Raw genomic sequence first — 60948 nt, 5'->3', positions numbered from 1 at the left:
TATACAAAAAGTTAATGTGGAATACAAAAGCTAAATAATCAATGGAGTTTTCTTGGTACGGTGAGGTTTGGGGAGGTTGGGAGGGGAACAGGAAATTACACGAATGCTATTTCAATTAGCTGCAGTGTTCTACTTAACGTATATTTAGCATCTCCTATCACATAATTTACTCAGCATGAACCCTTAGGTTCCATATGCATATCTGAACATTTCTTAATATAATAGGAACCGTTTTTGGTAGAAGGTACTATGAAACAACCAATCCTTTATTGGCTTAGCTTAGTGGCTGTAACACAGTAGGTTAAAAAACTGTTACATCTTACTAATCCCAGCTGACACATGCCAGGCACTTGCAAAAAGTGCTCACCATAATAACTCAATTTGTGGCTGAGGAATCTGAGGATACAAGATGTATTTCCACAGTAGTCACTCCATAGCGTTAACAGACTCAAGACTCTAGCATTTAAAAACGTCTCGCAATCTTTACTTGTGAGAAAAGAAACGCTCATGGCAATTCAAGATTGAAAGACAAAAACGATCCCTCCTGATTTTCTCTTGAATGCACATATTCACCGCTATTGGGCAGTTTGCAAATCCCCTTGGAATTAATGTGACCCGGGCTGGAGTCCCATGCATAGGCCACGTACTTGATGCATTTTCTGAGACAAGCAGAGATTTCATTCTCTCCTTTAATTCTTTGACTTATTTACCTCCTTTCACTCCCTTCCCCCTTCTTTTAAATCCTTCCCCTTCCTTCATTTATTTTCCCACTATTGCAGCCAAACAAGGCCAGGTGCTTAATTTTAAAACCTCATTCAAAATGGTGCCACGTCATCCCCGTGGCCAAGAACGGAGAGGTGCTGTCACAGCTCTCCCTGCCAGCGTGGACCTCCGGCCAGCCCCGCCCTCTCCTCACCTGCTCCCCGGGAGGCCGCAGCGCGGTGGCTGTCACACGGCCCGGCCCGGCCCGGAGCGAGGTCCCCAGGCCTCCGCCCCCCCTCCCCGCGCCCCGCCCCTCGCCCCTCCCCGCTGCCGGCCGGCGGAGCGCATTTATTTGCATATTTTACCTTTGTTCCCAGCCGGCGGCCAATCAGCGCGCGGGGCGAGGCGGGGGGCTGGGCGGGGCTCGGGCTCGGGCTCGGGCTCGGGCTCGGGCTCGGGCTCCAGCTGCGGCGGCCGCAGGGTCCAGAGCGGGTTCGAGCCGCGGCGGGCGCGCAGCGCACTGCAGCCCCAGCCCAGGGCCCCCCCACCCCGGCCTCGGCCCGGCCCCAGAGGCGAGGACAAAGAGGCCGCCCCGGAGGCCCCGCCCGGGCCACGTTTACCTGCGGCCGAGGGCAGGCAGCTCGGGCTGCAGAGATGGTTTGCGGGGGCTTCGCGTGTTCCAAGAACTGCCTGTGCGCGCTCAACCTGCTGTACACGGTGAGTACCCTGCGGCCGCCCCTCTCCTCCGGGGGGCTCTGCACCTGCTCGGCGGCCCTGCCCGGCCGCCCACGCTGCGCGCCCCCGCCTCACCAGCCGTCCCCGCGGGGCCCGCGAGCCGCCGCCTGTCGCAGTCCCTTCCTTTGCTCCATTGTGAAGCCGCGTCCCTCTGGCCCACCGGCCGCCTCTCTGCCCCGCCCCCTCACCCACCGCCTTGTTTTTCAGTCCTGCGACCAGACCTTCCCGCTTTCCCATCCCCATCCCTTCTGATAACTAACCCCTCCGGGGGGGGGGGGGCGGGGGGGGGGCGGGAGAGCCGCCTCGGGGTTTTGGGGACAGTTCTGCAAAAATAGCGTGATCCGAAACCGACAACGCGGCATATGGGCAGTGTGCATCTCGGTGAGCTCTACGTGCTCTTGTGGTTTGAACTGAGGTCACCGAGTAGGTTCACAGGATATCCGCAGCTTCCGAAGTTTGTTTCGTGCTTACATAAAGGGTTGTCTTTATTTATTTAATTTTTGTTTTTTTTTTTTTGGGGGGGGGGTGGTCCGTTTGCTCACACTGGATGCTTTTTCCCATGTGGTCTCCCGTCTTATTAATGTCCTAACTCCATTTTAAGCCAAATCCTCCAGTAAATAAGCAAGCCTCCTCCACCCAAGCCATTTCTTTCTCTGCTAACAAGCTTGGGGCTTTTAGATTTAAGGTACAGTCTATCTCTGTGATTTTTGAGGCTCAGCTCTGGGCAAACAGAGGGATGGGGGAGCAGGTTGCTGCTTATTGATTGCCTGTCACATCCCCGGGTTTGCATTCATGATTTCATTCCTCATTCTGACAGCCGTCCGAGGCGAGGGGGTATTGTCTACATTGGATACGTAAGATAACAGACCCAAAAGGGGTTTAATAAGTTTACATGGCTGGTGGTTGGCGAGTCGGGAATAGGACCTAGGCTGTGGGGATCCAGATCCTTCCACAGGCTTCTCTCTCAGGTGGAAGAAACTTCCTCTTCTATCATCATCCCTCCATCCTAGTCTTGCTCCCTTCTATAAATACACCTGGAGGTTTGCAGCACCCACCCTGAAAACAAACCCAGCTCCCCCTGCATTAGCAGAGAGCTAGGCCATCTGTGCAAGCTTAGGTTACATCTTTGGAGTGGAGAGGCTGCCTTGTGGTCACCAACAGGAGAGAGAGGCTGGATCGTTTTACCATCTTTTGTATATGAACATGCTGGCAAAGCTTTGAAGGCAAGACAGTGGAATAAAGTATGTTTTTCTGGCTAGTTCTAGGAATCTAATCACATGGTCACCGATAGTAGACATGGGGGAGGGGAATTGTAAAACACCTGGTGATTCAGGGCCTTGTAATTGGAGACTCATGTCAAGTTTCAGATCGGTATCCACATTTGTCTCACCTGAAGCATATATATCATATTGATTATTAAGTGCTGACCAATTATCCAGGTATTTTCTTTTATTAGCACTATTAGCCAGCTTAGAACTTCAAGTTCACCATTTTGTGCCCTGAATTTTGCCCCCACCCCATGATTTAGTCATCTGTTCACCAGACATTTACCCCATAATGTCTGCTTGCATGCTTACTTGACTGAGAGAGGTCTATATAAATTAGCGTGCATTAGATATGATACAGATTAATGTGCTATATATATTAAAGGCAGGTTATTTTTAAGTCTAGCTGTTTTCAAGGTATGTCATTTCTAGTTGTATTTACTGTGTATCAGGAAAGCAAGGAGAAAGGAGATTCTTTTTTTTTTTTTTTTAAGATTTTATTTATTTATTCACAAGAGACAGAGAGAGAGAGGCAGAGACAGAGACAGAGGCAGAGGGAGAAGCAGGCTCCATGCGGGGAGCCCGACGTGGGACTCGATTCCAGGATCACACCCTGGGCCAAAGGCAGGCTCTAAACTGCTGAGCCACCCAGGGATCCCGAGAAAGGAGATTCTGAAGGAACATTTTGAATTTTATATCTAATCCAACTTGACCTTCAAAGTGTATTCTATTGATCTTAATAGCTATGCAGTAAACCTTAATTAATTGAAATTCACAAGGCTGTAAAATGGTTAGCATCCTTCTAAATCCTCGACTTTTTAGATAAGAAAGATATTTTAAGAAATGAATTACTGTCTACTTATACATTGTGAAAAAGCTTAACTAAGGCCGGCAGTTTAAATTGGAGCTAAGTGGAAGGTAAAAGTTGGACCAGGTCTTAAACAGATGCTGAAACTGAGCCGCTGTTACTAAGATTCCATATCTTCCCTGGTCTCTCCCTCAACATTTTTAAGATGAGAAATGTGAAATATTTGGGGGTAGGGTTGAAGTTGAAGACCTAGGAGACATTTCTTTCTAAGGTACAAATAGGTGGACCTTTCACAAGTTCCAATCCCACCAGGGTAACTGCCTTTGAAATATGCACAGCATTTCAGGACTGAGTCTGAGGTCATTTCTAAAACTGTTAGTGAAACCACGATTGCATATGGGAGTGGCAGGTGTAAAGGCCATGGCCTGCTCTGGTGTTGAAGAATTTTCTTGAGGAACTTAGGACTCTCCAAACCAGACTGTCCACATGCTCAGGTGGCCTGCTGATGAACCTAAGATGAGAGCAGAATTCATGATCAGGCTAGAAAGCAAGTCACTAAGATGGCTTGGAAGGAACATCCCCCAAACTTGTCGTGGACTTCTGGTCACTAACCAAAGAGGCAGCTGATTCTTGTTATTTATGGTTTGGCTTTTTAGTCAATAGGATCCCTAGTACCGAATAACTTTAAATTAGTAGAGTGAATATAAACTATTTATAGATAGGGTAGGAAGAGGAGTAGAATTCTCTTCCTTGCACCTTCACGGTATTATAAGAAAGAGAAAGACTGGCTTCAGAACTTCTGCATATTTAAAGAAACTGAACATTTCTTTTTTTTTTTTTTTTTTTTTTTTGAAACTGAACATTTCTTTACTCAATAAATCTTTATTTACGACAGGCATTGTTCTCAGTTTAGGAAGACAGCAGTGAACCAAACTGGGCTTTGAAATCAATACGGCTTTATGAAGCCTTTAAAAAAAAATTTTTTTTTTTTTAATTTACTGTCTTTTCTCCATATGACCTCAGGAGCTTTATTCAGTCAATAAATATTTGCCTAATGGGTATACTCTGCTAAGAACTGTGGGGAGTAATAAACACATACAAAGGCAAATACCTCCCTGCTTGGTGGAAACAGGATCTAGTTTGCATACATGGAGTGGGACAATTAAATGTGATTTGAGGGAATGACTGATTGTAGGTAGCATACAGTTTAGGACTAGGGGGCAGCTTTGTGGCTTAGAGAAGTTGGAGTGAAAAAGGTATAATGAAATTGGGGAAAATGTAGAAATAGCGGGACTCTTTTTCATATTGCTTAGGATATAAACGCAAATGAAAACTACTTTGGGAAAATGGTCTGTTTTATGTTTAATAATTTATCTTAGAATACTTTTAATTGAAAATGTTTTGACAGTGACAAACAACTTTTTAAAAATACTTTTGTGGGGAATCTTAAGAATATGAAATAAATGTTATTTTAAAATGTTAACATTTAGAAGATTGATAACTTATGTCCATGTCCTTTCTGAGCAGAGGAGAAGAGACTTTTAGGAGTTGCACTGCTGATTTTTAACATAGGTATTAAATATTATATATAATACTTATTCATATATATGCATAGTTTTAATTGAGAATATAAAGAACATGAATAACTGTGATCTTAAAATAAGGGTCGTTTCAGAAGTTTGTTTCTTTTTCTGTATTCTAAATCCTTTCCAAGTTTGTTTTAATGATTTTTTTTTTTTTGCAATTTTTTTCCTATACCTTTGCTTTTTTTTTTTTTTTTTTAATTTCTTGCTTTGGGAGAAATCTCCATACAGACTCAAAAGTTATACTAATTTACATCCATTCTAAGACCTAGATTTATAATTTACATTTGAATATCTGAAACTGGATAGTCTTAAAACAGATAAACTATACCATATGTAAAGGTAAAAAAAAAAAAAAATCTCTACAGTGAACAGAGAAATAATTGAGTTCAGAAGAAAACCTAACTTTGAATACCAACTCTACAACTTACTTGGAATTTAACCTTGGGCAAACAGCTTACTTTATTCGAGCTTCAGTTTTTCCATTTATAAGCTGGTGATGATATTTTTCATTCTTGCCTCATGAGTTTTAGGATAAGATGGAAAAATGGATAAATGCTTGGGTACACTACAGAGAAAAAAATAGTTACAACTTCAAGAAGAAAAGTTTATTTTAAATTTCTTAATTACAAACCTGCATATGATAAGGAACACAAGCTATTGGGATTTCTAGCACTTAATGTTAGTTGGTGTTTGTTTACTCAGGCGGGCCCTACGGAGGCAGGAGTTCATGCCCTCAAAGTAGTAATATTAATCTTTTAGTTGTAAGAAAAAATTACTGAGGTATGTAGTAAGTATAAATATGGAATGATTAACCTGTACATTTATTTGAGTCCCATTCTGGTCATTAGAGTGTTGGAAAACTTTAATTTTGTTTAGTCTTAACTTGAAAATAAAAAAAAACACTAGTACTTCAGCCAAAGAAAAAAAATCTACTTATTGCTGTTACTTTCAAATGATTGCATTGATGTCATTTTTCAAAAATCTGATCATAATTTTTCAAATTACTCTTGTTTAATATTTTCATGTGTGGTTAGGTTTATGTTATTTCTGTGTTCTCGTTCAGAGTCTGAATGAATTTAAAATATTTAACTGGTTGCTAATTATTTTCTTGCATTTTGATTTAAAAATGATTCACTGTTTACAGAACCTGAGAGTTTTCATGTGATGCTGTTGGGCTGATATTTATAGGCTGCCTTTGTGCCAAACATGTTTGTAATATTTCCCAACTTTTGATTTAAAAACAGAAACAAAAATGTGCTATTTAGGCCATTTCTCACTTGAAGTGAGGTTATTGACTTTTCATAAAATTTAACAACATATGAGGCATTGCAAAGAATGAAACAATTCATTTTGGGAAAAATTGTATATCAGCCCATATTTGAGAAGTGAGATTTGTGTATTTCAGTGGCTTGATGTACATACAGTTTAAAGTGGTTTAAAAATGGGCCATTATCACTTCAAACAGGTTTGAAGGACTGGTGAAGGTAGGTTAGGTTTAGATCCTCCTTGTTCATGTCACATTTCACCTGAATTTATACTCCAATTTTTTTTTTTTTTTTTTTTTACCATTGTAAAATGAGTGATCCAAACCCATTTGTGATAACAGATGAAAACTCTTAGAGAATCAACCCAAATTCTTGAGGATGCCTTTCAAGATCTTTCACCATCTGCCCCTCTCATTTGCAGCCCTTTACATATTTTAGCCACAGAGAATTCTCCACACAAAATGCTCTTTGTTGTCTTTCTGTTTTTGCTGATCCCCTGCCCTCAACCTAGAACACCTTGCTCCATCTTTGTGAAGTTCCTCAAATACAGCCCCTTACTTCCTTAGTCAGAAGGCATTGTTTCCTTAAATTTTTACTTGGGAAACTTGATACTTGAGTACCACTCCAGACTAAGTCAGTCAATTCCAGGGAGAAAGGGAAGGCATGTGATTATATTTTTTTAAATCTTTTTCAAACTTCCTACCTAATTGTAAATTACAGCAAGGGCTGAGAGTCCCAACTGTAAGATTTTGTTTTACTTTGTCTTTGCCTTTGACCATACCGATTCTCCATATTGTAGATAGCTTTGTGTTTGCTTTTTACTCTAGCTAAAACATTACCCCCCCCCTTTTTTTTTTGTTATTGTTGACAGAAGTTATAGCTTTCTCCTTGTTGGATCCTTCAGTGTGTAGCATTTCCTTTTTTTTTTTTTTAAATGGAGGCTAGGGGCAGCCCAGGTGGCTCAGCGGTTTAGTGCTGCTTTCAGCTCAGGGCCTGATCCTGAAGCTCCGGGATCGAGTCCCGCGTCAGGTTCCCTGCTTGGAGCCTGCTTCTCCCTCTGCCTGTGTTTCTGCCTCTCTCTTTCTCTCTCTCTCGTGAATAAATAAATAAAATCTTTTTTTTTTTTTTAAAGAGGCTATACTTGAAATACTCCTTGAATTTGTAGAATTGGTTGCCCCCTTTTCACCAGGGGCAAAACATACCTAATGAAAACTTCATAAAAATTATAAAATAATTATATTTAATCATAAAAGGATTATGGTGCCTAAGTGGCTCAACCAGCTGAACATCTGACTTTTGATTCCAGCTCAGGTCATGATCTCAGGATTGTGAGACTGGGCCCCGCATCAGGCTCAACACTCAGTGTGGAGTCTGGGATTCTCTCTCCTCCTTTTCCCTCTGCTCATCCCCCTGCCCTCATGCTTGCTCTCTCTAAATAAAAAAAAAATGAAAAAAATATTTAAAAAAAAAAGATAATTTATTCAAAATTAAATCTAGAAGGCAGCCAAGTATTTTAAAACTTGAAAGTCAGCGTTGGGTTAGAAAATAATAATAAGTAGGCATTACTTTTATATATCCCTGGTAGGATCTGATATGTTTCTTGAAATACACTTTTATCGTCTGTTAGCCAATCTTTCATATACTTCTCAGGTTTTCTTTTTTTTTAATTTTTATTTATTTATGATAGTCACAGAGAGAGAGAGAGAGAGAGAGAGAGAGGCAGAGACATAGGCAGAGGGAGAAGCAGGCTCCATGCACCAGGAGCCCGAGGTGGGATTCGATCCCGGGTCTCCAGGATCGCGCCCTGGGCCGAAGGCAGGTGCTAAACTGCTGTGCCACCCAGGGATCCCTACTTCTCAGGTTTTCAAATAATGTTTCCTATAAACAAATCCACTTCCTATAAAATTGTACTCTACATCCTAGTTGGCTAGGGTTTTTTACATTATTAGTCTACTATGTAATTATTAGTCCAAAATAAATATGAGATGAACCTAAATAATTTTATTTCTTGGGGATCCCTGGGTGGCGCAGCGGTTTGGCGCCTGCCTTTGGCCCAGGGCGCGATCCTGGAGACCCGGGATCGAATCCCACATCGGGCTTCCGGTGCATGGAGCCTGCTTCTCCCTCTGCCTATGTCTCTGCCTCTCTCTCTTTCTCTGTCTGTGACTATCATAAATAAATAAAAATTAAAAAAAAATAATTTTATTTCTTTTCTTCATTCCTATAATAAATATTAATTGAGCATCAAGAGCAGTAAACAAAACCAGAATGTGCTGCCTTCATGGGTCATACATGTATGGAATGAGTAGACGATAAGCGAATAAGTAAATTACACATCAGATGAGAAGGTAAGAAAGTGCTGTGGAGAAAAATAGAGCAAGAAGAATGAAAAATAGGCTGTGGGTGGGTAGGGAGGATAAGTGTGTATTTAGTATATCGTCAGGATTAACCTGCTTGGGACGACAACCCTGGGACAAGGATTTGAAGGCGATGAAAGACCAATATCTAGGAGGAGTGTTCCAGAGAGATGGAGCTTTGAAAAGATCAAGGAAGAGGAGTATTCCTGGTTTATGCAAGGGACAGAAATAAGTCCATTGTGACTGAGACTGGATTAGGGGGTGGAATGGTGTAGGATATGAGTCGGAGAAAGTGTAAGATGCAGATGATGAAGGGCCTTGAGACCACTGGACAGATTAGAATTTCTATACGGAGTGAAATGGGTAGCTATTGGTAGCTTTGGGTCTGATTTTTCACTTAGAGATTGTCTAGCTTCTGAATTGAGAATGGGTTATAATAGACAACAGGGGAAGTAGATCACATATAAGACTACTGCAGTAATTAAGCAAGAGATGTGGAGGATGTGGACCAGTGTGATATCAATGTAAGAGAAATAGTCCGATTTGAGGTGTATTTTGAAAGTAGGGCCAACTTATTTTCTGATGGATTGGAACAGGGCATGAGAAAAAGAGAGGAAGCACGGATTACTCATGATTTATGGCCTAAGCAACTGGCAGGATGGATCTTCTATTAATAGGAAGATTGTGGGTGGAGAAGGCTTTGGGAGGAAGAGGAGGGGTTCAGTATTAGATGTGATGCCAATCACATACTCAAATGGAGATGTCATAAAGCAGTTAGACTAACAACAATGGGGTTCAGGGGAAAGGAGTAGCTGGATGTTTAAATCCTGGGAGCTGTTAACATAGACAGTGGTATTTAGAATTAGTACTGGATGAAATCCACAGGGTAGTGAGGATAGATGGAGAAGTGCAGTCATCTGTGGAATGAACCAAGGGCCCTTTTATAGTAAGAGCTTCAGGAGACAAGAAGGAACCAGGAAAGGAGCCTGAGAAGGTAAGAGGAAAGCCTGTAGAAGCTGGTACCCTAGAAGCCAAGCGCAAGTCATTTTATGGAGACCGATTTGAACATCTGTCTCCAATGCTGCTAAGTAAGATGAGGACTAAGACTTGGTCCTTGAATTGGTCAGTGAAGTCATTGGGAAGAGCAGCTAACCTGCTTTTCATGTGACAAGTGCTCTGCCCCTCAATAATAATATGGGGTCCTAATTACTTTTCCTCTGCTGAGTGCCCAATACAGCCCTGGCATATGGTTGATGTTGAATTAACTGAATGAAAGAATCAGTGCGGGGCTATTGTGCCCATAACTCCACTTCTCATATCCCAGAACTCCACAGCAGGAAGGGGTAGGGTGCCTTTTGAACTTGGTTGGCAGCTGTGAGTGCCACCTCAAACTGGTATCTTTGGAACACGACAAGTCAAGATCCCTTACTTTTAATTCCTGTTATATAATTTCTTCTTAGCAGATGTTATGTAATATGTATATGTATTTCGTGCCCGATGAAATATCAAATCTGCTTGGCACCATGGAAAACATAAGGAAGAAAAATATGTGGCAAAGTCATTTCAGGCTTCCTTGTTTCATTTTCATTCTTCAAATGAAACAAGGAACTGAGGTCCTGGCGTCAACACTAAATGTCTGGACATTTAGCAATATCTAGATTATTTATAGAATTTTCAAATTTCTACCCAGATATTTGGCATCATAGAAACACATGCTTGATCATCACTGAGTTGTTCTGCAGTTTTTCACGTTAGGTAAAAGTTCAGAGGGATAGTTTAGCATTCAAATGTAATTGCTCATGATGAATATTAAAGCATATACAGGGAAGATAGTCTGGGGCCTTTGCTTTCTTTATGTGTCTGTGGATGCTTGTGTACATTTTGGTGGTATAGTCCCTCTAAACCTGATTCCCATTTAAAATTTCTTACCCTCCACTACTATCACAACTTCTCTCTCCTATTTTTGTCCTGACAAAACATTTTTAAATAATTTAATACAAAATTGAATCCAGTTTTTTCAAATGTTCTATATTCCTCTTTTGTCCTCAAAGCAATTCACTTTGGTACAATTCAGATGCTAAAAAAAATGTAGAAGTAATTAGAACTATTTTAGGGATAATTCAAGTTTCTCTTTGCATCTTATTTTGAAATGTGGATTTTCATGAAAGAATGTAAATCTTTTTTATTGGTTATATATAAAGAGATAATCTGAAACGTTAGGCTGAATTTCTTTCCCTCAAATATTAAATCGATTAGGGAATAAGCATTTATCTGTCTTTAAAGAGTAATGAGCAATATCATGAGCTCTTTCATTCAGCAGTGTATTTTGATTACCTCTCCTCTACCAGACACTTTGCCGGATGCTAGGAATATTAGAAAAACATGTGCCTTGCTTATATGGCACCTAAAGTATAGAAGGCTCATTAGAAGACTTTGTAATATGGCTGGAGGTGGGGAATAGTGGTTAATGAATTACCTCCAGCAGTGATCCAGGCTCTTCACATCCTTGGATGTGTTAGCTTGGGATTTGGACTTTATTCTAAGATTAGAAACAACAGATCCCCAGCCTAGGAATGAGCAGATCTTACTGGCTTTAAAAAAAGAAAAAAAAAAGAGAGACCAAAGACCACCATGTTAGGAATAGAGTCCAGCTCTAGGTAATAGAAACCCAGCTACTGCTGCTTAAAATAATCTTTATTATTTGCATGTAGGTAGATGTCCGGAAGTAGATAGCCCAGAGCAGGGGCATAATTGAAGGATCTTATCAAGGTCTCAGTTGTCATTGTTTACCTGCTCTACTGTATGTAACTTTCTTCCTTTTCACCAAATTGCATTGGCAACTCTAGGCATTTTAATTTGTTCCGTTCCAGAAGAAGGATGATACTGTAAAATGCTTTTCCTTGGAAAGGTGTGTCTTGTTGAAACGGTTTTATTGAGATTGTTTACATACCATAAGCTAAACGTATTTACAGTATAAATTTAGTGAGTTTATATATATATACCTCTGAGCCCCATTACCACATTCAAGACCTTGAACATATCTATTACCCCCCCACAGTTTGCTTATTCTCCTTTGTAATCCCTCTCTTCTGCACAACCCCTGCTCCTACTGCAAGCAACCACTGACCTGCTTTGTGGTACATTTTAGTCTGGAGTTAAATTTGGTAAGTCTAGGAGGATGTTTGCAGACAGAAGATGGTGTAGGGCATTTCCCTGGGTCATTGATTTCCCTTCTTGTTTGTCCTTAGAGATAAGTTTCTGGGAGGTCTTTTCACCTAAAAGGTAGTGCACATATTTTTAAAAGCCTATATTTAAGGTGAAGGACTTAACAGTCTATGGGGAAAAAAAAAGTCTATGTAGGGAAGGTGGTCTCAATTCTACAGGTAGATAAAATCTCTGCAAGTTTGAAGATACTAAAAAAATTATGATAAACACATTGGAAGATGAAGCTTGTATTTATCAGAATTCTTTATGGGTCATAGATGAGCTAAAAAGAATGTGTTGACAAAAGAGCACAAACTTTTGAAAGCATACGTAGAATTGGGACATCCAAATAGTTGGATTGTCAAGTATGGCTGGATCAGGGGTCTCAGAAAAGATCAGAACTCTTGCTTCTTTTATATACTAGCTCAACTTGATGCTGCTTAGATTCTTTTTAAAGATACCTCTTTCCATGTGCCAAGATAGCCACTGATAGACTCAATTTTAATTGTCCTTATAGCTTGCTATGCCAGAGGAACCCATTTACTTTTCTTTCAATATTATTGTATTATGGAATGGAACATACTAATTGACACCATTGGTTTATGGACCTTCCATGGACCAATCACTGTGAATAGGAGGATGAGCAACCATGATTGATAGGCCTGTGTTGTGTGTGTCTGCTGTTAGTAATGGTCTTATGAGGCCTGTGAAACACTGTGATTGAGGTTTACAAGAGATGAGTATTCTGGGTTATCAAGACAACACATGTCAATTACAGAGGCCATTCCTCTTTTGGACAGTAATTTGGTTCTTTTGTTCCTAATTCTAGAATAGTCTAGCAACGTCATCATTTTAAAAGTTTAGTGTAGTCGCCTAATATTCCAACACACTCCTAAGCTAGATTATAAAGATCATTATGCACAGCGTATGTTTTTCTTTGTTCTCTCATGGCGTTGCATGTATCCATAAGTGTACAAACACGTGTTTATTAGTTTTTAAAAAAGGTTATGTGCAAGAGTGATGCTAAACACTTTAAATTCTTGCTCCCTTACTCTGGGCCGTGCACTGTGCCCTTTTGTGTGAATGTAGGTGTATGTGACAACATTTCTAGGTTGGGTAAAAGGAAAATAAAAGGCACAAAATAAATAAGCTAGCGTTTGGTAGTTAACTGATAGAAAAGTCCTATGAGTAGAAGACTTCACTGTTCTTTTCTAAGTGGCTATCCAGCGAGGTTTCCTAGGGAGTAAGTTAAAGAGATGCTATGCAAACCCACAAGAATCTGGCTACAAAGGAAGAGCTACATTTTATGCATTATAATGTTGTTGTTAGTATTATATCTCAGTGTTAACAATTACTTAAATATAATGCTATGCACTATGATAGGGCTCTACAGGGAGAAAAAAAAAATGCACCAGGCAGAAAGTTTGCCACAGTTCTGGCCTCTGTCATTGGGCATGTAATTTTGCTACTCAGATTTATCATCTGTAAAATGGAAGAGAACAGATCACTGGCCAGATAGCTTTGTGTCTTGGTGTTCTATGAGTTTGTGCTGTTATGTGAGCCCTGGTTGGCAATTGCTGTGTCCCTTCTACAAGAATCTTACTCAGAATCCATCCCTGTGTGAACTGTTGCTTCTGCCACCACTTTCTCCTCTCAGGACTTGCTTGGGAAAGTAAAGCCAGTCATAGATACTTTTCTAAGTGTGCTTTTTCCATTAGAGCTCTTAGAATCTCTCATTTTAGAAGTTCTTTCTATATGATACACTTCTCTTTGTTTTAAAGCAAAAACAAGAAAGGTTGGTGCTTCCTGCTCATAAAAACATTGCTATCAACGAGTTAACAGATCCATAATCTGTTTTTATCAGTATTCTGTCTCCCAAAGGAAGGAAACTATTTGTCATAGGTCTAAATTTACTTTCTATTACAATTGGTCTCATAGGAAACTGTTGTTATTATTGAACAAAGGATTCTTGCAGTTCCTTTGTCTACCAAGTCTAGTAACAAACTTAGGCTTTTGAATTATACAGTTAGAATTAATCTAATTGGCATTAATAATTTTCAGATCACTAGTTTGGAAGACTTCATATAGCCCTATTCTCTTCAAAATTACAAACCAACCATAACATATAATTACCACTACTCAGAAATAGTTTCATTACTATCTTTAAAGGGCTTCTTTTCAGTAAAAGTTAAAGAAACTCTGATAAGCAAATTTAATTAAAGATATATCAGAAAACTTTGGGTGCTCTTTCTAATTTTAAAAACTAATTTTGAATACTTGAGGGCTTTGTGTTGCAATGTATTAGAAACATTAGCCACACAGAACATAACATTTATTTTTTTTTTCAATTATTTTGTTAAAAAACTAACAAATTTGGGGATTTTTGGAAAATGGACTAACTCAAATAAGTTTATGTTTGGATAGTTTTATCGTTGTGGTCATAACTGCAAAATTTATTTGGGATTGGACAGTTAACTCTGTGTTCTCTTCCACCTTACAAAGAGAATGTGTATTTGTGTGTTTGTCAACATGCCTGTGCTTGGGAGTTGGGTACAAGAAAGAGAGACAGGGTGGTGTTTTTTTCCCACGTGAGACCATCCAAGTATGATCGATCCAGAGCTTTGCTTTCTGTTATAAGTGAGTAGAGCTATTACAGTTATTGGCTACTGCCTTCAAGTGTATACCACCTTCGTCTGAAAGCCTTCCTTTTTCCTAAATGGGAGCACATCATAGGAGAGAACGTACAGTCTTTGAAAAAGCAGAGATGAAAATTAATATGAAATATTTGAGAGATGAATGAGAATATCTTGATTTATGTGGTTGTGTTTGAGAAATAAGGGAAACAAAGGCTGGATGAGGAAAGTTGGATCAATTTACAGAGGAAAGCAAAGCAGGAGAATTTAGAGTTGGTGCCGTGGTGAGAAAGGAGCTTTTCAAGATTGGCTTTATTTGAGAACTATTTCATGTGCAGGGAAAATATTATGTGGACTCCTGTGAACCCAACAGGCTGATTCCTCAGATGCCAGTGTTTTGCCACATATCCCTTTTTTTTTTTTTTTTTTTTTTTGGAAGTTAGGTGATCTAACACAGTTCAAGGCCTGTGCCATCCCCTTTCCCATTTTTCCCCTTCTCAAAAGTTGTCACTGTCCTAAAATCAACATCTGTTGTTTCCATGCACATTTATATATTTCGGACAATCTGACCTATTAGTCAACTACAAAGAATATAAGGTGACTTTTCTGGGATGCCTAGGTAACTCTTGATTTCAGCTCAGGTCATAATCTGAGATTCATGAGATGGAGCCTGGTGTCTGGCTCTGCACAGGGTGTGGAGCCTGCTTAAGATGCTTTCTCTCTCTCCTCCCCTCTCTCCCCACCTTAAAAGACCTAAATAAGGTGACTTTTTGTGCGTTTAAAAATTAAGTGGTATGTCTTACCGTATTTATGTAATTTACTTCATTTGTTTGAAATTTATTGATTTAATAGAAAGATCAAAATCATTTGTATTCTGTGTGATCATGTTAGAGTTTACAAATGTCAAAGTTATGGTTTCTGAGGTTGTTGAACATTTTTTGCTGCGACACACAAGGCTGCAGCAAAATCCTGACGTATGATGTCTAGTTGGGGACATGGGTATTTCTTTTGGGTATTATTCTAGAAGCAGAATTGCTGGCTTAGTATGGGATACATATTTTTAATTTTCCTAGCTGCTGCCAGCTTGTTCCATGAAGTGGCTATAAAAATTTATGCTTGTATTTCAATGAGTTCTAAATTCTCCACATCCTTGGTATCATCAGGCTTAATTTTTCCATTCTGGTGCATATGAGATGATTTCCCATTGTTCTGATTTTTGTTTTTCTGTTATATAATGAGATTTAACATCTTTCAGGTATTGATTGTCTTTAGGATGATTCTTTGGTGAATTGTCTCTTATTACCTTTGGCTACTTTATTGTGTGCATTTTGTCCTTTTAAATGGATTTGTCCTTTTAAATGGATATATATATATATATGCTGGAAATAACCTCTAGTTCTAGGCTTTCCTACATTTGTCTGATGATTTTTATTATATAGAATTTGAAAATTTTAATGTGGTGTATAGTGTGATAGGTAGAACACAGGATCTGCAGCCATACAGCCTGGGATCATATCCCAATTCTAACCCTTCCTTACTATGTACTTTTGGCCAAGTTACTTAACATCTCTGTGCATCATGTTCCCTATCTGGAAAATGGAGGCAGTAGTATTGCCTACCTCTTAGGGTTATTGTGAAGATGATATTGGTTATTGAATGTAAAGCACTTAGAATACCTCCTTGCACGTAGTAAACACTACATTAGTATGATACTTGATTTGGGGGGTTTTGTGTAAGAAGTTTTTCTTTAACTACAAAGTCAAAACATTTTTCTGTTTTGTCCGAAAAGTTTAAGTTTTGCTTTTATATTTGGGGTTTAAATCAATGGTGTGAGGTAGGGACTACTATTCTTTTCAAAATGCTTAGGTTATTGTCACAAGGCTATTTTTTTTTCTTTTAGATTATTTATTTGAGATACAGAGGATGAGAGAGAAAGAGAGAGAGAGAGAGAGAGAGAGAGAGAGAGAGAGAGGCAGAGACACAGGCAGAGGGAGAAGCGGGCTCCATGTAGGGAGCCCGATGTGGGACTCGACCCCGGGTCTCCAGGATCACACCCTGGGCCAAAGGCGGCGCTAAACTGCTAAGCCACTGGGGCTGCCAACAAGGCTATTAATTAAAGCCACCTCTTTCCCTACTGATTTGGAATTCTGTCACCTTCAAAGCCTACACTGTTGGCTTATTTAGATCTGTGTCAACTACTTGATTTTGATTATTGAACATTTGTAATAAATTGTGATATTTGGATTTTTAACTTATTAGTTTTTTAGTTTTATTTCTAGGTTTAATTTTATTAATTAAAAAAAATTAGGGGCACCTGGGTGACTCAGTCAGTTAGGAGGCTGCCTTCTGCTCAGGTCATGATCACAGGGTCCTGAGATCAAACCCCACATCAGGCTCTCTCTTCATGGGGAATCTGTTTTACCCTCTCCCTCTGCCCTTCCTGCTGTTCTCACACTCTCTCAAATAAATAAATACAATCTTAAAATATAAAATGAAATAACCTGTCCAAAAGATGTAGAGCCAGGTAGGCCCAGGTTTTGCAGAGCATGGTGAAAGCAACAACAGAGAGAGCCCAGGATGGTTGCTTGTAAGCACTGACAAAGGTTTATTTGCTACTAAGAGCATTTCTTATGCATGTTGCTGGTGACACTGCAGCTGGGCTAAGAAAGAGTGGAGAAGACACAGTCTTTCTTTCTTTCTTTCTTTCTTTCTTTCTTTCTTTCTTCTTTCTTTCTTTCTTTCTTTCTTTCTCTATTTATTTCAGCCTATTTAGTCTTAAAAATGTTCTTAGCCCTTTGGTGACAGGTAACATTTATTCTTTCATGAAAATTAATAGATTATTGTATCAAGTTCCACCCAAAAATATCTTAGAGACTGACTAGCAATACATTGAATTTGTAGGCTAAATTGGAGGTGAATTGATGCTTTATTATAATGTTTCCACTCATGAACATGTTATATCTCTTTATTTAATGCAGTTTTTTGGAGTGTTTTTAGATTTTATTTATTCATGAGGGACACATAGAGTTAGAGACATAGGCACAGGAAGAAGCAGGCTATCCACTGGGAGCCTGATGCAAGACTCAATCCCAGGATCACAACCTGAGCTGAAGGCAGATGCTCAACCTCTGAGCCACCCTGGTGTCCCTAATGCAGGTTTTGATGTTCTTCAATTAACTTCACAATTTTCCCCATGAAGGTCTTCTAATACTTTTCTTAGATTTACTTATATGTACCTGAGATTTACAGGGCCTATTATGAATCACATTGTTAAAAAAAAAATTAGAAAGTCTTGGGGGGGTGCATTAGCATGTTATTGACATTTGTATAGTGTTCCTATTTATAGTAACTTTTCTCATTCTTACCAGTTTTAATATTTACAGCCTCTTGGATTTCCCATGTGGATACTCCTATTAATATGAATAATGACAGCTGTGTTTCCTCCTCATCTTTAATTTTCACTCTTACTCAGTTGTCTAAGATCTCCACTGCAACACTGAAGAGAAAGCGTGATAGCACCCTGGTCTTACTCCTGAAATTTGAAGGAAATGTTTCTCACGTTTTATCATTGAGTATGATTTTTTGCTTTGGGTTTTTGATAGCTATTCTTCATCAGTTAAGGACATTTTGGGGACTTATGTTCTTTTTCTTAAAAAAGTAATTTTGTGGGATCCCTGGGTGGCACAATGGTTTGGCGCCTGCCTTTGGTCCAGGGCTCGATCCTGGAGACCCGGGATCGAATCCCACATCGGGCTCCCGGTGCATGGAGCCTGCTTCTCCCTCTGCCTATGTCTCTGCCTCTCTCTCTCTCTCTCTCTGTGACTATCATAAATAAATAAAAATTAAAAAAAAAAAGTAATTTTGTCAAAGGCCTATTATATTTTTCTTTTTTTTTTAAAGGAAGCTTGATTTATCTTTCCTATAATATCTTTCTCTTCTTTCTACTTTCTTTGGCTTTGCTCTGTTTGGCTCTTTTTCAAGTGTCTCTCTCTTTTTAAAAAGATTTTTATTTATTTATTTGAGAGAGAGAGCAGAACAGGGCATGAGCAGAGAGGAGAGGGAGAAGCAGGCTCCATGCTGAGTAGGGAGCCTGATGCAGGGCTCGATCCCAGGACCCTGGGATCATGACCTGAGCCGAAGACAGACGCTTAGCTGACTGAGCCACCCAGGTGCCATTCAAGTCTCATTTTTAAATATAGTTTTGTTTTGTCTATATTGTTTATTTTTTGTCTTTTTAGTCAGTTTAAACATAATTTTAGTCTCATTTGGTTAATTCTATTACCTCAACATCTTGAGGGCTCTAACTCTTTTGCTGTGTCTGTTGTATCCCTCTACTGGAAAATTTCTTTTTTCTTACGTGTTTTGTGATTTTTGATAGAAAAATTTTTACTTTTTTCTTTGGGAATGGTGTGAGGGCTAGGATTTGCAAATGTCCCTCCTGAATCATTTTGGATTTGCTTCTGTGAGTTTTCCTTCTCTAAATCCCATCACTGCCTTTGATTAGCTTTTATCTAACTCGCTTGGCTTGAAGCTTCCTGCATGCCTGGCTAGTGACATTAAGACTCCAGACATTTAGACTCCAGACTTTCAAAGCTTAGAGTTACTCTTTGTTGCAAAAAGCTTTTAGAAGGCACTTGGAAATCTTTGTTATCATCCTGGGGGTGGTGGTGTAGTTTTTGTATAATACTGAAAATACAGCTTTCTAGAAAAGCTCGTTATGTAAGGGTCTTAGTTCTCCTTCCCAGTCCTGCCTGGTTTGAAACTCAAGTCCCTCCTCTTCAAGGACTGTTCTGATTGACAGATTCCTTTCTACCCTTGCCATCCAGAACTATTGCTCTCCTGCCCGCCCCTCCCCACCCTACCCCACCTCACCAGTTGTATGCTTACAGTCCTGACTTTGCATTTCCCCTTCCTTTCTGGCCTATAGGACTTTCCTATAGTTTCTTGGTGCTCAGGTATATATTTAAATAAAATATTATAATCTTTTTCAATATTTTAAAGTATTTGCAGCAAGGAAGATTCGATGGTAGCTCAGTTGCCCATGACCCTAGGACCTTCTAAGGTAGGCTGAATAATATCCCTTTGCCCCCAAAGAGGCACATCCTAATCTTTGGATATGGATTGTTATGTTACATAGCAAAAGGAACTTTGAAATGTGATTAGGCATTTGGAGATGGGACGATTAATCTGGACTATCTGGGAAAGCCCTATGTAATCACAAAGGTCCTTATAAGAGGGATGCAGGAGGGCTCTACTCAAAGAAAGAGATGTGCTTAGGGAAACGGGTTGTACACTAGGATTTGAATATACTATGCTGCTGGCTTTGAAGATGGAAGAAGTGGTTGCAGGCAATGGAATGCAAGTGTCTTCCAGAAGGTGGAAAAAGCAAAGAAAGGGATTGGCCCAAGAGCTTCCAGAAGGAATGCAGCCTTATTGACATTGTGATTTAGCTTAGTAAGACCCATGTTGGACTTCTGACCTCTAGAATTGCAGCAGAATAAATTTGTGTTGTTTAAGCCATTGCACTGGTGGTAATTTGCTAAAGTGACAATAGGAAACTGATATACTTTCTTCAGTGTTTTTACAGGAGTGCTTGGTATTAGTGATAAGGATAGACTGACAACAATGGTAGAGACGTAGTGGAGTGAACTTGGTGAAAAATACTTCTAACAGAGAGGTCTATTGATGGGAGTATCCTCTTTTTTCCCTTACTTAAAAAAATAATCAGGGACACCTGGATGGCTCAGCAGTTAAGCGTCTGCCTTTGGCTTAGGGCATGAACCTGGGGATCCGGGATCGAGTCCCACATCAGGCTCCCTGCATGGAGCATGCTTCTCCCTCTGCCTGTGCCTCTGCTTCTCTCTCTCTCTGTCTCTCATGAGTAAATAAATAAAATCTTAAAAAAAAAAATCAGAGCAGAGAAACTTGTGTATGCTTTAGATAATGTTTTCAATAATAGCATAATGCCTAATCTGAGACCTGGAATTTCTTATTGATATGATAAAGTATCCCTTTCTTTCAGCTGTAGATCTTGTTTTTCAAAAGGGAAAAGATTTTCATTTTTGAGGAGGCTATAAGTTGGTAACAGAGCAGAAGACAATTTTCTCATTTTGCTGAGATGTTGTTGAGATGTAAATAAAGGATTTGGTCTTGTAGGAGGGTGCTGATAGGGATACCTGAATACTTCAGCTGCATGGTAGGATTCTCTTAGTGGTAAAATATAGGACAGCTTTCTGTAACAGAGGTTCCTGATTTGTCCAGTGCTCACTGTGTGAATTGTTCTGTATTAGTTTCCTAGGGTTTCTTTGACAGATTACCACAAACGTGGTGGCTTAAACACAATAGAAATTTATTCCTGCAGTTGAGGAGACCAGAAGTCCAAAATGAAAGTACCATCAGGGTTGCACTCTCTCTGAGAGCCCTGGGGGAGAAGCTGTTCCTTGCCTCTTCTATCTTCCGGCTGCTGTTGGCATTCCTTGGCTTGGAGCCATACCACCCTCTGCCTATGTTGTTACATGGCTGTCTCCTCCCTGAGTGTCTTCCTCTCCTTCTCTCTTACAAGGATACTTGTGATGACGTTTAGAGTCTACCTGATAATTCAGGATAAGCTCCTCCTTTTAAGATTATTAATTTAGTCACCTCTTTCGCTATATAAAATAATATTTACAAAATATTTTATATTCTTTCATTATATATTTATTATAAATAATAGTTATATTCTCTTGTTCTATAAGGTAATATTCACAGTATGGTCATTTTTTTCAGCCTACTACCTGTGCCTTTACTATTTCTACTCAGTCTTTGGCCTATTCTGTTTATCTGGACTTTTTGGATTATTCTGTCCTCCAACCCATCTTGTAAAAATACTGGTAAAGCAGTTTTTTGTCCCATTATAATTTTTTATTCTCTCCTACACTGACTTCTAGAGCAAGGGTCAACAAACTGGCTGATGGGCCACATCCATTCCACTGCCTGTTATTGTATACCTGCCAACTAAGAATGGTTTTATATTTTTAAATGATTAAAAAAATCAAAGGAAGAATAATATTTTGTGATTAAAATCACATGAATTTAAATTTCAGTATCTGTCAATAAAGTGTTATTGGAACACAGCCCTGCTCATTCGTTTGCTGTTGCTTTTGTGTTACAATAGCAGAGTTGAACAGTTGTGGTAGAGGCCTCTTGTATGATCCACAAGGGTAAATGATAAATATCTGACCTTTTACAGAGGAAAGTTGCCAACCTTTTTTCTAGTAGGGATATTTTGTCTCTGGCTTTTAGTGTGTAGTGGGCACCAGTCATTTGCTGTTGAATATTTGACTTGTAAGAATTTCGTTAATATAGTAAGGATTTGGTATGATTCCTAAAAGGATTTTTTAAACTATGAGGTTAGAAGAATTGTAACTACTGTATTATTCATCCTTCTGATCTTTTTTGGCTCTAAGACTAAGAGTGATAATCCTGCTTCCAAATTTAATTGAATTAGGAAATAAGCATCAGACTCAGGAATTAAGGTTGGCAAGTGTGCTGGTTAATTTCGTGTGTCTATTTGGCTAGGCTGTGGTGCCCAGATGTTTGGTTGAATGCTAGTGTAGCTATTGATTTGAAGGTATTTTTTAGACTGAACATTTACACTCAATTGACTTTAGTTAAGCAGATTACTCCCATTGTGGTATGTCTCATCCAATCAGTTGAAAACCTTAAGAACAAAAACTGAGGTTTCCTAAGGAAGACAGAATTGTGCTTCAAGACTGGATCATGGAAGACCTGCCTGAATTATCAATCTGCTGTCCTCCTACAAATTTTGGACATGCTGGTCCCACAATTGCATGACCCGATTCCTTAAAATAAATCTCTATTTCTAAGTACATATCCTGTTCTTTTTCTGTGGAGAACCCTGACTGATACAGCCAGTTACTCTGATGTGTTGAAAATATGGAACACCTTCAGCATTTGGTGCTGTGGTGCAGTGCGGATGCTGAGGTGAAGGCCTGTCCTCGCATCCTCTTACCTTCTTTCACTTGTGGAAGGAAACATGCTATATTTGGATAACACAGAGTCAGGAATAAGCTTGCTGGTGGTGCAGAGGACTTTTTCTCAACCCAGGATAGCTGGAAGTCATGAGAAGATGGAGAGTGAAGCAATAGAAACAAGACAGAAGCAAATGGACCTGCTGATAAAAGGAGCATGTAAGAAAATGAGAGGGACCAAACAATTTCTGGGTGGCAGTTTCTGAGAATTCCTTGCCTTCTCCCACTGAGAACAAAAGTTTCTGGTTATACTAACTGCAGTGGAGAACACCAAGTCCATGTAACTTCCTAACTTGGTTCTGTCACGTTACAGACAGTTTCTTTCCTTCTCAAGATCTGCTTTATAATCAATGGATAAAAATAGAAATAGATGGAGTTGTCTGGTGGCTCAGTTGGTTGAGCATCTGCCTTCGGCTCAGGTCATGATCCCAACGTCCTGGGATTGAGCCCCAGAGCCCTATGTCGGGCTTCCTCCTCAGCGGGGAGCCTCCTTCTCCCTCCCTCTGCCCTTCCCTCTGCTTCTGCTTGTGCTTTCTCCCATGCATGCTTTCTTTCTCTCAAATAAATAAAATCTTAAAAAAAATACCAATAGTTCTATTTGTCAATATTTCAGTTTTACTTGTATCTGTACACATGTAAGAAGTTGGAGATACTAAAATATTTAAAATTTGTGTTCCTACACTATGATTACAAATATAAAAACTTAGATATTTGAGTAAAAATCCATTTGAGTGAATGGTGATTTATATTTTGAAACAACGTTTATTGGGTCTTGAAATGGTGCTAGAAACTATATTTTAGGTATTTTGATGCTGTGTATGGTACTGTCATCCACTCACTCCAGGAAATGGTTGAAGATATTGCTTGGTTCCTGTCCCACAGCCTCACCCCCAGCCCTCCCACATACCTGTTTCAGCTTTATCTTCTATCACTTCATCATAATCTTTACATGGCATGCTCTTTATTTGCTATTCTAAAGAAATAATCATAATTTTGTTTTACAGGTAATGACTGACTTTGAGGCATGCATCCTGCCTCTTGGTTTTATTTTACCAGTATATAAATATATGGAGTATAAAATAGTTTTGTCTTGCTCAGAATACCACTGTACTCAAAATAGCTAAACTGTTTCACATTGTCCTACAAGTTTTAATAATCTCTGAATTCTAATAGGATGCATGGTGACACCGAAAGCAATTGTTTTCAACACTTTGAGAAATTTTTGACTGCAAGGCAAGGGTTCCATGATAGGTCCTGGGGATACAGACAGGTGAGAAATGGGGCCTTCCTCCCAAAGTTCTCCCGGTCTCCCAGGAGAGACAGGCTTGGCAACAGAAGGAGAGTGTGATGAGGGGAACAATGGAACTATCTTTGAAGAACCATTTACAGGGGATGAGGAAGGCATCACAGAGGTTACAGTCTGCCTGCGTTTGAAGGAAACACAAGTGATTTCCATGTGAAGTAATCAGTAAGTTGGACTGAGATATTGGCATCTAGGAGTTTTACATATGCCATGATTTCAAAAGCTTAGGTAGAAATTGTTTAGGCTTAGTAAACCAGATGACCTCTGAGGCTTCATAATAATTTCATAGATGATTATTAGTTTTTTTTTTAAAGCGTGACTGAGGATTAATTTGTTAATACAGTACAATACTATCTACTAAGATCTTGTGTGTACTCTAGTATTGAGTATGAGTAGTCATTTGTAAGATACTGAGAAGTATTCTTGATGTTATATAAATTGATATTTTCTTTCCCTCTTTCTCTTCCCCCTGCCCCATCCCTGGCCCATTTGGTTGTTTTTTCAGTTGGTTAGTCTGTTGCTAATTGGAATCGCAGCATGGGGCATTGGTTTTGGGCTGATTTCGAGCCTCCGAGTGGTTGGTGTGGTCATTGCAGTGGGCATCTTCCTGTTCCTGATTGCATTGGTGGGGCTGATTGGAGCGGTAAAACACCATCAAGTGTTGCTTTTTTTTGTATCCTTTTTTAAAAGAGAATTTTTACTCCAATTGAGTTTGTTCTTAACGTTTATTGATTATTCTTTTGATAATTACAACTGATTTGGAATTATCATTAGGAAATTGTCAGGGAGGGGACCTGGGTGGCTCAGTGGTTGAGCGCCTGCCTTCAGCCCAGGGCGTGATCCTGGAGTCCCACATCGGGCTTCCTGTGTGGAGCCTGCTTCTCCCTCTGCCTGTGTCTCTGCTGGTCTCTCTCTGTCTCTCATGAATAAATAATAAAAATCTTAAAAAAAAAAATTGTCAGGGAGTAACTCTTAGCATGCCCTATGTGTATTTGTTTAACATTAGGAATGTTTCTTAGGGTGAAATTATTATTATTATTTTAATTTATTTTTTAAAGATTTTATTTATATATTCATGAGAGACACAGTCAGAGAGAAGCAGAGACATAAGCAGAGGGAGAAGCAGGCTCCATGCAGGGAACCTGATGTGGGACTCCATCCCAGATCACACCCTGAGCCAAAGGCAGTCGCTCAACCACTGAGCCACCCAGGCATCCCAGGTGAAATTACTGTATATGTTCCCACTTTATCCTTTGCACATCATGAAGAATGTATTCTGCAAATTCAGTATAATCCTATTTATATATTGCAAATTTGGAGTTAAATTGAATTGATTCAGTGACCTCTAGATCCTTTCCAGAAGGTTAATATGTGGTTGAGAATTTCAATGATTTGTTTTTAGATTTTAATATTAAGAAACCTTAAATACATTTATCTATATTTATTTCTTGTTTTATATATGTAAGAATTTTTATCTTAATCTAAATGAAATTCTAACAGATCAGCTTTTAGTTAAATATTAGTATTTTTTATTATGAAATATCTGCAGTGTATTAATGAAAATAATAATTGTGTTCTCAGTGAACTTTCTCCAGGTGCCATTTGTTCTGTTTTCTGGTTGAATTCCTTCTAGTACATTCTGAAGTTGTCAGTACCTCTATTTTATGTTAAGAGTATTGAGAAATGCCTTAACTTGAATTCTCAGTACATGATTATTCTCTTACTTGTATTTATCGTCCAGTTTTCTGTATCATGTGCTTGCTTAGCCCTGAACGAGGAGCAACAGGTAAGCAAATATTTTTTTTTCTTTTACTTTATTATGCCTTATAGTATGTGTAGGAAAAATGGGGGAGAAAAGATTGGGATATAAGATAATTCCTCCTTGCTCAGAATGGCATTTCACTGTTCACACCTAAAATCTGTTGTTACTGGTTGCATTAGTGGGACTGATTGGAGCCCTGAAACATCATCAGGTGTTGCTATTTTTTTTTGCATCCTTGAAGTGAAATTTTCTCTTCACTGGGTAAAAAGTGCTACTAGTAAAAGATGTTCACCCAGTCTTTTCCCACCACTATACAATGAAATGTTTGAGATTCCATTCTAGCAATGACACTTTCCAAACTCTTAATCTGTAAAAGAATATGCATCTCGGTTTATGGCAGTAGAAAATGTGTCTTGTTTCAGTCTGACAATCTTTTGAACTAAGTGCTTCTTCTTCTTTTTTTTTTTTAAAGATTTTATTTATTTATTCATGAGAGAGGCAGAGACACAGGCAGAGGGAGAAGCAGGTTCCATGCAGGGAGCCTGACGTGGGACTCGATCCTGGATCCCCAGGATCACACCCTGGGCTGAAGGCGGCGCTAAACTGCTGAGCCACCCGGGCTGCCCCTAAGTGCTTCTTTTTAAATGCATGTAAAAATTAAGACTTTTCATTCTTGAGATAGAAATGGTGCTTTCCTTTTTGTTACAAATTTAGGTATTACCCTTTGAAAACTTTTAATCATCTTACAAAGAGTATTTATTAAGGTACATTAGTTATTAAAAGTTGCAGGCTCTAGTTTCATACATTTTGTGCAGGGGTAACACATTTTAATGTATATATTAAATACATTTTCTAGGGTCAGCTTCTGGAAGTTGGTTGGAACAATACAGCAAGTGCTCGAAATGACATCCAGAGAAATTTAAACTGCTGTGGGTTTCGAAGTTTTAACCCAAATGACACCTGTCTGGCTGTAAGTACAAAATGTAAAATACTTTTTGGAGATGTATTACATACAACAAATAATGATTAACATGAAAGGAATGGAATTTCTGATGCTGAGTTGTATTTTTACAATGCTTTGCATATACCTATATTATATTCCGTGTATACTATTGTATCATTTGTCTATTCTCAAGTATCTTCTCGTGAGAGTACTAAATATTCCAGAGAGGCCAGACACAGGTGCTTGTGGTACTTTACCCCTAATTCCTTTCCCATTCAATTCCTCCAGGACAAGTTGTGAAAGAAAAATAAGCAGATTAGCTAGCCTTAGAGGTACAGAAGAGCTGTGTAAATAACTTGGTTTTGAAGCAGGGTAGTAGGAGAGTAGTCTATTCAAATCTTTGGGCTCCAGTTAAACATCCCCAGCAGGGAGGATACATGGGACCTAACTCCCTCCCTTCTTCCCCATGACAACTTCCTGCTCTTTCTGTGTGGGAGTTGAGCTAGCGATGGACAAGTTGGAGCCACCCAGGCCAGACCCCTATATGAGACTAGACTCGCAGTGTGACCCTACTAGGAAGTTCACACGTGTTTATATTCCGGGGAAACTCCTATCACTGTCTCTGAGACCGGAGCTGGATTTTTCCCTCGATGAGGCCTCTTTTGTGGGATTATTAGCTTTTTAGTGCTATGTGACACATGTGTTGTCTCAGTTTCTATGAATCAGGAACAGGAGAATGATTTAGTTGGGTCCTCCACTTAAGGTCTCACCTGGGTGAAATCAAGGTGTTGGCCAGGCCTGCAATCTCATCTGAGGCTTGGGGTACTCTGCCAACCTCAGTGGGTGTTGGCAGAATTCAGTTCCTGGTGGTCGTAGTGCTGAAGTCCCATTTTCTTACTGGGTGTTCCTTAGTTCCTAGAGGCTGCTCTCAGGTTCTAACTATACAGCCATCTTATAATATGGCAGCATCAAAGTCAGTATGATAATCTCTCCATTCTGTTAAGATGATGTCTGTGTAACCACCCTGTGAACATTGCAGTGACTGTATCGTTTTCACAAAACCCATCCACACTCAAGGTGGGGTGATTACTTGGGGAGTGTAAGCTGGGGTTGGGAATCTTTGGAGCCATCTAAGAATTTAGGATAATACTAAACAGCCAAGGTCCCAATCGGGTATAATACTCTACTCACTCATTTTTAGGTGTGTTCAGTGTTTATCTGCTGTCTGTAATTGTACTTTGAAATAAAAGTCCTTTTTTTTTTTCTTTTAATTGATACAGAGCTGTGCCAAAAGCAGCCACCCATGCTCACTGTGTGCTCCAATAATAGGAAAATATGCTGGAGAGGTTTTGAGGTTTGTTGGTGGCATTGGCCTCTTCTTCAGCTTTACAGAGGTGGGTGCAAATAACTCACTATCTTTCCACTTTTGTCATAGGGATTTCTGTTTTTTATTTTTTTTTTTAATTTTTATTTATTTATGATAGTCACAGAGAGAGAGAGAGAGAGAGGCAGAGACATAGGCAGAGGGAGAAGCAGGCTCCATGCACCGGGAGCCCGACATGGGATTCGATCCCGGGTCTCCAGGATTGCGCCCTGGGCCAAAGGCAGGCGCTAAACCGCTGCGCCACCCAGGGATCCCAGGGATTTCTGTTTTATATGGCAAGAGGGCATGGCATTTTGCCTTAGCATGGCCCTTAACTTTCGGAATGTATCAATGAATATTCTCATGGAGAACTAGGATTATAATCAGAGGAGCCCTGGCTTGAAAACAGAAGACCTCACGGATCTAGGTTTAATTTTATACAGGGCAAGATGCTTGACTATTAAATTATGTAAAATGTAATGAACAAATGAAATGAGTTTAGACCGAGTTATTTCTAGAGTCTTCTGTTTGTAGAGTTTTATGATAAATTAAAATTTTAGATTTCATTTTGGAATAGGTAAGACATTCAGACTATTAAATATAAATATTATAGAACACACACATACATATAAAGATATGCTTTAAAAATTGCCTTCCAAGCCCATCCCTCATTATTCCTAGCTTTCCAAAACTTAGATAAACAGTATTAATTTCTTATTTATAGTAACTTGATATTTATATAATACTAATATATTATCATATTGATATTTATATAATATGTATATCATATTAATACATTGATATGTAATATATATGTCTGTAAGCAAAACCACACTCATATTGTTGGATAGTTTTGGAGGAATGCTAATTCCTTTTGCAGTGTTTTTATGAGGCTCTTGATATCTTTGGATGTTTTTTGATATAGCTGAGTTGACAATGTGTATCAAAATTAATTTTTGAAAAATTCATACATTCTACTTACAGTGCTTTATTTCTTGGAGATAATCCTATAGCTATGTAAAATGAATAGACAGGAATGTTTATTGCTGTAATAGCAAACCCGTGGACCAGCTTGTGGTCTTCAGTAATGAGCTGGTTAAATTAGAGTGCTGGGGAAGGAACAGTTTCTCTGCCCTTCAAGTTCCTTCTATCTAGGCTAAGACGTGAGAAATGACTGACAGGAGAAAATAAAATTTAGGGGATGCCTGCGTGGCTCAGTATTTCAATGTCTGCCTTCAGTTCAGGGCATGATCCCAAAGTCCTGGGATCAAGTCATGAATTAGGTTCCCCACAGGGAGCCTGCTTCTCCCTCTTTGTATGTCTCTGTGTCTCTCATGAATAAATAAAATCTTAAAAAAAATTAATATTCTATATATAATGCATATACTGCATTTGCATATCTAATTTATATAACATGTATATGATATATGGTCAGTATATAGCACATTATATATACATATATGTGGATATATTATATTCTATTCAGTTTCCTTTTCTTCCCTTGAGAATGAAAAATTCACACTTGGCTGTATTAACAAAGTCGAGATAAAGACCAAAGTTAATATTCATTTTTTAAAAGAAGTCTCCCCTGACATCTCTCTATTCTGAGCAGTTTTTTCATTTCATGTTTTCTCAGAAAAGAGCTGTCTTACTTGTGGGTTGGTTATGACATTGATTCAAGAAAATTGATATACTGTTTAAAAACAATTCTGTGCATTATTCTTTTGTTTCTTGTTAAAAGTAGGATCTTTTTCCATGAAAATTTAAAAATATCGATAGGAGAAAAACTGGGATGAACCATCTCCATATCCCCCATTAGCCAGATCTTGCCATGTGGTTTCCTTTTTATATTTGGAATTTATTTTGTGAATTTAATTCTTTTGAGCAGCTCCATTTTCTCTTCATCAAGTTACACTATCTTCAGTTGTGCTTATTTTTTTTTAAGGAATTTATTTTTCTTAAGAGCAGTTGTAGGTCCATAGCAAAATTAAGAGAAAAGTACAGTAAATGTATATGTAAACTTCCCACATATTCCTTGTCTTTACACAGGCATAGTCCCTCCTGTTATTGCCATTACTCACCAGAGTGGGACATTTGTTACAGTTGATGAACCTACATTGACGTATCATAATCACTCGAGGTCCATAGTTTACAATTAGTGTTTACTTTTGTACATTTTATGGATTTGGATAATTGTGTAATGACATGTATCTATCATTATAATATCCTAAGGAATATTTTCACTGCCCTGGAAATCTTCGCTGTTCTGTCTATTCACTCTCCCCCTACTGTTTTTTAAAAATATTAATTCTCTTAAGAATATAAACTCATGAAGGGCACCCAGGTGGTGCAGTTGGTTGAGCGTCTGACTCTTGGTTTTGGCTCAAGTCATGATTTCATGGGTCATGGGATCGAGCCCCATGTCAGGCTCGGTGCTCAGCACGAGGAGTCGCTTGAAGGTTCTCTCCCTCTCACACCTCTCCTCACTCACACACTCTGGCTTGCTCTTTCTCTAAAATAAATAAATCTATTTATTTATTTATTTAAAGACTATAAACTCATGAGTCTTCGGTGTCTTAAGAGCTAAGAAGACTTAGTGATCTTTCATGGAATCCTGGTCTATCTTTTATATACCATGTCCTTTGAATCCTGGCTAGGGATTTTAATAATAATTTATCCAACAGTGAATGGTACAGTAACACAGAGATTGTTACTGTGGTGATGGAGAACATTTTGGATCATAATTCTCTAGAAGTAGTTTAAAGGACTAATGAGTAGTTATGAAGTCAAACAAAATTTAGATAAAAAGCTGGCACAGATCTAACATGGAAAATATAATGTGAAATTCATTTTGTTCCATTAAAATTTTGTCATTTTCGGTCTAAAAATTTTTGGTTATTTTAAGTAAATCAACTTTGAGGTAGCAGAAATAGAATGGACACTTCCCTATTTAAAAAAAAAAAATATATTAACACTTCAGTGAACCTGGCTTGGCAAATGGCATGTTAACAACTTAGTACTTTCCTAAAAGTATAGATCCCCATGAGGTAGGAATTAAAATATTTTTTAAATATCTGTGTTGGCAAAATTTGTTATTGTGGGGGGTTTTGTTATTGCTGAATTTTCCTCAACCCAGTGTTTCTGAATTATCAAAATAATGTGATATTTTAGTTATCCAGACAATTCAGTGTTTGTATTAAGTTCCTCTTGCTGCACTAACAAATAATCATAAATAGAGTTGCTTAAAGCAACACACATTTATTACCTTATACTGCTAGAGGTCAGAAGCTTAAAATGCAGGTTCCCCTGGGAGGCTTTCTGGGAGAACATGTCACCTTGCCCTTTGCAGCTTCTAGAGGCTTCCTGTGCTCTATGGCTCATGGCCTTGTCCTCCACCTTCTAGGCAGCTATGCAGCACCTTCTCTCTGACTCTGCTTCCTGCTGCTTCTGACATCCTGTGGACTTTCTCTGTCCACAGGATGTGGACATTGTTTTTTTCCTGCCTCTTTTTTTATAAGGACCCTTGTGATTACATCAATGAGCCCACCCGTATAAACTCTCTGTCACAAGATCTTTAACCCAGTCATGCCTGCAAAGTCCCTGTTACCGCATAAGGTAACTTTGTCCCAGGTCCTGGGATTTGAGGATGCAGAAATCTCTGGAGGGCCAGTATTCATGTTAATTGTTTTCAGAGCATCTAAATTAAGACAATTACTACATTTGAAAGGGAAAAAGAAATATCTTCCTCTTTGAACAAATGATGCCAACACTTGAGGGGTTCCAGATATTTATTGGTGCACTGAAGAGGTAGGTAAAACTTTTACTTTCTCTTCTTTTTTTTTGTCTTCTGTTCCAGATCCTGGGTGTTTGGCTGACCTACAGATACAGGAACCAGAAAGATCCTCGTGCTAATCCTAGTGCATTCCTTTGATGAGAAAACAAGGAATATCTTTCATATTTGGATCTTGTTCACTTTCTCTAACTTAAAGTTCAGCTAATTGCCTGTTTAAGGAAGCAGTATCTGAAAAGTTACATTATTATTGACAGTGGAATTATATATTTTTACTCTTATGTTTCTCTAAATGTTTTTCTTTTCCCATTGCTGAAAAAATTAGAAACTTGTGGTCCCCTCTAAACCTCAGTGGTACCTGGAATCTACTGTCCTCACAGTGTCTGGCACTGTCCACTGTGGCCTTTCTTAGCATTTTTACCTGCAGAAGAACTTTGTATGGCACTATTGTGTTGATCCTATTGTAAATCTAAATATACATCTCACTGGAATAATTAATTGTATGTAGCACTGTGCTGTGTAGATAGTTCCTATTGGAAAAAATGAGTTGAAGTTTATGAAAGCCAGAAGGTATGAGATTCTATTATGTTAAATTCAGTAAGGGAAATCCAAAATCCCTCGTTTTATTCTGTCTTTTTAGGAAAGCTGTATTGTGGTGAAAATTGTTAACATAAAAGTGATTATTTAGTTCTAGTAGTCTTTTATGATTACACTAATGTAGCCTAGAAATAGCTATGTCCTTAGGAAAGTGTGGTTTAGTTTTTGATTTTTTACAGGTAAGTACAGAGGAGAAAGGATCTCACGAATGTTCTGATGTGTAATATTTGCCTTCAGCTTTTGAAATGGAATGGGTCTGAGAAATTCAGAAAGTATAGCTATATATTCTTCATATTCTTTTATAATAATTTGAGGTCCAAAAAGACTGCATTTTTAAACAAGTTACTATTAATGCATTGGCCCACGTAGCAAAAAGATATTTGATTATCTTATAAATTGTTAAGTACCTTTTTCATGACTTTTCTCAGTATTGTAACAGCAACTTGTCAAATCCAAGCATATTTGAATGTGAGCTCCCATAATTTGAAATTGAAATAGTACTGTGGTTCTGTATATTATGTTAAAATATTAAATAATGGAAACCTTTCGTCATGTGTGAATGTTTTGATTAAAAGAAAGTAATGGTAGAATTGCTAAACTAATTAAGTGAAGTGGAATTCTTTATTGCTTTGTTGGGTTTTTTTTGTGTGTGTGTGTATTTTTTATTGGAGTTCAATTTGCCAACATATAGCATATCCCCCAGTGCTCATCCCGTCAAGTGCCCCCCTCAGTGCCCGTCACCCAGTCACCCCAACACCCCCTGCCCACCTCCCCTTCCACTACCCCTCGTTCGTTTCTCAGAGTTAGGAGTCTCTCATGTTCTGTCTCCCTCACTGATATTTCCCACTCATTTTCTCTCCTTTCCCCTATGATCCCTTTCACTATTTTTTATATTCTCCATATGAGTGAAACCATATGTTTGTCCTTCTCCAATTGACTTACTTCACTCAGCATAATACCCTCCAGTTCTATCCACCTCAAAGCACATGATGGGTATTTGTCGTTTCTAATGGCTGAGTAATATTCCATTGTATACATAGACCACATCTTCTTTATCCATTCATCTGTTGCTGGACACCGAGGCTCCTTCCACAGTTTGGCTATTGTGGACATTGCTGCTATAAATTTTGGGGTGCAGGTGTCTTGCTGTTTCACTGCATCTCTATCTTTGGGGTAAATCCCCAGCAGTGCAATTGCCCGGTCATAGGGTAGCTCTATTTTTAACTCTTTGAGGAACCTCCACACAGTTTTCCAGAGTGGCTGCACCAGTTCATATTCCCACCAACAGTGTAAGAGGGTTCCCTTTTCTCCGCATCCTCTCCAACATTTGTTGTTTCCTGCCTTGTTAATTTTCCCCATTCTCACTGGTGTGAGGTGGTATCTCATTGTGGTTTTGATTTGTATTTCCCCTGGTGGCAAGTGATGCGGAGCATTTTCTCGTGCTTTTGGCCATGTGTGTGTCTTTGGTGAAATTTCTGTTCATGTCTTCTGCCCATTTCATGATTGGGTTGTTTGTTTCTTGGGTGTTGAGTTTAATAAGTTCTTTATAGATCTTGGATACTAGCCCTTTATCAGATGTGTCATTTGCAAATATCTTCTCCCATTCTGTAGGTTGTCTTAGTTTTGTTGACTGTTTCTTTTGCTGTGCAGAAGCTTTTTGTCTTAAGTCCTAATAGTTTATTTTAGCTTGTTTCCCTTGCCTTCATAGATGTATCTTGTAAGAAGTTACTGTGGCCAAGTTCAAAAAGGGTGTTGCTTGTGTTCTCCTCTAGGATTTTGATGGATTCTTGTCTCACATTTAGATCTTTCATCCATTTTGAGTTTATCTTTGTGTATGGTGCAAGAGAGTGGTCTAGTTTCATTCTTCTGCACGTGGCTGTCCAATTTTCCCAGCACCATTTATTGAAGATACTGTCCTTTTTCCAGTGGATAGTTTTTCCTGCTTTGTCGAATATTTGTTGACCATAGAGTTGAGGGCCCATTTCTGGGTTCTCTCTTCTGTTCCATTGATCTATGTGTCTGTTTCTGTGCCAATATCACACTGTCTTGATGATCACAGCTTTCTAGTACAACTTGAAATCCATCATTGTGATGTCCCCGGCTCTGGTTTTCTTTTTCAATATCCCCCTGGCTATTCGAGGTCTTTTATGATTCCACACAAATCTTAAGATGATTTGTTCCAACTCTCTGAAGAAACTCCATGGTATTTTGATAGGGATTGCTTTAAATGTGTAAATGGCCCTGGGTAGCATTGACATTTTCACAACATTAATTCTTCCAATCCATGAGCATGGAATATTTTTCCATCTCTTTGTGTCTTCCTCAATTTCTTTCAGAAGTGTTCTGTAGTTTTTAGGGAATAGATCCTTTACTTCTTTGGTAGATTTATTCCGAGGTATCTTATACTTTTGGGTGCAATTGTAAATGGGATTGATTCCTTAATCTTTCTTTCTTCAGTTTCATTGTTAGTGTATAGAAATGCCACTGATGTCTGGGCATTGATTTTTGTATCCTGCCACGTTACTGAATTGCTGTATGAGTTCTAGCAATCTTGGGGTGGAGTCTTTTGGGTTTTCTATGTACAGTATCATGTCATCAGCAAAGAGGGAGAATTTGATTTCTTTGCCCATTTGAATGCCTTTTATTTCTTTTTGTTGTCTGATTGCTGAGACTAGGACTTCTAGTACTATGTTGAATAGTAGTAGTGAGAGTGGACATCCCTGTTGTGTTCCTGATCTTAGGGGAAAGGCTCCCAGTGTTTCCCCATTGACAATGATATTGGATGTGGGCTTTTCACAGATGACTTTTAAGATGCTGAGGAATGTTCCCTCTATCTTTACACTCTGAAGGGTTTTGATCAGGAATAGATGCTGTACTTTGTCAAATGCTTTCTCTGCATCTATTGAGAGGATCTTATGGTTCTTGTTTTTTCTCTTGTTGTTATGATCTATCACGTGATTGCTTTACAAGTGTTGAACCAGCCTTGCATCCTGGGGATAAATCCCACATGGTCATAGTGAATAATCTTCTTAATGTACTGTTGGATCCTATTGGCTAGTATCTTATTGATAATTTTTTCTTCTGTGTTCATAAGGGATATTGGTCTGTAATTCTCCTTCTTGGTGGGGTCTTTGGTTTTGGAATTAAGGTGATACTGGCCTCATAAAATGAGTTTGGAAGTATTCCATCCCTTTCTATCTTTCCCAACAGCTTTAGTAGAATGGGGATTGTTTCTTCTTTAAACGTTTGATAGAATTCCCCCTGGGAAGCCATCTGGCCCTGGACTTTTGTGTCTTGGGAGGTTTTTGATGACTGCTTCAATTTCCTCCCTGGTTATTGGCCTGTTCAGGTTTTCTATTTCTTCCTGTTCCAGTTTTGGTGGTTTGTGGTTTTCCAGAAATACATCCATTTCTTCTAGATTGCCTAATTTATTGATGTATAGCTGTTCATAATATGTTTTTAAAATCGTTTGTATTTCCTTGGTGTTTATTGGTTGTGATCTCTCCCTTTTCATTCGTGATTTTATTTTATTTATATTTTATTTATTTTTAAAAGATTTTATTTATTCATAGAGACAGAAAGAGAGAGACAGAGGCAGAGGCACAGTCAGAGGGAGAAGCAGGCTCCATGCGGGGAGCCTGATGTGGGACTCAATCCTGGGTCTCCAGGATCACGCCTTGGCTGCAGGCGGTGCTAAACCACTGTGCCACTGGGGCTGCCCCGTGATTTTATTAATTAGAGTCTTTTCTCTTTTGCTTTTAATAAGGCTGGCTAATGGTTTATCTATCTTAATAATTCTTTCAAAGAACCAACTCCTGGTTTTATTGATCTGTTCTACAGTTCTTCTGGTCTCAATTTCATTGAGTTCTGCTCAAATCTTTATTAACTCCCTTCTTCTGCTTGGTGTAGGTTTTATTTGCTGTTCTTTCTCCAGTTCCTTTAGGTGCAAGGTTAGCATGTGTATTTGAGTTTTTTTTCCAATTTTTTGAGGGAGGCTTGTATTGTGATGTATTTCCCTCTTAGGACTGCTTTTGCTATATCCCAAAGATTTTGAATGATTTTATCTTCATTTTCATTAGTTTCCATGCATCTTTTTAATTCTTCTCTAATTTCCTGGTTGACCCTTTCGTCTTTTAGCAGGATGCTCTTTAACCTCCACGTTTGAGTTTCTTCCAAATTTCTTCTTGTGATTGAGTTCCAGTTTCAAGCATTATGATCTGAAAATATGCAGGGGACAATCCTAATCTTTTGGTATCAGTTGAGACCTGATTTGTGACCTAGTATGTGGTCTATTCTGGAGAAAGTTCCATGTGCACTTGAGAAGAATGTGTATTCAATTGCGTTCAGATGTAAATTTCTGTAAATATCTGTGAAATTCGTCTGGTCCAGTGTATCATTTAAAGCTCTTGTTTCTTTGGAGATGTTGTGCTTAGAATATCTGTCATTTGCAGAAAGTGTCATGTTGAAGTCTCCCAGTATTAGTGTATTATTATCTAAGTATGTCTTTACCTTGTTTATTAATTGATTGGTATACTTGGCAGCTCACACATTAGGGGCGTAAATATTCATGATTGTTAGGTCCTCTTATTGGATAGATCCTTTAAGTATGATATAGTGTCCCTTTTCATCTCTTACTACAGTCTTAGGGATAAACTTTATCTGATATGAGGATTGCTACCCCAGCTTTCTTTTGAGGACCATTTGAATGGTAAATGGTTCTCCCACCTTTCATTTTCAGGCTGTAGCTGTCCTTAGGTCTAAAATGAGTCTCTTGTAGACAGCAAATAGATGGGTCTTGCTTTTTTATCTGGTCTGAAACCCTGTGCCTTTTGATGGGATCATTTAGCCCATTCACATTCAGAGTTACTATTGAAAGATAGGAAATTAGTGTCATCATAATACCTATTCAGTCCTTGTTTTGTGGATTATTTCTTTGGGCTGCTTCTTTCTTTTACAGAGTCCCCCTTAATATTTCTTGCAGAGATGGTTTGGTGGTCACATATTCTTTCAGTTTCTGCCTATCTTGGAAGCTCTTTATCTCTCCTTCTATTCTGAATGAGAGCCTTGCTGGATAAAGTATTCTTGGCTGCATGTTCTTCTCATTTAGGACCCTGAATATATCCTGCCAGCCCTTTCTGGCCTGCCAGGTCTCGGTGGAGAGGTCTGCTGTTAATCTAATATTTCTCCCCATATAAGTTAGGGATCTCTTGTCTTTTGCTTCTTTAAGAATCTTCTCTTTATCTTTGAAATTTGCAAGTTTCACTATTAAATGTTGAGGTGTTGAATGGTCTTTTATTGATTTTAGGGGGAGACTTCTCTATCTCTTGGATCTGAATGCCTGTTTCCCTCCCCAAATTAGGGAAGTTCTCAGCTATGATTTGTTCAAATATGCTTTCTGTCCCTCTGTCCCTCTTGGCATCCTCTGGAACCTCAATTATACATAGATTTTTCCTTCTGAGGCTGTCATTTATTTCCCTTAACCTTTCCTATGGTCTTTTAATTGTTTTTTTTTTTTTTTCTTTTTTCCTCAGCTTTCTTCCTTGCCATCAACTTGTCTTCTATGTCACTCACTCTTCTACCTAATTAACCCTTGTTGTTAGGACCTCCAGTTTGGATTGCATTTAATTGATTTTTAATTTCGGTCTGATTAGATGTAAATTCTGCAGTCATGAAGTCTCTTCAATCCTTTATGCTTTCTTCCAGAGCCACCAGTAGCTTTATAATTGTGCTTCTGAATTGGCTTTCTGACATCGAATTGTAATCCAAATTCTGTAACTCTGGCAGAGAGTACTGTTTCTGATTCTTTTGTGGTGAGTTCTTTCTAGTCATTTTGCTCAGTGCAGAGTGGCTGTATGAGTGGGCTCATACAGAATATCAACCATGACTTAAGTAAATTTCTCCCTAGATGATTCTGCTGAGGTGTCAGAGACCAGAAATTGAAAGCAAAGATCAGAATGAAATAAAACAAAAGACCACTAAAGTAAAAAACAAACTTTAAAACAAAGTAGTAAAAAAGAAAAGGCCAAGAATCCTAAAGAAGAAGAGAAAAAAAGAAAAAAAAGGGGGGGGGGGACTGGGAGATGGTGGGGTGATGAAGTTGTAGTGGAGGGGGGAATATAGTCTACCTGAGGGATTCTAGAGGGTGATCCTCTTGTTTCTATTAAGTTATGTTAGAAGATGCTCAGTCCCAAATTTATATAAACCAGTAATACTTGTAGTGGGCCCCAACATTGACAACCAAAACACAAATGAGATAAAAGAGGGGGGCAGAATAGGAATGAGGAATCTCACAGAATGAACCAGCACAGTATACCACTTGGTTCTAGGTGTATACTGGTCATGTTTTAGAAGGTATTAACTTCTGCCATTGTAGAACAAAATGAGGCAGAGAAAACAAAAAACACAAAACAAAACAAACACATATTGTATATATCCCAAAATTAAGTTGAGTATGTTGAAGGGAATCTAGAAGTGGAAAATATATCTAGGACCTGTAATTGTTAGAAATATGAAAGTCAAAAAGGAAGAATCTTAAAAATGAAGAGGTGGTAAAATATTGTAGTTAAGGTGGGAAAAGAGAAAAATACTGGAAATTTTTAGTCTGATATAAAGAAGAGTTGTAATGGGAAAAGGAAAACAAATAAAGGGGGGGGGACCCTCTAGTTCTGTATACTATATTCTCTCAATTTTCCCTTGGTCCTGGAGCTTTCCAGCAGCTGTTGGGTCAGGAACTTGCTCTTCCCCTGTCCTTCCAGCTGGTCTTCTGCGGGAGGGGCTGCTGTGCTGATTCTCAGGTGTGTGCACCTGGGGGAGCTGCCCCGTCCCCTACCGGGTGCATGGCTCCATGGGAGCTGCTGACCCCGTGAGGCCCCCGTTTTCCGGAGGCCCCACTCCGTCCCAGGCACAGAATGACACCAGGAGGAACAACACCACTGGCAGCGTCCAGGTCCCCAGCCCTGGAGTCAGCTCCCCCAGTAACCACCACAGTCTCCCAGTCCTCACCGGCCTGGCAGGAGCATCCTGGTTGTCCTGTGCCCTCTCCACCTCTGCCTGTCCCGGGGGCGGGGGTGGGGTGGGAGGTGGAGCGCAGGATCCTGGGCTGTGTCCCCCGGCGCTCTGGGCTCCGGGGCCTGCGCTGCTGGAATCGCCTTCCCCGGAGCCCCCTCCCCGGAGCCGCCACCTGAGCTGCTCCCGGGCCCGCCGCTGCCCCAGCCCTTTACCCGCTCGGCCCGTGGGGTGCGGGGCGCTCTCCCCGGGGCACCCCTCCTCTGTTCGCGACCCCGGGAGCCTGGGGCTCCACTGCCCCTCCTGCGATCCTGCCTGGTTTCCCCGTGAGCGCCTTTCCCTCCGGGAAGAATCCAGTGCGGATTGTTCAAGTTCCAGCTTCTCCGGGGCTGGGCCTTCCTGTCCTGGAGGCTCCCGCTGCCCCCTTAGCCGGCTCCTCGCGGGGGCCCCTCTCCCACTGGATTCTTATTTATTTTATTTTTCCTCCTTCCTACTTTGTTAGAAGCGAAAACCCTTCTCTCTGTAGTGTTCCAGCTGTTCTCTCTTTAAATCTCAGGTTGAATTCATAGGTGTCCAGGAGGATTTGAAAGTAACCTAGGTAAGTTGGTGGGGCCGGGGGAGGGGAGGACCCTGCTCCTCCACTCATGCCTGCTCTCTCTTTGTTTTCTCTGACCTAGAGCCGAGTGCTGGTGTTTTAGTGTATAATCCAGCCACAGAAATGAACTTCCAGCACTAATGCCTCCTGCCAGCCCACCCCAAATTCTTTCTTGAAATGTTACAGTATTTAATATTTTCTCTATAGTGAGAATTGTTTTTTTTTGTTTTGTTTTGTTTGTTTTTAGAAGAGAAGTCATTCATATTTATTTGGGGGAAAATATGTAAGTTCTTTCATGTTACTAACAATTAAGTTATTGTATCCTATGTAGCATATACTATTTTATTGGTAATTGTCATGCTGATGGGTTTTAGGCCAAGAAAGAGGACAAATGGTTTATCTATAGAATTTTAGAGCATTCTGTGGTTGTGTCACCTCCATGACTGTGGAAGACTGCTTTATCTTTTAAGAAAACCAAATTATGCAATTCCCATCATACCTTAAAGGAGGAAAAATAATTTTCCCTTTTTTGAGTTCTTGTCTTTGACTCAGTCTAATACGACTCAGATTAACAAGAGAAAAACATGTTTATTAACATCCATAATATTTATTAACCTGTATGCATATCTATATATAGCTAAGATATTACCCCAAACTGAGTAATTCTCCAAGATGGCACAAGACACCATCTTAGATACTATCTTAACTAAAGACCAAAGAAAGCAAGGTGTGTGTATATTTGGATGTGGGAATTGGAAGGAAAGACAGCTATGAGGGTTACCAGAAAAAGCACTATAAATAAAGGTAAGGCTTGTCATATAGATTTAAATCAGTGACTTCTGCAGTGCTAAATTTCTTGTGATTTGGAGTTATCCTTCTCTTCCTGGTACAGAGAAGGAAACCCTTTTCCGTATAGAGATTTCCTTTATAAGCATAAATTTCCCTTAAAGAAGGGTTAACTTCTACTCTGTTTACAAAGCTACTCCTGTGTCTGCTTTAATTTTTTCAGAAATAATGAGCTCAAAACAATCTTAATGCCAGGGAGTGGCACATTCTGTTCTTCTTCGATGGCATATTCAGCTCTGGGCAACCCTAACAATGTTCCTACTTAGGCCATAAGATGTGATTATAAGTGACACACGAAGTAAGTGCGATTTTTGAATAATGTCTTTAAGGCCTTTTGTATTTTCTTTGTTTGCTTTGTTACATTTTGAAGTTCCCATGAGATTCTCATGTCTTGTAATACTTTTCTTGGTACAAGGATTATATTGGAAAGAGCTCTTCCACAGCTGTGGTTTCTGCTCTAATTGCAGTGGCCTTATTTGGGTCAACCCAATTACAAAGCGGGGCCTGGGAAGCATGAACCTTTAGAGCTTCTAAACTATAGGATTCTAAGAATGGGTGGTAACGAATGGCTAACCACTCAAGAAATAATACATTTTCAAGTACCAAGAGTAGCCTTGTTAGATTAATTCAGGCTTTCTGTTACCTCAGGCAGATCTGAAGGTGAGACATTGCCCTGCCGTGTCTGGGAGGTCTCCTGTGATCTTTGTGTCTGCGTGCAGAGATACAGCTCACATTGCACAGTTTATTATAAACCCACTGGAATGGCCTATTCTGAATCCCAAGTGGCTGCTAATGAGGCTGCAGAAGTCAGTCTGATCCCAGGATTATAAGAGGGCCACTGTCTATGTGCTTAGAACTGTTGCCTGTAAACACACAGGGTCCAAGGAGGGTGTTTCAGATCAGGGTCTGTCTTTGAATTGCAACAAATGTCTGTAATGCATACTCCAGACCCTGGAGCTCCTCTCTCTTCACTTCGCATTGATTTAAAAAAGAAGCTCTACTTATTTTTTAAATGTCTCTTATTCCCTATTTACAAATTCCATTTAGAGGAATATTTCTTAGAACATTTGCCCAATCAGACTTGATGTTAAGGGTGGAACTTCAGTTAATATAATGCTAATGCAAAGGAAAAATGTTAGGCTGCAAATCAGAGTTCATGTGGCATAAATTCATCTCAGATTCTCTGATGGAAACAAGTTTGGTATGAAAACCAGTTCTGCATGTTCGACCTCAGTGATATGCTGCTGAGTACAACCTTGCAGAGAGGGAAAAGAATCCAGAAGTGGGGTTTCAAGTTCTTAGTTTCCTTAAGGCAAAAACCTCCTCCTACATTTTTTTTTAAAATATTTGTTTGACCCTGTTTAAGTTTATTCATCCTTTTGAAAATGCACTAAGTAAATATATGAAACAATTTCATTTTATAGCTTTATAGCTGGTACTGAACAAATTAGAATCACATTTTTATTTCATAGTATTTCATAGGAAAAGTTTTAGACATCATAATTGTACAAATAGGATCATTCACATGTCAATTGTTTTGTTAGAATTGACAAAGTTAAAGACCAAGTTTTTCAGGTTTCTGGAAATGTGAGGGGTTTGTGTAAAGTTGCTATGCACTTCTTATTTGGGGGGTTGGCAAGTTAATTTTTACACCTGGTTATCTATGCCAAATGCAATTATAGTATGTGTTGTTGGTCAGTGTTTTCTAAATAGTTTTAAGGGAACAACCTAATAATGCCCTTTACCCTGTTCCTCCACTCAACCCCAGAGAGAGAGAGAACAAAGGTCTTCTTGTTCGTCACAATCACAACTGAGTAATTGTAGTCATTGACCTACCTCCTGAGAAAGTGGGCAGGGGGGAGAAAATCAGACTCTTCTACCATATGCCAGGCTACTTCTCATCCACTCTCCTCTGGAAAATCAGCTTTTGGCATTCATTTTCCAATGAGGGCGGGAGGGAGTTCTGAGTTAAAATATACGGTAAACAATAGACTGTGGTATCACTTGGAGGGTGAAACCACCATCGCTTACTTTCAGCATCTGGCTTTTTACCGTTTATGAGGTCATAACTTGACAAATGGCTTTTTAAAAAGTCAGGCTCACTTTACTTAGACTTTGAAGCCTGCCTTATTGGTGAGCAAACTGAAGGGGGTTCTGTTCCTGCCTTAGAGCTTTTTTTTTTTTTTAAATCCTACCCCAGCTCCTGTGCTCACCAGTGACTGTTAAATATAAGGACCTTAGAAGCTACTTAGGATTACTGAATGCCTGAAACACACAAAAACCCATAGTAGTAAAAAAACAAAAAACAAAAAACAAAAAACCATAGCAGAGCTAAACAGTTGTAGATGTTCGTTTGAAGACTGCAGTCCTCAAGCAGGTGAAAATGGTATAACCGGGCATGTTGGTCATCCATGTAAATGACTCACAGGTGATTTATATTACCAGCTTTTTTCTAAATTACTTTCTCTTTCCCCCCCTAAGCCTTGGGACCTCTGATAAAACTGATAAAATATTCTTTTTCTTTTTGGTGTGGTAAAATACACAGAGCATAAGATGTGTCATAATATCAAAATATCATTTTAACTATTTTTAAGTGTGTAATTCAGTGTCATTAAGTACATTCACATTGTGGCCCAACCATCATCCCCACTAGGTTTTTCATCTTCCAGAGCTGACAGTGTGTACCTGGTAAAAAGTAACGCTCCCTCTCCTTCCCCCAGCCCTAGCCCCACCCCCTTCCCCTCTACTGTTAGCTCTCACAACTACCACTCTGACTATTCCAGATACCTCCTGTGAGTGGAAAGCAAGTATTTGCCTTATGTGACTGGTTTATTCAATCACTTAGCATAATGTTTTCAAAAGGTTTGTCCATGTTGCAGCATGTGTCAGAATTTCCTTCCTTTTCAAAGCTGAATAATGTTCCATTGGTTGCATATGCTGCATTTTGTTTATCCACTCATCCACTGATGGACATTTAGGTTGCTTCCCCCTCCTGGCTATTGTGAATAATGCTGCTATGAACAGGAGTGCCCCGTAGCCTTTTCCTGCTTTCAAATGCTTGGGGTACATACTCAGAATCGTATGGCAATTCTCTGCTTAATTTGTTGAGGAACAGTCATATATTTTTTTCACAGTGGCTCCACAGAATTATTAGATTTCCACTGTGTTACATTTTTCTTCAATTGTTTGAAATAACTCTTTAGACTTACAGCATTCTTCTAGTTCTCTGTAGCTAGAGAAATAGTCAAGATATGCTTTTATTTCAATTTATTTGAACACAAAGATTGTGAGATGTCAAGAACAGGCTTTGCCAATAATTCCATAAGCTTCCAGCAGAAGTTCTTCCCTTTGCATCTTCACTTCTCATTCTAACTGCTGGGTACACACACTTCCTGGAGTTAAAAGCACAGCAAGGAAATATCTTTCATTTTGTTTCTTCACAATGTTTATGTGTAGAGATGACAACATAGTGTGCTTTGTCTTAATAAACTATGTAATCATTTTATTTGGTGGTTGCCTTTTTTTAAAGTATGTTTAAATAATGTTGCCATGAGCATCTTCAGAGAACTCTATATTTTTCTTGAATGATTTTCTGATCTGCATTAGGACAAATTTTCAGAAGTAGAGAAGACCGTGGCTCTGCTTAACACTTTTCTAAGGGAGATTCAACTTCCTTGTAACCTTAACATTTGACTTCCCAGAGATTGATTTATGACTTAAAAATTATATGTGTTGTTAAAATAACACTTTGTTATTCAATAAATTTTAAGAACTTAATCTTAGCCAAATTAAAAAAACAGATTTTTGATTTTTATTTTAATGTATGCTAGAGGAAACCTGAATATCTTAGAAGTTGTCATTCAAAATATTTGTTTATATAAATGCATACTAGTTTTCCCTTCATTAGCTCTCAGAGAACTTTCTAAATATATTAACATTTTTAAACATGTGTACCTACTTATAAGAAGAGAGATGAATCTCTCTGCTGATATTTTTACTGAGGATCTGTATATCATTAAATCAACCATATGTACACAGAACCTATTAGTATATAGCTCTTTGGTAGTACTATGAAAGAGAATTTAAAATATATATTCTGCCCTGGAAAAGATAATAATGCCAAAGGATCTATTCAGAGTGGTTCTAAAAAAAAGTTTGTCAAGACAAGCAATAGATAATCAATGTATCAATATTCAAAACATTGTACGGACCACCACAGCCATTTACAGGCCAAAGAGGTCAGTGGGGTCTGAGTGATAAAGAAATTCCATGTGACAGTGAAAGTGAGATTAAATAGGTAGTGAAGAAATTAATACACAGTTCTAATTTTTGTCATTCAGAATAAAGAATTGAAAGTAGCTAGAGCTGCTCCCCTATTTGATGCCACTACCTCTCTCAACTTCTCCAGAGGTAAGTAGTGATCTCTGATCTCTGTTGCATAGACATGATGTCTGTGCCCTTTGCTGTTCTCCATCTTTTGGTGAAGATGGGAACAACTCAACTAAATTTACTCCAGGGCAGTACTCTAAAATCTTGAGAGGGCAAATGTATTACAAGACTAATTCTTAGGATTTTTTGAGGGTATGTTCATAGGTACAAATGCTTTTTGAATGACCTTTTCACAAAATCAGTGCACTGATGGAGAAAGCTGTCAGAGATTTTCTCTGAGAGAGTTCAATTGTGCAGAATCTAACTAAAACTGAATTCTTGAAGGTAAGCGTGTATTTAGGAGGCTGGCTAGAGTCAAGGAGGTGGGGGGTGGGGAATTCTTCAGTTAGTTACCTAATTTTTTGGGACACCTTTTTACATATTCTTTTACAGTCACACAAACTCTGTTTTGATACTTCTGTTGAATTAGCTCATGTCTACTTTTAGTCACTGAGTGAGCGAATAGTGAAGTGAGATGAGAACTTTTTCTGGTCTTCACTAATTCTGTTGAGTTTGTCTTGTCTCTTCTTTGAGTACTTCATGTGTCCAAAATAATAGCTTTTCTCTGAAGGACAAAGTTGGGGGGGGGAGGGGAATAACAGTTTGAACACCCCCAAAAGGATTTATTTATTTTAAAAAAGCATGACTTCCTATGGTAGTATGCAGTATTATTTTCATGCATGTACAGTTGAAACAAGATTTTAAAAAAATAGCTGTTGTAACAATAACCATAATCTAATTAGCATGTCCATCACTGTTCCTACATTTTCCAAAGTCTTCTAGGATCTCCTCTGGTTCCAAGTCTCAGGGCTGGACACAGAAAAAACTTTGCAGACTTTTTTTTCTCTACAATTCAGTCTTTAGCAACTTCAGAGCTTTCTTCATGTTGTCAAGCACTAATGGGAAAAAGGTTGCCACAGTTAACAAAGATGTCACCAGAAATTATACTGATAGCTTTAGTAACCCCTAAACGTAGATATTTATTCGTTGTTGAATGGGGTGCTGTTTCATGATAGGGTGAACAATTGGTAAATTTGTTATAAATTTTTTTCTAAAAGTAGGTGAATTAGCTTTTATTACACAAGCCAATTGTCTTCCAATATTTATTACATGTCTTTTCTACAAAGCATTGTAATATCACCTGTGCAGGATACCTGCCTTTAAGGAATTCAAAGTCTTATTAAGAAATATATCTTGAGAATGGCCAGTATGTGAAATGTGCTTCCTTGGTCCTCCCTGCACCCTCTGGAGGCATCGCTAATGGACTAGGATAATCTTGGCTGCTGCCCAGATGCAGCCTCAAGTCTTCCCCGGCATAATGTTCTAGGTCAGTGCCGCTCAATAGATATATTTGTGATAATGAAAAATATTTAGTGCCTGTGCATTGAGTCCTTAAACTGGTTACTATGCCTAAGGAACTGAATTTTAAATTTTAATTAATGTAATATTAAAGAGTTATGTGTAGCTCATGGCTTCCATGTTGGGCAGTACAGTGCTAGGCAGCCTCTAGTCATTGTGCAGAAATGGTTCTTAGGACAAAACCCAATTTTCTTCCCAGAAGGACTAATTAGATGCCACAACTAGGTACAGTCTCCCATTGAGATGCTTTGTCCTGAGTCTCTCAACATTTTTTTTCTTTCCATTTTATGGCAACTCCAGGGAAATTGAGTATCTTACCAACTATTGGGAAAAATCTTTACTTCTGATCTTTAAAATTGAACCTAAACTCAACATCAACAAACTGGACTACATTATTTCACTTTCATTATTCGGAGAAAGTGTTTAAGGCATGCAGATTCCTGTTATAATAGTACAGTTACTCTTGCACTTGATTCTATGGTAGAAGGAGTTTGTGTGATCGGGTGCCTAAGGAAAAGCAGGAAATAGGATCATAGAATCCTCCTAGAGGAAAAGATACCCAATCTAAAGAATCTTTCACTGAGATTTAAATAAATGAGACCAAGGTGAATATGATTTGCCAGAGAGCACAAGGCTAGTTAAGGCCAAACATCCTGTGTGTCTGAGCAGAGCTTTCTCCTTCCTCATCATGGACTCCACTCCTAGCACAACAGCAAAGAGCCATGTCAAGGAGAGGACACTTACGTAGAGCTATATCTGAAGGTTCATAAGCGTAGAGACGATTTGAGTATCTTCCAGTGATGTCAGCTCTAACTGTCAGGGATGGGTCTACAAAGAAAAAACAAACAGGAATGGAGTTTCTGTTCCCGAGTAAGCTCTGTTGCATGAGGAAGCCCAGGTACTTATCCACGGCCAATGTAAAGAACACAGCGTGTGATCTGCCTTGTGGAGCTCTAGTCTATCTACTCTGCAACCCGGCCTGGCTGCCAGTACCCAAAGCAAGGCCTGGAGCACTTGACAGCTGTGCAATGCTATTTGTGGGAAAGGTTATGAACCCTGCTGTCTATCTATAGCAACCTGAAAACAGAATTATCCATACTGGCAGGGAGGTGTTGGGTACCTTGGTGAAAACACTGGCTTTCTCTGCTAAAGAATTATTTTAAACTTTTGAAATGATTATGTCGTAATTGCAACATGTTACCAAGAACAACCTAGATAATTAGAAACCCACATCCAATGCTAGTTTTCAAAACCAAGGGTGGTTTTTAATGAATAGAAGAATGCAAACCCTTAAGAACATCAAAGGTCAAACAAGCCTGTAGGGCCCCTCTCTTTTCATTATATTGTTATCTAGCTGCATTTAAAAAAGATTTAGGAGTCTTTCCCTTTGTAAACATATGTCCCTAGACGTTTAAATCCTTTTTTCCAGGTTTTATATTTAATTTGAAGCTATCAACTAATGAGAAAAGAAGGCATTTTAAACATAAGGTGTATCAAAAAGGGAGGTACTAGGATCTACACAGGTCTAGAAACCTTGGCTCGTGAGAGAGGATTGAAGGGGCCTAAGGTGCATGTCCTGAAAACTAGATGTAGGCACGGGAGAACCAGCTGCTTGTATGCAAATTCTGCCACTGGTACTTAAGTGGACAATCTGTCATTTCAGAATGTTGGAATGGGCCCAATTGACATTAATTACAAAAAGCAGACATTTATTTGTTCAACAAAGACTTAAAACCTATTATACTTCTGCTACGTGCAGAGGATATAAACACGGGGTCTAGTCTTTGTAATAAATTAACATAAGAAAAGCTTTTTAACTGCCCAATCTTTGGCTCACAACACCACAGGCAGCACAGTGGAACTACCTAGAAAGCTTTAAGAAAGACATCCAGCAAAAAAAAAAAAAAAAAAAAAGAAAGACATCCAGCCTCCCACCCTGCAAGATTTGAATATAATTGGTTTTAGGTGTGGCCTGGGCTGCTTGATTTTTAAAATCTTCTGGGTGATTCTAACATGTAGCCAGTGTCTACATTCCTGAGCTGAGTTGGTTCTTTTGGAAGGAATTGAATGTGGGTTAAAATGCCCTGAGACAGGAATAATGCTATGAAAAGAACTGCACACAGTGTAACTGGATGACCTATAAAGTCCCAATTTAAGTGTTCTAGATTTTCTAAATCCTAACAAAACTGAATCTATAAAATTAGCTCGAGGTCAGCCTTCCTCATTTTTATCCTTCACTTGTTTCTTTCCTCTGTTATGTGCATTTAGTGTGAACTTGGATGGATTATATAGGTGAACCAGTTGATGAGTGTGAGCTCCACCATGTGATAGATTTATTTCTACATTGTCCTTGAATCACTATAACTTGGCTCAAAGCCAATCTCAATTCATGTGTCTAATCATTTAACAAGTATTTATTGCCAGCCTACCACAGGGTCATGATGAAACTATGATGGTCAGAAGAAATAGACACAGGCCCAGCCACAAAGAGCTGTAGTCCTATGGGGAAAATAGATACTGAACAATCACCTGCTAAATACAAAATTTTAACTGAGGAGAGAGTGCCTACTGAGAGGAGCATGGTGCCACAAGAGCACATAGTGCGGATTGTGTCCAGTCAGTGAATGACAGTGATGACTGGGGAGTTAATTAGGCAATGGCAAGGTGTATGAGGTAAGCAGGAAAAGCTTGCCAGTAGAGGGAACAGCATATGAAAAGTACCAGTGGCTGGAAGGAGCATGGCTCTTCTGATTTCTTCCAGCCATATTCCTAATGTGCCCCCCCAAAAAAATTATCAAAAAATGTCAGAAAAAAATCCAACATACAAGTTGAAAGTTTGCCTGATGAAAAATATGAATTTACAGACCTGATGATGTATTCAGGAAAATGAGTAATACATTTAAACAGTTAGTAGAGTGCTTTCTTCTCAGATGTATTTGTGACAGGGCACGGTACATTTACGTTAGCAGATGAGAAACAAACGTGGAAATAGGTATACGTTTGAATTTTCTAATGATGAAATGTTGAGAAATGTAAAGGAATGTTAGACCCCTGGCTAAAGTGTGACAATGGCCATGGCCAAAATGGAGTGGCAGGAGAGAGAGGGGGCGCAGCACTTGGGCAATTATCACTGTGCTTGATCTCATTGCCATCTTTACTTACCTACGAATATGATCCTGGGGACATACTGGCCATCAGGAGAAAGGTGTTTGTCAGTTGTTTCATACTAAAATTAAAAGAAAAGACAGCTTTTAGTTTGTCTATTCTTTAGTTATTTTCAAACTCATTAATACAGAAATGTGGCCATTACTGGGATGGGCTTCTTGAGATGCTGTAAGGCACATCTCTTCCACCGGGAGTTTATGACCCAGATGGGGAGGCAAGCTATACACATGAAGTTGCTCTAAAGCTAGAGCAAACTAATGCAGAACTTGAGGTAGAGAGCGAGTGAATGAATATGATGAAGAGCAAAAAAAGTTCAAGAAGGGAGACTATAGAGCGAGTTACAGCATTTGGGAAGTTACATCTTGGATGAGATAGGAGGAAATAGAACAATGAAAACCAGTCATTTTCAGAGAAATTACAGAAACAAACAGGCTTATCTTATGGCACTTATCTTTAAGGAATGCATGTCACTTGAGAGATACAGTAGGAAAATGAATATTGAGGATCCAGTTGGTGCGGTGTTATGAAGGAAGACCAGTAGGTGCAGCGGGCAGGTTAGATGACCAGAGCAGGGCATCTAACCTTGTATGCAAGTTTTACTAAGACTCTCTGAAGTGGGTAAGGAGGAATCTTAAAAAATGAATAGGAGTCAGATATGTGAAAAATTAGGTTACTCCAGGCAGTGGTAGAGATGGCACAAAGGTAAAGGAAAGGCATAGCACTTTCTGGTATGACCATGAGTTTGGGAAGGATTGAAATATAGGGGATGTATGATGCAGTGGAGAAAGAAAATGCTGGAGAGCTGCTTCCAGGGCCGGCTCATGAGAGGTCTTGCACACCATGCCAGTGTTTGCTCGTGTTCAGAAATAGATCAAAACCACTGGAGGGATTTAGAAGTACCATAATCCCAGTTTGGTTTTTAGAATCATTACTCTGAAGGCTATGTGGGATTAGCTGGGATTTATTTTGTAGGCAGCGAGCCATTTAGTAATATTGTAGTAAATCAGGCAAAGAGAAATTCTTACACTAAATAGTGGGCCTCACTTTATATGGAAGTGACCGATAGCAAGAATATTGAGACATTAGAACCACATCGTTTTTTGACTACTGGAGGCCTGGAGGAGAACACAGTCTTGAATGAAACTTTCAGTGAAACACGTAATAAAATTGAGCTATTTGCAAATCTTGCACCAAGCTGATAAATTCATTGTTGGACATGTTGAGATTAAGCTAATAATGCAATATCTGGACCACAGTGGCACACACAAGTGGGAAATTGTTGCCTGTTTGAGTTAGATGTGGGAATTAACCATGCATGGGCATTGATTAAAGGCAGCTGTGGATGAAATTGTTCATAGAGAATATAAAATATTAAAAAGAATATAAAATATTAAGGAGTCAAGTAGAGATTCACCAAGTCACTAATATTAAAAGGTAGGAAGAGGAAGAGAAGCCTATGGAAAGAGATACTGATGTGAATGCTCTTTGAAGAAGTCAACCTTTGTCAACTTGTGAAGAGGTAGAGAAAGAGAGAAAGAGGGTGGTGAAGGGGAAGGAAGGGAAGGAGGGAGAAGACATAGGGTTAGGTCATCTTGTGAGTTGTTTACTGTTTGCTTGTTTCCTTTTGGAAGGAAAGTGGAACCTGTTTGTATCTGAGTAGAAAGAACATGCAGGCAGAAATGTCAGCCATCAGGAAGGGTGTTGATGATGAGGTAAGGTGGGAATGCATGAGGCTAAAGCCCACGTGCAGTGATGTGCTTTAGACAGCCGGGAAACTGTCACTCCCAGGGAGAGAGGGGACAAGGCCTAAGAAGGGGTGTAGAACATCAATACTGTAGGGGAAGGGGCCTGGGAAGAGATTTGTAAAGATAAAAACCTTCCCATTAGTATAGCAACAGAGAAAGCCCTGACCACAGGAGCCTATTTTTCAGATAGCCTAAAATGATTAATTACTAAATAAAAGCATAGCTGTGCAAAATAGATTATGAATAAAATATCTTTTTTTTTTCTTTGTAATCTGTGAGATGTGATCCTTGGGATAGACCCCAGTCAGTGCAGTGGGACTAATATGCACAGGAAAAATGAATCATCCATGTCAAATAATGAGCCATGGAGAAAGGTCAGTGATGATGAAAAGTGAACTTACGACTAGATTGAGGAGGACAAACTGCTCTGCCAATTTCTGGATTTCTTTATTTTCAGCAAACACTTTCTTTAAAGCTAGAAAATACAAAAGAATCATGAAGTATCCATCTCATTGCTGGTTGAAACCATTGTTCTCTGTTATATTTTATGCTGAACTGTATATTTAATATACTAACTTTGCCTTTTGAGGAAACAATTAGTGAAGTAGTATCTAGGCCAGTGACTACCTTTGCTGCTTGCCATTCACTCATTCATTCATCCACCCATTTTTTTCCAACCCATATTTATTGAGAGATTCCTATGTGGTGCACCCTGTTCTATGCACTTGGTAATATAGCAGTGAAAAAACAAAAAGAAAGGTAATGTGTTGTCTTCCTAGAGCTCAAATGCTTATGTGTGACAAAGACCATAAACAAGTAAATACATAATCTAATAACTTCAGATGGAGATATGTACTTTGAAAAAAAATGAAGAAAGGCAAGAGGTTTAGGAGCCATAGAATGGTCAGGGTAGACCTATCAGAGAAGGTAACGTTAAAGGAGAAAAGAATCCGTTCTAAGATTTATGGGGTATGCCATACTAGATGAAAGAGGCAGCAAGAGCAATAGCCCTGAGGCAGAATGCATTTAGGTCCTGGAAGAAAAGCACAAAGGCCAGGCTAGATGGAGTGGAGAAAAACCAAAGGAAGAATGGTAAGAAAGCAAAGATAGCCAGGGGCTGGATTATGTCCAGCCTTGTAGACCATGATCCAGAATTTAGATTTAATTTACTTTTTTTTCTCTCTCTTTTTTAAGATTTTTATTTATTTATTCCTCATGAGACACAGAGAAAGAGAGAGAGGCAGAGACACAGGCAGAGGGAGAAGCAGGCTCCATGCTGGGAGCCTGCTGTGGGACTCAATCCCGGGTCTTCAGGATCAGGCCCTGGGCTGAAGCCGGTGCTAAACTGCTGAGCCACTGGGCTGCCCTAGATTTAATTTACTTGTGATAAGAAGCCACATGAGTGGCTTGAGCACATGAGTGAAAGGATCTGATTTATGTTTAACAGCCTCCTTCTGACTTTGGATGGAGAACTCACTGAAGGTGACCAGTTAGGTGGCTTCACAGTATCCTAGACAAGATGCGACCGTGGTTTGGATCAGGGCAGTAGAAATGACAATAGGAAGTGGTTGGATTTGGGCGAGACCTACATAATATATGGAGCCCAGGAAAAACAGAATTATGGAGCCTCTTCTTCAAAAATGATTATGTATTTTAAGACAGCACCAACCAGAGACTTAAATCTAGCAGAGGAACCTTCCAGGCACTGGGCCTTGGATGCCTGCACAGCTTGCAAGTCCATGAAGCTGGGGCTGGCTTTGGATATATTTGGAAGGTAAAGCAGTGGTATTTGCTGATGGAGTAGACATGGGATATAAGAGAAAGCAAGAAGTCAAGGATGAATCTTAAAAGTTTGTTTTTGTTTTTTTAAATGTGCACCAGCAGTTAACACAAAGTATGGAAATATTTAAGTTAAACTATGTTTTTACTATATATTCTGTTTTATTTTTAGATATTCTGTTTTATTTTTAGATATTCTGTTTTATTTAACTGTGCCAGGCACTCAGGCTAAAAAGAGAGAGACCCGAATCTTGGCCCTATAGCTACAAGCCTATAAGGAAAAGTATAGTTAAAAAAATAGATTACCTTGACTGTGTGGGCATTCATCCAGGTGATGGATAATCATTAAGGGTTTGTTGCTATAAGAGACAAAAGAGAAATTGGGTAATTTTAATGAGTAAGATTTCGTGTATAGCTACTTATCACTAGATGGTGCTCTTGTGAGCTGTGAGAGAACTCTGTAGCCCTCGTCTTTACCTTGTCTTGGATTTGTATAAAGCTTCTTCATAGGTCTGAGTCCAGATGAGCTGATCACCCCAACCTAGGACAAAATGAACCAGTATATTTAAAGCTATTACAATTTCAGGCTAAAGCTGTTGAAAAGCAGTTGTAAAGACTGGGATAAATATATACTGGATACTAATTGAATGCAAAACCCTCTAGAGAAAGTAGAAGCAATTATAAACTCTGATAAATTTAGAAGAAACACATTAAAAAATATTTTTGGCACACAAGTCTCAGCGTCTCAATGAGGCAGTGTTGGAAGCCAACTGGAGGCTGACTCCTACCTCTGGAGAGGGTCTGGGGCAGTTTGGGGGCTGAGTCCTTGGTATCTTTCTTTGCTCCTGATTTAACTGTGATATCTTTGGCCAGAGTGTAAGAGAGGGCGACGAGGAGCAAAAATGCTGACACCGAGATCTTCTCCATGGCAAATCTGATATGGAAAACAAACAGGCAAAATGTCAGTAACACAAAAGGGAATTAGTGGCCATTAGAACCCTCAGACTACATCACAACCCTGACATATAAAGAACTTGAGGCTTAGTATGAAAACCTTCCTTCCACACAATTTTCCTAAGACTGCATAGTATAAGTATCTATCAACTTTTGCATCTATCAGTAAACCCATGTAGATGTAAATATACTGATATAGCTCTCCATAGAAGCCTACAGTATAGAAATAGGTATATAGATAGCGAGAGAGGCAGAGACATAAGCAGAGGGAGAAGCAGGCTCCGTGCAGGGAGCCCGATGTGGGACTTGATCTGGGGACTCTGGGACCACTCCCTGAGCCGAAGGCTGATGCCCAATTGCTGAGCCACACAAGCATCCCAAAATTTTAAATTTCAAACATTTTAGTACTGGAAGGTGCCTTAGGTGTTACCACCTCCATTTCTACTCCCCATGCCTCATTTTATAGATGGAGAATATGAAATTCAGGGAGATGAGGGCTTGAGAGATGGGTACAGAACTGAGTCCTCTGGATCTTGTCATTTTGCAGTGCTGGCTCCCATTTTCCCATCCTGAAACAATTACTCTAAACGTACATATTTCTTTCACCTTCTATTAAAATGGAGATATTGCCCTTAGAGAATTAGATCTAAGTAAAATTAATCCTTATTTAAATTAAAACCTGCCATCTTTGTCACTTAACTGAAAATTTGTATCCATATAACTCTCTCCCTTGTGTGACATTTACTCAAATTCCATTTATTACTTCTGAATTGACTAAAATATGTCTATGCAAGTTCAGTCTCCTGAAACAATTCTTTGACTCTGTCCATGGGCCTGGATAGTTAGGTGACTGTGGGTATATATTTTAGTGCACAAAAACCATTCTGTGGGGCTCATAACACAGAAATCAACTCTGTGTGTGTCTCTTTGTTAATTTTTTTCCCTTCCAGTTAGCTGAGACAGAAAACATGCAGCTGGTATGAAAACCTTCCTTCCACAGAATTTTCCTAAGACTGCATAGTATGACCAGACTGAAGTTAATTCCTTAGGAAAGTTATACTAATTCAAAGCAGATGCCTATAAACAGGAAAGTGAACATTATAGGTAAGATCCAGGAGTGAGCAGGGAGGGAGCTAATTAGTAAACAGAGTTGCACTAGCAAATCACTATGGTTATCCATCACATGTAGAATTGGAGATTCCAGTAAAGACAAAGATTGAAATTGCTTAACACCTCACTGATACTGGTGTAGGTATCAATAAACTGCAAAGGAAGCAGGATGGACTATTAATACTTAATATTTTTTAAGGGGGGGAAAGTTTCTCATGTTCTTTTTTTTTTTTTTTATTTTTTTAGTTTCTCATGTTCTGATGGCTTGAGTGGGAATCTTTACTAAGCATTAGCTGTTTTTTTTAAAAAAAAGCATTTTAAGTTATAAATCCAGGCGATGCCTTGGCTTAAACTAACCAATTATTATCTATCCAAATCATGGTGTGTAGCCACAAAATGTCTGCTTCAAAAAACACAAACAAAAAGCAAGGATATACTTTCTTCATTTTCTACTCAGATAAGAATATCTACATAGGTCAACAGTTCCCAGCCTTGTTAGTACAAAGACTTTTTTTTAACATAGAAAAGAAAAAAAAAAGAACTTTGATATGAGAATAATTGTACTTTTAAAATATCAGTTGATTCAGAAACATATCTTGGCAACTACTTGGAATATATCAATAAACATTCGATTTTGTCTTTTATTTATAGCAATAGCCTCTATGTTAGAAAAAATTGTGAATCGGTGGTAGAGCATTTTTGTCTGTCTGGTTCATTGATGGTTCTTGTTGCATGACCCCTTGTCATAGCTCTGCAGAATACCAGCTGGAACAATTGACATAATGTATGTATTTTATGGCAGGATGACTCACTGAAGCCTAATGTCACTCCTGCTGTATAGATATACTACTGAGGGCTCACGTTCTGAGATTCATTCTATCAACTTTTCATAATAAGTAGCTTCTGCTTTGCAACGGTCCTGCATAAACCACCTCAAAACAGAATGCTAATCATGGGAGATAGTGAGAATTTGGACACATGCACAACCTGTTTGAAACCAGTACTTTTTACTGGTCACTATATGTCTAATCTTATCTTTAGCAGGGAATGAACTTGCAGGAAGTTTCCCTGCCCCTGTTGAAATGCTTCAGGAAAGCAGCCAGATCTCTCCTCTTACAGCCCAGCCCATGAATTTCAAGACTGAAGATGCAAAAAGAATATCTTTACAAGGGTTGGAGAAAGAGAATTATTTTTCTGATTTGCAGTAATATTGTGAATTGCAGTTCCTAGTGGGCAGTCTGATCTGAGATTTGCCAGTCCTGTGGGTCTGGGCTCTAGCCAGTGGGTGAGAAGCAGAGCTTTAAATGGTGAGCAGTACACAGTAATAGAAGACACTGGGTCCTGTCCTAGGCCTGAGCACCCTTAATTAGAATTCACCCACCCTTAAACCACTTATTTCTAGAGAGAGAACGTATTACCTTGAAACAGCTCAGGAACACAACCCTCTTCCAGGTCTGGCCAAAGAAAGGCCCTAATAAGCTGTTGATGGAAATTCCATTATTCATTCTCCAAATCCCATTTCGTTGTCCTGGGAACTACCTGGCCCTTCTCTCTCTGTTGATTCCTGCAACTTTACACAGTAATCTGAGCCCAAAACTCACTCTAGCAAGTGCCTTGTAAACAGTCTTGTTAGGAGTCTTACCTGCTTTCCCCACCCACCTGTCGGTATGAGCCAGCCGGCCTCAAAGCGGTCCAAGCCTCCTAGTGTGCTAGCTCAACCCAAGCCTCTATTTATGCACGGAGCACACCTCAATCCCACCCACTAATCCCGTATTTACATGTTGCAAACTCAGAAAGGAACTTTCCTTTTCCCCAGGAACGATCTTCCCTGGGCCAAGAGTTCTTTGTTTTTAAAAATGACATTGTACAGGGTATGCTTTTCAGTATGCATGTTTTTGACTGTTTGTGAAAATATATTGTGAAGAGACTTGGAAAAAGATGGGCAGAGTGCCAAATCCAGGTAAGCTTTAAATGAAGATATTTGATTCGTCTGAAGGCTGATTTGTCTTTACATGATTGGATGGAGCGTGTGGTTTATAGATTTTTTTCCCCTCCCCTTTGGGCAGATTGCCTTTATTTAGTTGAGAACACACAAGAGATGATTCACAATTCTAACTTCTCCAGCCATTTGACCTGCCACCCTCCATTGTAGTACAAATTATTTTTTACCATTCACTTCCTCTTCCTGGCAAACAAAATGTACACTCACAATGGCTACGAAGAGATTACAAGTCAGGCATTCACGGAGTATTTCAAAGCTGAGGAAGTTATTGAAAAAAGACACCTAATAATGTGAGTTTCTGTTAAATACACTGTAGTTGAATATATACAGCAACTTCCCTTGAAAAAGTTCATAAGGGATTCACAGATACTCTCATTTAACAGCAAACTTTTCTGCAAGGCATGCAGGAAGCCATTCACCTCATTTTTCAGACTGCGAAACAGGTCTTCAACTTGTTTTTTCACTCAAAATCATGCAATCATTCACTAAAGATTTTAGGACTGAACTCTGATTTTCTGTAAAAAATTTCTATCTTGAGTTTTGTTCATGAAGCTATATGCAATCCTTAAAAGCTTGAATGGATAAATCTTTAGCCACAGAAAATTAACTAATTGTATACAAACCCTACTTTTTAAAATGAGTTAAGGGATCCCTGGGTGGTGCAGCGGTTTAGCGCCTGCCTTTGGCCCAGGGCGCGATCCTGGAGACCCGGGATAGAATCCCACGTCGGGCTCCCGGTGCATGGAGCCTGCTTCTCCCTCTGCCTATGTCTCTGCCTCTCTCTTTCTTTCTCTGTGTGTGTGACTATCAAAAATAAATTAAAAAATAAAATGAGTTAAGATTATACTATTTCAAAACATTTTTAAGTATACATATTTTTTGATAAAGCCAAAATTCCAATGGGCAAAGTAGTGGTTCCCAAAATACTGAATTTTCATTCCCTTACTAAAGGAGTTTACAGAGGTAATTTCTTTAGAAGTTCAAATGAAAACTGGTTGGCTCAGTAGATTGATCTTCTGACTCTTGATTTCTACTCAGGTCATGATCTCAGGGTCATGGGATCTCAATAAATAAATCTTAAAAAAAATGTTTGAAGACAATGATTTGAGATAAACATTAAAACTGGAAAGGCTTTTATATAAACCCTTAGTCTATTCACCCCTTAGAATATTCAACTCAATCCTCTCAGCTGTGCAGATGAAGAAACAAATATGTTAAAAAGTTAATGATGCTGAAGGTCTGACAATTCCTTTAGGGCATTGCTGGGACCAAAGCTCAGGTGTCCTCTAGTCCATCACCTGCTCAGAGTGGAAAGTGGGCAGTATTTGGGGTCACAAGATTTCAGTCTGAGTCCTGCATCCTGGTGCATGCTCATTGGACAAGCAGAGATGCCATTTACTTCTTTGAAAACTTTGATTTCCTTTTCTATAAAACAAGGGCGCTATTACCATATATGACTGTTCTGAAGCCTCTCCTTGGCTTCTTGAAGCTGTCTTCTCCCTACATCTTCACATGGCCTTCCTCTGTACCTATGTCCTAATTTCCTCTTATAAGGACACCAGTTATCTTGGATTAGGGCCCATTGTAATGATTTATTTTACCTTAATTTCCTTCCTAAAGACCCTATCTCCAAATATAGTCATATTCTGAAGTACTGGGGATTATGATTTAAACATCTGAAGTTTGAGAGAATACTTCAGTCCATACATTTGGTAATTAAAAATGTCTCAGGTTTGTTATAATTAATTACAATGGTATTGTAATTGTTCAACTTTATTCCTATGCCTGATCTTGTGTCAATAAATAGCCAGTACTTGTGCTAAGGTATGACAGGGAGGAAGTAATTATTAGAATATACCCTATACACATCATGATGATGATGAAAACTATGATTGGCATGCATAGCTTTCTTGGTGTGGAACAATGAGGGTTTTGTAAATGGTACAAGTTTCTTATATGTTATTAAATGTCATTACTTTTAACAGTGATGTCATGTAATCAGTGTTTTAGATTTGGTGAAAATATGTTGTTAGTAAATTGTTTTAGTTTTTTAAATAGGCTCCACACAGCATGGAGTCCAGCTTGGGGCTTGAACTCATAACTCTGAGATTAAGACCTGAGCTGAGATCAAAAGTCAGACTCAACCAACTGAACCACCCAGGAGCCCCAATAAATAACCATTTTGATTCCCCAAGTAAGATTTCATAATGTGTTATATAAGATAATGTTTGTCAACAATGTTTGACAATGTATGTCAAACTACACATAGTACCAATAACCCTAGAGATAGTTTAATTAAGGGTACTCTATACCTTTGTGTTTTATACATTTATGTCATCATACTTTCAGAGGCTTTTATTCATGCAGATTTCAAAGTAGATTATTTTATATTTTTCAGCAGAATTTGGAGACTTATAACAATAACTAGCAATTATTGAATCTCCAGTAGGCACTGGGAACTTGACTATATTATTTCATTTATTTGCACGTTCTTTTATTTCTTCACCAAATAGTCATTGAATGTACTTGTGTAGCAAATAGTATGCCAGGCATTAAAGATAAAAAGGTGAAAAGGAAATGGTCAGTTATTGAGGTTGCCAGACATATACATAGACAATTGTCATTCAGAGCGTTAAGCCATGTCATGGAAAAACTCAAAGAAGTTGAAGACATTGCCCCTGTCCTAAGGTTACTTATGATCTGATTGAAAAATGAAGATAAAAACTCACTAAATATCATGCAGTAAGGGACAAGTAATCAGCTGTTGTTATTTTAAAGAGAAGGTAGAGATTGATATCCACTATAATGTTTACATTGATAGTGGAAAGCAAGATTTCCAGATGGAGGAAAGGTTAAAGAATTTGCAAAATATGTTTGTTGGATATTTTTTGTTTGTTCGTTTATTTGTTGGATGTTTAACGTTAATTTGTTGGATATATTGATCTACTAAAGTGAGATCTATCCCGGTAACTCATGGACAATAGGTTCAGAAAGGTGTTTTGAGGCTAAATACCTGTGTCCTTGGATGTCATTATAAGGAGTTTAGATTTCACCCTTGGAAGGAAATGTCCTGTGGTGGTAAAGAGGGCCAGTTGTAGATTCAGATTGGTTTAAGTTCAAATCCAGCTTTATGATTATTGCATTCTCTACTAACCAACCCCTGCAAATTATTTAAACTTTCTGTGTTTTAGTTGTCTTGCTTGTAAAATGGAGATAGATAGCAAGACTTGCTTTCTACTTTCTGTGGAAGATAATATGAAACAATTGAGGTAGAGTGCTTCGAATGCTACATAGCGTGTAGTAAGGGTTCCGAAATATCAGTTATTATTATAGAATGTATTACTTGCTTCTCTGCATTACAATCAGTTAGGTCTCAGCCCATTAACTCCATTATGTAATGTTAAGTCTGTGAATTCCATGACAGCAGAATCTTTGATTCTTCTTTGATTATAGCCTATCACAGGGCTTAGACTTTCAAGACGTACTATTGGAAAAATGAATTTGTCATCATAACAACCTCGTCAGACATGATTCTTTTAGAAATAATGAAAGTAAATTCAGATGTATGGTTGCAATTGACTCAACGACTCAAAACTGATGAATGGAGGGATGACAGA

The 60948-nt window shown here is 38.9% G+C and overlaps 2 protein-coding genes across 4 annotated transcripts; one reads left to right on the top strand and one right to left on the bottom strand.

Annotated features, from left to right (window-relative positions):
* Nucleotides 1-1170: 1170 nt before the first annotated feature.
* Nucleotides 1171-32945, top strand: TSPAN13 (tetraspanin 13). Its single transcript, XM_072783896.1, has 6 exons — nt 1171-1419; nt 24394-24561; nt 25594-25674; nt 26507-26620; nt 27874-27987; nt 31813-32945. The coding sequence occupies exons 1-6, from the start codon at nt 1357-1359 to the stop codon at nt 31885-31887; spliced, it is 615 nt and encodes a 204-aa protein (XP_072639997.1). The 5' UTR covers nt 1171-1356; the 3' UTR covers nt 31888-32945.
* Nucleotides 32946-45800: 12855 nt separating this feature from the next.
* AGR2 (anterior gradient 2, protein disulphide isomerase family member) lies at nt 45801-57075 on the bottom strand. 3 transcript variants are annotated; one of them, XM_072783893.1, is made up of 8 exons: nt 56989-57075; nt 54054-54199; nt 53743-53806; nt 53572-53624; nt 51888-51961; nt 49739-49802; nt 47321-47404; nt 45801-46113 (listed from the first exon to the last, which is right to left on the bottom strand). In XM_072783893.1, exons 2-8 carry the CDS (start codon nt 54190-54192, stop codon nt 46064-46066), a joined length of 528 nt encoding a protein of 175 aa, XP_072639994.1. In that variant the 5' UTR covers nt 54193-54199; nt 56989-57075; the 3' UTR covers nt 45801-46063. The 3 variants fall into 3 exon arrangements, with proteins under 3 accessions (XP_072639994.1, XP_072639995.1, XP_072639996.1); XM_072783894.1 differs by having other exon boundaries at nt 45869-46113; nt 56972-57066; XM_072783895.1 differs by lacking the exon at nt 56989-57075 and adding an exon at nt 56748-56888 and having other exon boundaries at nt 45869-46113.
* Between the last annotated feature and the right edge of the window lie 3873 nt (nt 57076-60948).

Source organism: Canis lupus, chromosome 18 (genome assembly GCF_048164855.1).
Source record: "Canis lupus baileyi chromosome 18, mCanLup2.hap1, whole genome shotgun sequence".
Taxonomy (NCBI): domain Eukaryota; kingdom Metazoa; phylum Chordata; class Mammalia; order Carnivora; family Canidae; genus Canis; species Canis lupus.
The sequence above is the reverse complement of the archived record's forward strand: the minus strand, read 5'-3'. Positions and strand labels throughout refer to the sequence as shown.

Coding starts and splice junctions, on each gene's coding strand:
- TSPAN13 (XM_072783896.1), top strand. CDS start 1,357: ATGGTTTGCGGGGGCTTCGCGTGTTCCAAGAACTGCCTGTGCGCGCTC. Junction 1,420..24,393: donor CGCTCAACCTGCTGTACACG/GTGAGTACCCTG, acceptor TTGTTTTTTCAG/TTGGTTAGTCTGTTGCTAAT. Junction 25,675..26,506: donor CCCTGAACGAGGAGCAACAG/GTAAGCAAATAT, acceptor TACATTTTCTAG/GGTCAGCTTCTGGAAGTTGG.
- AGR2 (XM_072783893.1), bottom strand. CDS start 54,192: ATGGAGAAGATCTCGGTGTCAGCATTTTTGCTCCTCGTCGCCCTCTCT. Junction 53,807..54,053: donor GCCCCAGACCCTCTCCAGAG/GTAGGAGTCAGC, acceptor ATTTTGTCCTAG/GTTGGGGTGATCAGCTCATC. Junction 46,114..47,320: donor ACCTTCAGATATAGCTCTAC/GTAAGTGTCCTC, acceptor TTTTCCCATTAG/TGCTTGACAACATGAAGAAA.